Raw genomic sequence first — 72089 nt, forward strand, 5'->3', positions numbered from 1 at the left:
AATTGGGAGGCCCCTCCCAATTGTTTGACACTGTGCCAAGGGTGGGGTTTATGGCAAGAGTGTGCCTCAGCCTTTCCTACGCATTTTGATGAGGGTATTTTCTCATTCACTCCATATGTAGGAGTCACACAGCTAGTTTCTTCATTTCTTTCACAAGGAATTGCTTCACATGTAGCTGTACATTTGGTGTGTTACTGGAAGGATATTCGGAAACTTTCTGTGTCACAATCTTGGATTAGAATTTCCAGAATTCCATTTTGATGTGATTACCTCCTGTAGAATATGAGATGTAATGAACAGAAATTTGTCTGTTTGGTCTTGTTTTTCAGTTAATCAATGTACAATTTAATGTGGCAAAGTGGTGAAAAACTTGTCTCCATTCGAGTAAGTCCACAGATTTTGGACAAAGCAACAGAAGTTGGTGATGATCAACTCTAAAAATGACTGAATTGACAGTTTCTAATGGCAACATATAGAGAATTATGTCTTATTTTTTTTGCTCCTTCTCAGAAAGTATATAACTCTAGCAAAATTGAGGATGCACCATAGTATACCAAGAAATGTCACAAAAATTGCACAGTGAAAAGCAATCTCTCAGAAATGTAAGATTTTTTTATGGTTAGCATCCCTGGATTCCGTGTTTGACAAAATTTAGAATATATTAAATTCAATGGATTATTGCCTGAAAATAAAGATTCTCTATATTTAAAAAGAAAATTATTAGTTCCTTGTGATCTATGGGGTCACCTCAAAAATTCACTGTTATGGACTTTGGAATTAAACTGAGTTCAAATTCTAGTTCTGCCACTTGCAGGCTGAGACCTGAGGGAAGGTACATAACCTCTGTTTCTTATTTTTCTCATCTCATTTTAAGGATTAAAAAGATAATATAAGTGCATTTGTTATATTAGTTATTATTATTAATAGTAAACCATACCTCTACACTGAGTGCAGCAAACATTATCATTTCATAAGCAAATAAAGTTTCTTCAGTTTACATATTTTTAGATTCTTAAGTCAGTATATTGATTTTAAGAAGTAAAGGACTTTTTCCCATTGTATATTTTCCCATTTTCTTTTTTCTTCAACTTCCTTAGCATCCACTGTCCATCTGCTATGAAAAAGAGAGGGGAAGGGCAGAAAAGAGAGGAAGGGAGAAAGAAAGAAAGGGAGGGAGCAAAGGAAGAAGGATTGGAGCAAGTAGAAAAGCAAAGAATGAAACAAAACACATATTTTTCCAGATCTTCATAATTTTTGAATATTTCACTCCTTCAGCTGCTACTATTTAAAATGCATGTATAATTCGATATAAATTCATGAAGGACATTACACTAAAAAATATCCTCTTTGGTAAAATTGGCACCTGCAACTCATACAAGCTTGTCAAGATCTAAGGCTTCCCTGGGAGCCACTAGAAGAACCTGAGCGGATGGAAGCATTAAATGGAGCAGCCTGCAGTTCTCAGTAGTGAATCCCAACAGGACCGCATTAGCATGATTCCAGCAGGAGCTACTGCCCAGCTAGTTGTCAGAAGTGTAGGCAGAGGCTGCCATCCTTTCTGCTACTCTTATTTGGTCCCCTGGTTACAGAGTTACCTGGTGGTGATCAAGTGTTTCAAGCTGTCCACACTACACGTGAGAAAGATCCAAGCTGGCCTCTGAATTCCCTTCTCTCACTTTTTTTTAATTGAATATATCTGATACATGACACTATATTGGTTTCAAGCTTACAACATAATGATTCAACAGTTATATACATTATTAAATCCTCACCCCAACTAGTGTAGTTACCATCTGTCAATGTAGAACGATGTTACAGAACTACTGACTATATTCTCTATGCTGCATTTTTATCCCTGTGACTAATTTGTATTATGATTAAGATTTTGTGCCTCTTTATCCCCTTCTCTTATTCCACCCTCCCCCATGGTAACCACCACTCACTTCTCAGTGTCTATGAGTCTACTACTGTTTTGCTCATTTGGTTTCCCTTTGTTTTGTTTTGTTTTTATATTCCACATATAAGTGAAATCATATGGTATTTGTTTTTCTCCACCCAGCTTATTTCACTTAGCACAATATGCTTTAGGTCCATCCATGTCACAAATAACAGGCTTTTTCTTTTTTTATGGCTGAATAATTTCCACTGTGTATATGTACAACCTCTTCTTTAGCCACTCATCTATTAATGGGCACTTTGGTTGCTTCCACATATTGGATATTGTAAATAATGCAGCAATAAACATAGGGATGCATATGTCTTTTCAAATCAGAGATTTTGTTTTCTTTTGGTAAATTCCTAGAAGCAGAATTACTGGTTTGTATGGTACTTCTGTTTTTAGTTTTTTTGAGGAACCTCCATGCTGCTTTCCACAGTGGCTGTGCCAATTTACATTCCCACCAACAGTGTAGGAGGGTTCTCTTTTCTCCACATCCTTGCCAGTACTTGTTATTTTTTGTCTTTTGAGTAGTGGCTATTCTGACTGGTGTGAGGTGATATCTCATTGTAGTTTTGATTTGCATTTCCCTGATGATTAGCAATGTGGAACATTTTTTTGTGTGTGCTGGCCATCTATTTCTTCTTTGAAAAAAATGTCTTAGGTAGTCTTAGGGCTAAAATGTTGTCAGAGAAAGATCTGGTTGGATACTTTGGATCCTACTATAATTCCATCATTTTTACTTCTAATGACAATTGTTAAGTAGTACAAACTTGAATGGTGGGAGAATAATCAATTAGAACACTCTATAAATAACTAAAATATTAATAAGCATCTCTCTAGTACTATGGGCAGAAAATTATCTTAACCTTCCACTATTAGGGAAATGGCATAAAAAGTTATTTAATCACAAGATACACAATGTTTATCACTAAAATCAATCCAGGGGTAGTACAGTAACCAAATATTCTTTTGTGATTTTAAAGCCATTATCCAAATTGGTTGCTGAAAAAAGAAACTAAACATAATAAGAGCTGTGGAACCATTAATAATATGTTGGTCTCATTAAAAATTAGCTATAAGAATTCTCATCCAGAATTACAAGCATAATTCAAAAATCACAGAGGATGCAAAACAAAACACAAAATGACAGTCATGAAATCTGTCGTGTTCTAATAGCAACATATTTATATGGTAGCTTACACTTTGAAATATGATTTCACAGATGTTTTTCTTAATATAATAATCTGTTGAAGTAGGTGAAGATGCACCATTATTCCTATTTTTCATGTGAATGTACTGAGACTTAGAGAGATTATGTAACTTGGCAATGTCAGACCTTTAATCCAATTTTCCTGTCTTCAGAGGATGTATTTTTTCTTATGTCTTTCTGCAGGTCATAGATGTTAATACTCATTACAAAGTGGCCACTGGAAACCACCTCAAGTTGCCTGAGGAGCTCAAATATCCACCTATACATCATGTGTGTGCGTGTGATCCCAGTGCCAATTCTGTGCCAGTCTGTGGTGTTGGTGGCCCCAAATGATAGTCATGTTTCTGTGTGTTTGCCCACTTTGTATCTTGGCTGGATCTGTGTTTGCTTTAACCAAAAGAATACAGTGTAATTGCTGCTGTGCCCATTCCAGGCTTAAGCCTTAGGAAGGCCTGGCATCTTCTGCTTTGTGTTCCTGGGAGCCTGGAGATCATGGAAGAAGCTTACTGGAGAGGTTACCTGCAAGGAGAGATCATGTGGAAAGACCATGTGGAAAGGAGAGGCTCTGAGGCCACAGAGGAAGAGAGAGAAGCCTAGCCATCCCAGAATCCCAGCTGAGCCCAGCCCCAAGCCAATCTGCCTGTTGAATTCAGCCACACTGGTGCCCACTGGGAAAACTAACAGGACCCTGAGCTGTGCACAGCCCAGGCTGCAGAATTGTGAGCAAATAAAATAAATGTTGTTTTAAACTACTAAGTTTGGCAGTGGTTTGCTACACAGCCATAGATAATGAAATAAATGTCAAAGCAATGGGCTTCAGGCTTCATTACTCTTTCCAAGTACACAGTTATTGAATGAGTGAATATTCCCCAATCCCATATCTCAAAGTCCTGACGACAGTTCTATGAATTCTGCATTGGATATTTTTCATCATCAGGGAAAACGAAAAGCCTGCCATGAAAGACCAAAATTTCATGAAATTGACTTATTTTTTTATCAGAGCCACAATGCTGCTAATTGTTTGAACCAAAGATCCTGGCACAACATGGCTGCTTAGACATGAAATGACACTCCATAAACTTGCAATTTCATTTCCCATCCATGAATTCATTTCCCACCTATGAGGACTGCTGTTTATGTGGGCTCTTTCAATTCAGGGAGTGTCATCTGGGAAAAGATAGCAGTAGCTTGGCCATGAAACCACAGGTTTGCAAATTAGCAAATTTTCAGCTCTCTCTTCATTAGTGAAATCAATGAGACTTTTCAAGGACTGAGAAAAATTGTCAAAATATGAGACAATGAAATGATGAAATGAATGGAACTTTAAGATCTCAGGGGTGAGTGTGGGGGAGACCCAGCATGCTGAGTATCCTGTCATACACCCCCAAACAGATGAAAGTCAGTCACATCTACCATATCAACTTCTCTGCCTCTAGGTCATGTGCAACTTGAGTATGTTATAACATGCTCTTTCTGTGATTTCTTGGTTTAATTTCCTTTCTCTTCAAGATTAAGACAACGTCAGATATTGAAAGAGTCCCCTCCACTGTGTGAGTTTAAAGAAAGTTACATCAAGAGGAATAATTTACTGTTTATTTAAGGCTTCATGCAAAAAATAGTCATGGTTTATGTAACAGAAGTGTATGATTCAATGGGAAGGGAAAGGTCTGAATTGATATATAAGAAGATCAAGCCCTTCTAGCTGTTTCATTTCACTTTCCAGTGATTTGTGCTAATTCTCTTCAAAGCAGCTGAGGTTTGTTAGGAAACTAGCAGGGGGTAAAGACAAAGCCTAACACAGTGCCTTCAAGGAGCTTAGAGTTTAGTTTGAGAAAACATAGTATGGGAGAGGTTTATCATTCTGAGTCAGAGTGCCTCAGAGGAGTTCATGATAAAACCCATCTCTCCTTTGTTTAAAAAATGGGCTCAAATGAAATACACACATCAGTTCCCTCTTACTTTTTGGTGCCAACAGGCAGCAAGATTCCCTAGCCCCCATCTCTTTGAGTCACCAGATTTCCTACATTCTTAAAGTATATCAACTACCCTATAGCAACTTACATTAAATGGTGTCTTACAGCTGAAAATGAAAATGCAGTTTCTTAACAAAATAATCCTAAACGGTAAGTAGAGCATAAGCTATTCTTCCTTATTTTGGGGATGAATAAACTGAGAGAAGTTCACACAGTTTATCTAAAAATTAGGAGCTAATACACTCAGATAACAGGTTATTGATTTCGAGAAAAAATTCCCCAGAAGTAGAAACCTCATTCTGTCCAGTTATCCCAACTAGGAATCAGAGGGGGGCAATTAGGAAGGAGTAGAGGATATATATGAAAAGAAAAACGAGTATCCTGGAGTGTACTAAAAATAACTATTCTCGTGGGAAGAGAGGAGTCCTAAGTTGAGAGGTCATGGGGTTGCTGGGATGGCTTAGGAAGGAGTCTGTCTCCATCTCATTTTTAAGTAGGTGCCAAAAAGTACACAGAAACTGCCAGTTTAAAGTGAGAAGGGAATGACAGGACTAACATGGCAGGAGGCTCCTTTACATTTCCAGTGTTGAAATAACATTTCCTGGTGTATAAAATAGCATTAGACTTACTGTGCCTGGGTTATTTTTACTATGGCATATGTACACACACATATGTATATTCACACGCACGCACACACATATGTTATCACTTTAATCTACTGTACCTAGTGGACATGTAACACAGAAGGAACACTAGGCCCTCTCCACATTCACCTCCACCACACTGACTGGCTGAAAAGCTTTTACCACCATGTTGAGTAGAAGTAAAACAAACCACACAATTTTGTGGAATCTCCACTGACCTCATGCTTGAGTTGTAGAGCAGAGAGCCTTTCCCATCACACCCCACGGCATCCTTCAGAAGTGTTTGAACAGGATATATTTTCTAGAACAAACCTAAGGCATGAACTGGATTAATGGCAAATTTATTTAAAATTTCTGGCCTCTAGTAAATGACCTGAAGTCTTTGTGCCTCAGTTGTCTTTTTAGTAAATTGGGGATGATTAGAATAGAGTCTAATTGCTTCCTTGTGGGAGCTTAACCATGTTAGAAACTTCTTGATATCATCTTGACATGCAAGAAACAGGTTTACTATAAATGTGGGATTGTTATTTTCCCCCCAGTGGTCCCTTGGACTCAAATATGAGATAATACAATGTATACCCTGTGTGTACTGGCATTTTTTCCCTCCTCCTTCCTCATAAGGGTTAAAAGAAAGACATAGTTAATCCAACCATGGCAAATGATAAGCCTCCTCCCTAGCTCAGGCCATTTCTCATGCTTTGTCTAGCTGTCTCTAATTTTCTGTTTGATTTTCCACCACTCTCAAGTAAGATAGAGGGTTGCTCTGGCAGAAATTAAATGTGCAAAAATGTTTTACCATCTGCTGGAATATTCTCGGATGCTATTTCTCCCCAGAAGCACTCATTATTAAAAATATTTATTGGACATCAACATTATATCAAATCCTATCCAAAATATGAGTGCCTCACAGTTACTACTGAAAGAAGAATGGAAAAACAATATTGCATTCAAGAATGGGGATGAGGTAGTCTGCTATTCTTGAAGCCTGCTAGTCCTGACACTATTTTCCTTTTCTAGCAGCTGGAAGTTTTAAAGGCAAGAACTGTGTTCCTCTTATTTAGAATATGCACAGCTCTTAATGCAAGGCCTTGCACATAGTAGAGGCTAAAAATGTTGATTGATCAACAAAACTGTGAAGATCTGTTTTATCATCTAAATTTCAAGTTTCTTAAGGAGCGGTGACAGGATCTGCTATTTCTTAGGTATGTGAACATCGGTTAGTTTTGTTTTTCATGTTCAGCATCTGATGCCCTAGTCTAGATTTGGAAAACTGCCCACTGTAAAAGCTGAAGCAACAGGTACTTGTTGCCCCTGCCCCCCTTGTTGCTCGAGTACTGGCGGGTTACCTTGTTAGCCCAATTGGAAGCAAATAACGGCAAGAATGAGATCCTGTGGAGAACTCACGGGCAGCAGCCATGTTTGCCATTCCAGGAGTGGCAGCCGAATTAGCAGCGCAGGCTGTCAGGGAGGAGACCGGTGAGGAAGAAAGCTCTGACACTGCTCCGCCTGAGAAGATGGATGTGGAGATTGAGCTGCTTGTTCTAGGGAGGGGATTCTGGTAGCCAGCTGGGGTGAGGGGGTGGAGAACCACCTGTGTCAGAAGAGAGACGACACTATCCTCATTTAAATAATCAGAAGCAATTCCTACAGATGTCAGTGTTATGCATCACTGTCAAGCAGTTCATTCTTTTTTGTATTCATTCAACAATCATTTATTGAAGACTTGTGTCATGCGTTGCTCTAGGCTCTGGAGATGGAACAATGAATGAGACAGATAAAATCCTCAACTCAAGGAGTTTGTAATCTAGTAAGAGAGATAATAAGCCATCAAGGAAGCAGAAATATATTCTAGGCATTAGATAGTGGTAAGTGTTATGAAGAAAAATAAGGTAGGATAGGGAGATCGAGGGTGATGAGGGCTGGTTTTTTGGACAAGACTGTTAGAGAAGCTCTTTCTCTGAAGTGGCTGCATTTGAAAAGAGACTTGAAGAAAGTGAGCACGTATAGGAAGGGCTATCCAGGGAGAGGGAAGAGGAGGGGCCGAGCTCCAGAAGCACGATTGTACTTGACTTGCTTGAAAAACAGCAAGATGGTTCGTTTGCCTGGAGTTGACTGAACCAGTGGAAGAATGGTAGGTGATGATGTAGGAGGGTATGTTGGGCACTGAAATGTGCTCACTGGATCCCCCTTTAATGGACCTACTGCCCCAGTTTTGGAAGTGCTGTGGACAGACCTTTCAGGGACTTCCCCTACTGCCGCAGGCCACCTTACCCGAGGTCAGCTGCTGCAAGCCGCCTCAACCAAGGCCATGCTCCCTCCCATGGCTGCCCATATCTAGTGGCTGATCACTGATGGAGTATAAAGGCTCAGTATTTTGACCTAACTTATGAACATTCTAAAGGGCCATTCTAGCTCCAGAGCTTTCCATGAGGTTGACCAACATTGTAGTTTTCTCCCTCACCCAACATTGTATTGTTGAGCCTACATTGTAGTTTCAGCGTCCTCCTCTGCCCACCCTTGCTTTGTTTCCTGCTTTCAACAGATGCTGATCCTAAGGGTACTCACACATAAATACCCTGCCCTCTAAACTCCATTTTAGACGGGGAACCCTGCTTGCAGTAGAGAAATAGATAAGGACTCACGTAGGTGATGAAATGTATTATGGAAAGACTCTGTAGAATTCTGAGCAGAGGAGTGACATGATCAGACTTATATTTTAAAGTGGGTATTTGCTGCTGTACACAGAAGAGAGTACTGAAGGAAAAGAAAATTAGGAAGGTATTGCAGTGATCCAGGCAAGAAGTGATGGTAACTTAGGTTAGAAAAAGAGGTGATGAGAAATAAATGGGTTTATGACATTTTCTGAATGCAGAAAAGGATCAACCAATGCTCTTTAGCCCATCAATGGGGCCATAAGCCTTGCCAGTTAGCATCAGAAACAAAAGAGTTGATTAAACATTGGCTAACTATTGTTATAAACACAAGTATTAGCAACACTAAAAAAATCAAGTCATCTCTTCCATTCATAACCCAAATGGTTTGTTTATGTCACGGGAGCAAATATCACTGGGTTACCAAGTGGAGATGCCCAGTTGGTGCTGGGTGGGCTATGCATCATTACATCAGGGGTCAGCAAACTATAGCCCACAAGACAGATCTGGCCTGCTGCATGTTTTCTTGTGGCCCATAAGCTAAGAATGGTTTTTACATTTTTACGTGGTTGAAAAAAAAATCAAAACGATAATATTTCATGACACATAGAAACTACATGAAAGTTTTATTTCCGCATCTGCATGAACGTTTCACCGGAACATAGGCTTGGCTGTTTGTTTACATAGTCAATGGCTGCTTTTGCTCTGTAAGAGCAGTATTGGGTAACTGTGGCAGGAACTATATAGTGCACAAAGCCTACAGTATTACTAGCTGGCCCTTAAAGAAAAAGTTTGCCAACCTCTCATTTATCCCAAAGAAGTGCAGCCTAGGGTCACCTGGTGGAATGGCCAGGTGCTGGTGGGGTTGGTGGCCTATATACTTACTCCTGCTCTGGTACTGCTAGGTGCCAGGGTGATGAGCAATCATTTAGGGTCAATTTGTTCAAGTTCGTATGAAAGACCTATTGAATTCTGGCTTCGTCTGTGATTCCTTTTCCTTGTTTCAAGGTCTATTGTGATGCCTTGAGTGTTAGCTGTTTCTTCTTATTATAAAACATGGGCTTGGGACCTCCCTCATTGACCTTGTAACTTTCAACTAGTCATACCCACTGTGCAGCGCGCAGTAACAAATGAAAGCAAACAGCAAATATTTTAGTGTCGTTCTCCACAGTTTTCTAGGGCACGTGCTCCAATTTCTCCCTGTTGTTGACCCTTGTCCCCATCTGTCATGTTTTTCCCTCTGCCCCAGGGATCTGGAGTTCACTAAGTATTGATCCTCAGAATCCTATAGGAATTTTGACTCACACTTCCCTTTTCATCCTTCTGTTCAGGGCTGTCCTATAGGAAGCACTATATGGGCTCTGGTTCTGACACTCTACCACCCAGGTGCTGCCCTCATGGATGATTGGATGACTGCCCCCCTGCCACTAGAGGCTGTCTTTCCACTGAGCTCCTGCTGTTGCTCTGTGGCCATCTACTCTTTGCATATCAGAAAAACCCACACCCACCTCCGCTTTGCTCATTCTCTTTTCCATGAGCTCTTCTTGGCATCCCCTCTTAATTTATGCTCTTCCCTTTTGACCACAGGCCCATAACTACCAACAGAGGCCTCCCAGGCCTCTAAAAATGCAGGAACCACATCTTTTGCTCCAGGGTCTATACATTTACTTCCATTAGCTACAACAATAAATATCATTATCACAGCTTGTGTTTACTGAGCACATAACTCTGTGTCTGTTGGTGCATGTATCAGTTGGGCTACCGTAACAAAATATACAGACCGAGGGAGGGGGCTAAAACAACGGACATTTATTTCTCAGAATTCTGGGGGCTGGAAGTCCAAGATAAAGGCATTGGCAGTTTGGTTTCTCCTGAGGCCTCTCCCCTTGGCTTGCAGATGGCCGCTTTCTCACTGTGTCCTCACATAGTCTTTACTCGGCCTGCACATCCCTCATGTCTCTTCCTCTTCTTATAAAGATACCAGTCCTAGAGGATTAGGTCCCACCCTTATAACCTCATTTAACCTTAATAACCTAGTTAAAGGCGCTTTCTTCAAATCTAGTCACCTTAGGGGTTAGGATTCAACATGTGAATTTTGAGGTGATGCAATTCAGTCCAAAGCAGTGCTATACCCCCTTCACATACCAGAGCTCATTTAATCCTCTCAGCAACTCCATGAGATAGGTAGGTAGTCTTATTGCCCCATTTTACAAATGTGGAAACTGAGATTTACTTTGCATAAGTTTATACCTGACTTCATTTTAGGTAGATTTAGGACTGAATCCCAGGTCTAAGTGAATCCATGGCTCACTTTCCTAATCTTTCTTGTACACATCCTCTCAAAGATTATTTACCTCTTGTAGTATTTGCATCTGGTTACTAGAATTCATTGCAGATGGGTCTCTTTCTTCCATTGGCTGTGAGCTCTTTGGTGGCTTCCAGGGCTATGTGGGTAAGGGGTTTTGTAGTCACAATGACCTGTTCAGCTGCAAGGCCTATACTGCCTCATGTTGGTTATGGAAGAGTCCTGGGAGACAATGGAAGGGTATTAATCTTGGGGCTGTAGTTTGTGCAGGACTCTGTGGTCTGGTTTCATAGCATTCTGGGAGAAGAACAGTTTCACAAGCTACCATAATTTTCAATGGGAATAAAAAAGTGTGTGTGTGTATGTATGCTTAGTTCTAGTCTATTATATCATATGTCTGGGTTTGTGTATCCACCACAACATTGTCAAAGCCCAGAAGAGGTCCATCAATACAGAGATACCACATGTTTCCCTTTTAAAACAGTTATAGCCTTTTCCCTATCCTGAATTATCCCTGGCAACTAGTAGACTGACCTCCATTTCTAAAATGTTCTCATTTTAAAAATATTATATTAAGGGAATCATGCAGTATACAACCTTTCAGGATTGGCTTTTCTCACTCAGCCTAGTTCTGGAGATTCCTCCAAATTGTTGTATGTATCACTAATTCGTTTCTTTTTCTGCTGAGTAATAGTCTGCTGAGTATCACACTTTGTTTAGCCATGCACCTGTTAAGGGACATCTAGGATGATTTAAGACTTTGTCTATCATGATTAAAACTGCTATTGACATTTGTGTACAGGTTTTTGTGTGGACATAAGTTTCCGTTTCTCTAGAATAAATGCCTGAGAGTGCAATTGCAGGGTCCTTCTGGGTAAGAGAAGAGAGAGGGATGAAGAGGCTTCCTGGGTGAGGCCACTTGCTGTAGCAGAGTTCCTTCTTGCTGGTTCTACCCACCAGCCTCAGCTTCTCTCCACGGGCAGGGAAGTTCAAGGCACTATGAAGATGGGAAGCACTTCTCCTGGGTGCTTAATTGTTGATGAGACTCCCTGTTGGTCTGTCTTGTGAGGGATGTCTGACTTGATGTCAGATGGATTCTTATTCAATCCAGGGAAGGAATGAGCCTACCTGGGATGTGTTCCATTGCAACGTCAGGGGTCGGGAAAGGCTGGGTCTGGGTTGTCTTCTTCTGTCAGGTTGGGGCACATAAGATGCTGTACTGATGGGTCGTTCCTCCAGTCTTGGGGTCTCAAACAAGTTCATCTTCTTCTGACCATCTTCCAACTTTTGTTGTTTCATTCATAATTTCCAGGGTTTATAGTTGTGCTTACAGCAGAAGAGTGGGGCAAAAGGGGTCTGTGGAATCTTGTCTGGACTGAAAGTCTGGGCTGATTTTCAAGATAAGCAAGAGGTGGACATTTTAGGATAACAAAAATCTAGGCAATAGGAAACAGCTGTTTTTATTATCTTCTATTAGCTGTTCAGAACAATATTACACGACAGTCGGCTCTGACCCTTACTGGCTTCAGCCTTTTGCATGTGAGATTTCTCCTAGTTTTCACATGTCTGAGCAGATCAGCATCCTCCCACCTTTAATTATCAGGTAGGAGTGGGGTGGGTGGGCAGACATAGGAAGTTTCATACTGGGCATCTGTTTCAAAGCCAGGATTCATGCCCCTTTTATAATTTCTTCTAAGACAGAAATGATAGGCTCTGGTGGGATCCAACTAAAGCTCCATGACCTGACTGATGTGAATCAGTGGGAAGGTCCTTCCCTGTTTTTTAGAATCAACACTAAACATCAAGCTGGCACAAGTTTTAGACAGACACCTGTCAGAGACTTTGCAAGCATTACATATTCCATGTGTTGCAACAGCAAGACATTTACCTTTCTGAGAAAGGAGCACACAGAATTTTGTTGGACTAATTTAAGAAGAGTCAATGGTCATAATTTTTAATTTCCATCTTTTTCTTGAGAGAATAAGACTAATAAATCCATGACAGGGGTCGGGACATTAAACTTCTAAAGTAGAATTTGCCCAAGAATCTCCTGAACAGTGCTTATAAGAACATTGTAAATAGGTATTTTCTCCATTTTATTGATGACGGAGCTCCATCTCAACAAAGGTAAGTGATTTAACCTCATCTAATGAGGAACAAGAGAATCTACCCAGCTTTGAATTCCAGTGATGACTCAAAAGTCTCTGCTGCTCCCTTAATTTAGTTAAACTTTTATTAAGTGTCATGCTTTGTGTTAAGCTCTGAGAAGACAATATAGAGTTAAATATGTCCACTACTCTCCAGGAATTCACAGTCTTCTGCGTACAAGGAACTCTTTGCTGTATCTTTATTCAACACTCTCCCAACTCAGCCTCTTCGGCTTTGTCCATCCAATAAAATTAAAGCTATACCTCCATACACATCAAATACTGGTCAAAGCCAAGGAATGTTCCCTTATAAATTTTAAAATTCTGTGAAACTGCTCTCCCCGATTTTCCTTTAGATGAAAGCCATATGGACAGAAGAACAAGCCACAGATTTGATGGACAACCAGGGGCATGATCCATTTCCCAGACTATACCTGTACAGAATCTCTCACTGACATTTACATCTGATGTCTTAAGGATAATATTAATTGTATTTCCATCAGTAGTAGATTTCCTAAATAAAGAATATGAATATAGTGACTATTTAAATGGTAGCTTAATGGGGAGCTTCTATAATGGATTAACTGTTTCAATGTTCCAAACGTCTAAATTTTACTCATATTAAGAAAAACACATTTCTTTAATTCTACATCACAGTTTTCTTACCCTACTGTGGTAAATATTTTATTTCTTTTAACTTCATTTTGACGTGGCTACAGATAGGGTAGGAAGATTGCATCTGCAAAGCTTTTGCAGTTAGGGACATCTGGTTGGATTTCCAGCTCTGCCTCTACTTACTCTGTGGCCTTAGGCAAATGACTTGTGCTTTTATTGAGAAAATGATAGCACCTCCCTCACATGGGTGCTGAGAGGGTTAAGTGTGGCAAAATACCTGGTTCATAGTAGGATCCCAAAATGCTAGACTAGCTCTTTCCTCTTTTCCTCTGTCTACTTTCAAAATGACATTTGATTGAAAGGGTTTATATTAAGTTCTTACAGAGGAACAAGTTCAGTTTCCCATTATGAGTCTGAATTTTTGTCAATGACATGTGTGTCAGAATAATGTGTTGAAATATTAGCTTATGTTTTCCTCTTGCTGTGAGAAGTGTGTGAGATATCTCATGCTTACTCTACACCCAAAAAGTCAGTCCAAGTTTTGGTTTCTGATTCAGAGTTCTTTGTTAAAAAGTAGCAAAATATTATTGAATAGCAAAATAGAATTATTTTGGCTTGTGTACTGCATAGTTAAAACACAGTTTTTGAGACATCAAAAAAGCCTACCCACCCAGGTTTTTTGTTTTTTTTTAGAAACTCTAGGCCTCTGATAGGTAGAAATGGGCGAATGAGGAGATGGGCAAGAAAATTTTCCCCAAGACCAGAAAAGATTTAGTTTAGATAAGAAATTTCCCATAAGGTGTCCTGTGTAGTATGGTGTATGTCTATGACCCTTTCTCCACAAATTTCCAAGTTTCCAAGAGGTGGCCAGAGGACTAACGGCTAAGAGGCATGAATTTGAGAGTACAGATCTGAATCTTTGAGCCACTTTTAAACTTGGACAATAAGCATCAGCCAAGACTACAGGGCCCTGACAGAATGTCCTGGACTGTGTAAGAGCATGTATGAGGATAGGTAAGACTCAACTGTGGAAACAACCCTAGAATCTCAGTGACTTCAAATAAAAGAGGTTTGTTTATTGCTCATAGCCTTCATGGTTGACTGGGGATCCTACACCACACTGTTGATATTCATACTCTGGAACTCAAGACTGAGAGAATAAACACTCACTGAAAACATTGCAAAGCATGCAGCGGTTCTTAGAACTTCTGCTTTGAGTGACACACATCACTTCAGGTCACACTTCACTGGCCAAAGTAAGTCATATGGCTGCACCTAATTTCATGTAAGTAGAAATACAATCTACCATGTGCCTGGCAAGAAAGAGAACATAATTCTGTGAACAATCCTAATGTCTTTAATAGTCTACCTTTCTGATCACTGAAGGTTCAGTTTACTCTCTTCTTTTATGCAGAAAACACTCATATTTATCTCAAAAGACAAAATCTATAAGTCCCATTCAGTCTTGGCATCAAATTCAAAGTTCAGCATCTCTGGATGATACATGGTAGTCTGTACATATAGGAGTAATGTGTAATGATGACTACATCAGGTCTGGAGGGAACTGCTCTTGAGTCAGAGACTTATGGATGAAAATATAAAAGTATCCCACATATACAACATACATGGTAGAATTGAGGCAGGCTAATGCCAATAACACTCTTATTTTAAAATTGGAAAGATGGAAGACATTGGTCTGTAGATTCTTCTGGGTAGACATTGGGAAGGCTCTCTTTCAAGGGTGTGGAGAATACTTATTATCCAGCCCAAATTCTGCTTCTTAGCCCTTAGTCATCCTCCTTAGCCTCATATACAAAGGTGAGATATACCCTCCTTCGGGGCTAAGCAGCTTTCTCAATCTGCTTTTGTTCATTCATGTTAAACTGTCACAGTCTTTCTTTGTCTAGGCCTGTGGTTTCTTTGGCTGTAGAGCTACCCCCCAAAAATTAGCTTTTTATCTATTTTATTCCAATTACCTACATGTGTCAGTAGCCGAACACTCACTTCTTTTCTAGACATGTCTCTTTTGACTTAAATGAGGTTACATGGAAGCTTTTTTACTCTTTGGTGAGAGAGCTGTGTTCTCACATGTTTACAATAATCAGGAGAGATTAGTTTATGATGCATTAACAAATGTAAAATTATAGCAGTTTAACCAGTAACAGTCTCATGTCTCACTAGTGCCATAAGTCCACTGGGGGTCAGCTGAGAGCTCTGCTCTACCACTCCTCCCTCTGGTATTCATGCTGAAGGAAAAAAAAAGCACAGTGAATCACAGGGTGTTCTTAGAACTCTTTTCTTCAGGGTACACATTGTATTCACTCAAGTTTCACTGGCCAGTGTAAGCCAAATGGGCACAACCAATTTTCAGTGGGAAGAAAGTAAGTCCTGCCAAGAGCACTGGAAGGAAAAAGACCTGGAATATTTGTAGAAAGCATTAATAATTGTCACAACCTGCTGGGCCTTTTGAATGATATATTGCAGGGCTTCTAAAATATGAATAAGATGGCATTTTGTACCAGCTAGACCCATGAAGCCTTGTGAAAGGTGATCTGATATAGAGACATAATTGTAGTGGGATAATATTTTCCTATTAACTGATATGTTTTTCATTCTTTGTAAGTATCTTTGTCCCATGACTCCTGTCTCCTCTCATCTCCTTGGGCACTGAATCAGTAAAGGAAAGGTACATCAAACCAACCAGAATCATTTCTCAGCTGGGGTGGGGACTGGTGGGAGACTTCAAAATAGATGATCAAAACTCTTAGCAGAAACAGTAGGTTGAAAGAATGGGTTTTGAGTCTCAAAGCCTGATGTTTTGAGCACCAAAAATCAATATTTATGCTATAACCAGTAGATTGGTGATAACCCATGCTGGTGATAACCCAAAAGGTCAGTTCTGCTTCCCTGGACTTAATAAAGTTTCTACTGCCAGGGTAGTAGACAAAAGAGTGCATGTTGATGGAAGCTGAAGTGGTCTAAGTCTGTATGTTATGGTCCCTCCCCAGCTTCTCTTGTTCTCTTATACTTCTTTGTAACTCAATCAGTTTACAAAGTTAAATCAGGCAGGTTCCTTTTCTCACAGAGCTCAAAACCTTGGGGGAGGGAATAAATATGTAAAGAAATAATTATAGAACTTTTGGCTAAAATTCAAATACAAGTGCAATTGTTATGGGAGAAGGAGAGGAAACAAATGCCTCTGTACGGGTCAGAGACAAGAAGAAAGCTTAAACTTTCCCACCCCTTCCAGTAGGAAGGAAAGGGCAGAAGTCATGTAGAATTTTTTAAAGAATTTTTAAAAATGCTATTAACATTTAAAAAATGCTATTATCACTCTTATTCTATTTCTTCTACATATCCTCCACTCCCAACCCCCACCATAAAATGTTTTCCACCTTGCTCCTGCTCTGAAGATGCTGCTTTTTTCCAAATTGGCTCTTCCCTACCACAAAGGCAGAGACCTTTCTTTTAGACTTTCCTCAATATAACCACTGTGGCTGCCTTGAGGCAGAGGAAGATTTACTTTGAGCAAATGAGTCTGAAGCTTCAAGATACCTCTCTCACTTGGGCCCCTTCTAAGACCCTTAGAGGTGCCTAAAAGACATGCTCACATTATTGTACGATTCTTTTACAATTTAAAAAAGTAAATATTTCAACAGAAATTGGTTGGGATAATTCTCTCCTTCCCCTCAGTAGTTCTGGAAGGAGGGGTTCCCCACACAGAACAAGTTCTGTATGAATTTGATGAGACTGAATAAAGGCAAGGGCAAGAAGTTTGGGGTAAAGGGGATACCGTGTTTATTCCCATGGTAGTCACAGACAGCTCAGTAAACATGGCTAGCTCAAATGCACTTCCCAGGCTGGCTATAGGTTCTGCTTCCCAGCACAAGCTTAATCCTCTAGGAGTATCACTCTCTCCCCATTCTCCAGCAGTTCTCCCAGTGGCTCTCTCAGCTCTCTCCCTATTCTTCCTGGTCACGTTACCCTTCCCCACCCCTAGCACCAGGAGGAACTCTGTGGGCAGGTCTCCGGTGACTGGTAGAAGCCTGACCAATTACATGCCAGGAACAGAGGACAGGATAAAATGGGTATTTACTCTTCACACCTCCAATGGGTCAGCAATCCTGTGATTGACCTGTTGCTGTCCCTGGTAACATCCCACAGATGTGCAAACAGGCTTTATATGTATATACAATGGGCACTATTAAGGCCACGCAGGAATCCTGGTCAGAAAGTTCCATTTTCCTCACATACTCCAACTTCTTCTCTTTCACATTTCCACTAATACAAAGCAATAGTGGAAAAGCTGTGGCCTTATGATGCATCTGGTAACAAGGAAGTTGAACTAAGGTTCTTATTAGGTTCCTAGGGCTACTGTAAAAAATTATCACAAACTCAGTGGCTTAGAACACCAGAAACTTATTTCCTTATAGTATTGGAGTCCAGAAGTCCAAAATCAAGTTGTCACCCGGGCTCCCTTGGGAGGCTTTGGGAGAGAATCCATTCCTTGCCTCTTCTAGCTTCTTCTGGTAGCTGCCAGCATTCCTTGGTATTTTTTGGTTTGTGGCCACATCTTTCCAATCTCTGCCTCTGTCTTTATACCACCTTCTCCTCTGTGTGTGTAATCTCCCACTGCCTGACTTGTGATGGTATGTATGGTCCACCTGGATAATCCAGGATAATTACTTTATCTTTAAGATCCTCAAGATCCTTAATCATACCCCCAAGAACCTTTCTGCTTATAAGGTAGCATATGCATGTTCCAGAATTAAGATCTGTTATCTACTACAGGATCCTTTCAGTTGTGTTTAACAGGATATATCTATGCAGCTTTGCAGTCATCTCCTTGAAGAGTTAAGCAGTTTCTAGCCATCCTGATAGAACAATCCTACTTCCCAAGGTGCTAACTCACCTCATATTGTAACATGAAGGTACAGAGCCACACTGTGATATGAACCTGCCCTGTGGGGCCTAGAACCAAAAGTATATAGAAAGGTAGTAGAAGAAAAACAAATATAGGAAGGCTGACACTGATCTGTGAAAAATTATTCTAAAATATCACAGCATGTCTACCAAAGAAATCTGATAGAAATTATCCCAAAATTGACAACAATCCTAAAATGTACATGTCATTGTTGGTAATAGGTTGAGAAGTAGAAAGAAACTTTTCCTAAACTATCAATAAGAAAAAACAAATTTCTATCACCATGTTACAAGAAAGACTGAATTATCTTTCTATTGTCTATATAGAAAATGTTTCTTATATAAGATCAAGGGCTATGTGGCCAAAAATGTAGGAAAATTATATTTTGGAGGTATGTCAGACAGTTAACCCACTAAAAAATGTTAAATTTTTAGATTTTTGTGATACCTGCCAGGTTTTTGTAAATGTTTAATCTCTTGTATTTTTTCATTCTAAATAAAACTTACCTTTGAGGTTGATTTTGTCTTCATCAACTAAAGTGACTCTCAGAATTGTATAAGTATTAGGTCCAATAAACCTAGACAATCCCATAACTGGGAGACTCTCCTCATACTGCTCTGTGGTTCAGGCTTCTTCTGGAGTGAATGAAGAAGCAGCTTCTTATATGTATAAAGGGAAGCTGCCCCAAGAGTTGCACCAATTAATATTCACAAGAAGTCATCCTTATTTCCAGCATGGCAAAGCTGACAACACAGAGCAGGTGCTTTCCAGCTTCCTGTCTGGAGTGTCAGCCCAAACACAGTGCTTCGCTCAAGCTTGGATGAAAAAACAAATACTTATTGATTGATTGAATAAGTGATGTGCAGTGCATCCATCCATTCTTTGCACATGCTAATATCCTTCCCTGGAGCCAGCCAGACCATCAGTGATGTGTATGGATTCCCCTGCTGAATTGCTCTTCCTGGATAATATTTATATGGTGGCACCAAGGGAAGTATAAGAAACTGTCCTACCAAGCCTGTTTCTGTGTTTACTGGAGGGGTGCTGTTGAGGAAGCTGTCCATTATGTTCCTGTTTATGGGGACCCAGGGAACATATTTCGCTCTGGCTCTCCTGAGCATCGGGTTTGATTTTGATCTTATGGATATTGTAAATCACATGTCTGGTTTTGTCTCTCACATGTCATGTCTCTAGTGCAACTAAGAGGACTTAGAACATACATTCCCAGTACCAATATTACCCCTGACTCCATCTTATATTAACTACTTTAATTTTTTCCTTTACCCTGATTTTTTTTATTTGCTTCTTATTAATTGCTTTTTATCCTATATTTTTAAATGTATTTATGTAAGCCACCCTAAAATTAGTCTGCAAAAATGTGGGCATAAATAAATAATTTAAAGACCACGTTAAGTGATGAAAAAATAATCAAACACCTAAAGCACATTTCCCATCAAGGTATTATTAATTATATGATATTTCTGCACAGGCCTTTTGCCAGCAAGTCAGAACCTCATTTAGTGAGAAAAGATCCAAGTTTCATTAATGAAACCTTAGCCGTTCTCAGTTGAGAAAAGAAAAAAGCAGCCTCATTTTCTTTCCATTTTTTTCTTTTTCCCTTTTGCACTATGATTATTGTTCATTTAAGAGTACAATGGTTCTCAGAGGCCTCCAGTTCTTTGTTATTCAAGTAGGTTTAGTCCAATTATGCATGACAAAGGTGACAAAGGCCTTCCTCATCTGCAGTGCTTTCTGCTCCTGGGAGAACTGGCCTTGCTTCTCCTTCCCCTTGCCTGAGTCAGCCTTTGATTCAACTAAAGCTGTGGGGCCCCAGCTCAGACTATTAGAAATAACAAGCACAAGAGATACAACAACAGTCCACATTTTAAATTTGGAAAGGTGCCCTGCTCTTTAAATGGCAGGCCAGTTGTGTTCCCACAGTTCTGAAAAGAGGGACTAGGAGGATTGAGGAAATGAAAACACAGTGTCTCTATAACCCCACTTAACTTAATTGTGATGTTAAACTCTTTTGTGGGATAATACCTTTCAGGCTAGAGATACCCAAGATAGGGAGCTCAGGTTATTTTGCCTACCCAGAGCTCAATCCCCTTATCTTCTTATTCCCCAAAGAAAAGTTCTTCTGGTCGTTTGCTGATTAAATGATATAAGCTGGATAAGTCTATATTAATTCTGATAGTCTCCTTTTGTTTATGTTTTTTTCCAGCCCTGGTTAACACAGTCTTTAGTTAACTCTTGACATGATTTTTACATTATTTCTAGCTAAAATGTAATCTGGTGATTTTTTTCTTCATTAACAACATGGCTAAAATATCTTGTCCCCACAACATAGCCAATTTTTAACATCGCCAAATATCTAAATTTAGATTCCTCTTTTCTGACCTGGTGCCCACCTGATTCCAAGTTCAGGTAGTTATGTGTTATCTCAGAATTTATGAATCAATTTTCTATTCTACATGTCCCTGACTGTCAAGGTTCTTATGACCTTGACCTGGCATTCCTTTATTTACTTTCCCTAGGCTCACATTCCGTCTCATATCCCATCTTCCACCTTATGATTTACTGCCTGTTTCTAGGTCCTATCCATTTGTCATTCACAGGAACACTTCAGCTCAATGTTTACCTTGTGGCCCTATGCAAATTATAGTCCCAATTTTGTGACAATCTCTGCTTACTCTGTGCCCATTCGTGATGGCTCCTTGTCTGCCTTTTCTGAGCTGCCTTAGAGCTCCTCTGAGGTCACTTCCTATTTTGAATGATAGGGACATGAAATTGAGGCCCCAAAACAAGTCATCTAAAGTAAATAAGCAACTCTAAACAAAAACGTCTATCAGAGAGGAATGACATTTGTAGAGAATAAAAATGATTAAGATAGATTTTGAATGGCTCTACACAAGGTGAGGGAGGTGTTGGGGGAGTGAGTAGGAGAATACTGGCTGCTTGAAGAGAAATAGAGGTAGGACCTCACAGCATGGAAGCTAACCTGAACCCCCAATGGGAAAAGATGTGAGTGATGTTACCAGGAACCTGATTATACCAGCTCCCTGGCAGTTGACACAGGATTCCTCTGTTATAACATACATAAATTTGGGGCCCTGGATTCTGGCTTTCTCTGACAAGGAGAGAATGCCTAAGAGCCTTTTTACTTGGCTTTCCTTACTTGTTAGTAGGTAACAAGGAAGCCTCCACATCTTGCCACCATGCCATGTTCCAGAGAGGGCCCACCTGCCATCACCCTGCTGTCTTATATCAACCTTCTGAGCACAAGCGAATCAAGTGCTCCATGAACACTTAATTTCAATGAACTGGCAAGATCATTTGTTTTACTCAGAGTGCCATTTCTGCTCCACGGTTGACTCATTAAATGTGTTTATGCAACAATCTCTAAATCAGAACCCTTTCCATTTAGTGGCTCTGTTGTAAGGCTTTAGAAGTTACGTGCACTGTGTGTCAATCATGCTGCATCTTCATTCTCTTTCTTTGCCCCAATTCCCATCATCTTAATGTGGCACATTAACAAAAGTACTCAGAAAAGGAGGCCGAGAAGAATACTACATATTATTTGATCAGCAAAGGCCATATCATACAGTCAAATGGACATTAAGTGAAACAGTAGCAATGCTTAACGTGTTGAGAACTAGAAGGTGGCAGGCATATACAAAGGTACAAAGGGGTTTGCATGTAGCTTATCTAATCCTAATAGCAACCCTGAAAGTAAGCATTCTAGAAATACAGAAAAGCACAGTTCTTGTTCTCTGCTCCAGAGGTTAAAAGGCCAGCCAGCTGGCTTTTAGAGGAATTTGTTACCTTTGTGAATTTCAGCCTGAGACTGAGGCCAATGAGTCTAAAAACTTGATTATACTGGTTCAGTGAATGTGGAGCTATCTCTCAAGGGCCAAAGAGAAATCCCCATTACACAAACTAGACACTCAAACAAACATGCCCAGCATCTGTACCCATCAGGGGCTCAACAGGAGACAGATGGCATGCTGAAATTAGGATAATTGGAGGAGGCTTTAATAAAGGGGTCATTTACAGAAGTATAGGAAACCATACAGGATAGTGAAGAAGTGGAGGCTTGTAAAAATTGCTCTGTTTCTACCTCTAGGCCTGAAAGGATGATCGGAGGGTGTGCTTTCAATGAGGGAGTTTTGGAGAAGGGATCACCTTGACAGGAGGTCAATCTTCAGTCAAGGGACTCAGCCTTGACTCAGTCAAGGGACTTAATCTACAGGGAAGGAACTGTGAGAATTAATGCTTTGAAATCACTCTCCTCTTATCTTCAGGTAGGGCTTCCCATTGGTGAAGCCCAAAAAGAAGCCACAAGACAAGATTGGTCCTTGAGGCAATCTATGCAGGTCAACTTCCTAGAGTAAAAAGCAGGATAGAGAAGAGTGGAGAGTAAATGTTCAGAGGCATAGACTATCTTTTCCTTAAGACAAACCTTGGTCAGAAACCACGTCATTAATTTATCATGAATAATTATCATACCAGGGGCTAGGAATCCTTGGAGTTTATGTGGTCAGCCCATTGCCTATAGGCAGATTATGTAAGAGGCCAAATCATGACAGAAATGTGTTAGTGAGCATGGACTCAGAGTAAGGGAAATCAGGAGAATGGAATAGTTGATGATGTCAATGAAAGATTGCCCTATAATACCCATATTATGGAAGGGATGACCTCACCCTAGCAAACCACACAAAATCTTGGTGACTTAAAACAATAAACAATTATTTTTCATAATTCTGTGGTTTAGCTGAATGGCTCTTCTGTGCTCTGAAACTTGTTTGGTTCTAGATGGTCTAAGGATGACTTCACTCACACATATGGGGCCTCGGTTGAGATGGCTGAGATGATTGGACAGGTGAGGCTTCTCTACAGGTAGGCTCTCACCTTTCAGGAGGTTAGCCCAGACTTGTTCACATAATGGGGAAAGAATTCCCAGCAGAAAGAGAACACAAGCCCCTTATGTAAGCACTGTTCAAACCTTTGCCTGTGTCATATTTACCAATGTCCCATTGGCCAAAGCAAGTCACATGAACAAACTCAGATTCAAGGGTGGAGGAATGGACTCTTTATGGGAGGAGATTTCAATCTACTACACCTGTATTTCCAGGATAGGAATGGTCTAACCTGTTAGACAGGAAACACTCAGAGTTGGTTGGTCTACACCCTGTCTTCCTTTCCCATATTCTGACAATTGTGTTTGTGATGTTCTGCTATGATTCTGTGGCTACCTGCAACTGTTCCTTTTTCTTGTGATATAGTTAATGTACAATTACTTGAACAACATTATGGTTACTTAGACTCCCCCCATTATCAAGTCCTCCCCACATAACCCATTACAGTCACTGTCCATCAGCGTAGTAAGATGCTGTAGAATCATTACCTGTCTTTGTAAATACTGCCTTCCACATGTCCCCACCCCCAAACATTATGTGTACTAATCATAATGCCCTGTTTTCCCTCTTATCCCTCTCTTCTCAACCATCCTCACCAGTTTCTTTCCCTTTGGTAACTGTTAGTCCATTCTTGGGTTCTGTGAGTCTACTGCTGTTTTATTTATTCAGTTTTTTCTTTGTTGTTATACTCCACATAGGAGTGAAATCATTTGGAGCATCTTTTCATGTGTCTGTTGTCCATCTGAATTTCTTCTTTGGGGAAGTGTTTGTTCAGCTCCTCTACCCATTTTTTAATTGGATTATTTGCTTTTTCTTTGTTGAGGTGAGTGAGCTCTTTATATATTTTGGATGTTAACCCTTTATCGGATCTGTCATTTATGAATATATTCTCCCATACTGTAGGATATCTTTTTGTTCGATTGATGGCATCCTTTGCAGTACAGAAGCTTTTTAGTTTGATATAGTTGCAATTGTTCATTTTTACTTTTGTTTCCCTTGTCTGGGGAGATATGTTCATGAAGAAGTCGCTAATGTTTATGTCCAAGAGATTTTTGCCTATGTTTTTTTCTAAGAGTTTTATGGTTTCATGACTTACATTCAGGTCTTTGATTCATTTTGAGTTTACTTTTGTGAATGGTGTTAGACAATAATCCTGTTTCATTCTCTTACATGTAGCTGTCCAGTTTTGCCAACACCAGCTGTTGAAAAGGCTGTCAGCCTGTTCTCTTTTCTCTATACTCAGTTACTTCTCCAAATTTATATGAAAATACTTCGTAAACTACAAAATACTATTGAAATATTAAGAAGCATCATTATCATCTTTATGATTATTAGAACTGTCCATATTTTTCAGAGTAAGCTCCTAATTCTCAGTGAGGGAACAGCACTCCAAAAGACAATTTTCATTCTTCCCTTTTCTCTGGAGCCAGCAATTAGCACTTCATAAGACTTCCATAAGAATCAGTTTTTATTAGGATGTTCTGAGTTTAATCATTTTCCAAATAGTCATTTCTTCTTTTAAATTAGCTGTCATTTCAACAGGGAAGCCAATTGGTTGAGCAATTGAGCCACAGTGTGTACAAATTAAAATATCTGAGGAGCAAGCATGTCTCATGCTCCCAATATACTCCACACTGGGGGTAAGGACAAGCCCACATGTGGATGAACACTCAGTCTCTGCCTTCAGGAAAATCACTGTTCAATTTAGGGCCATCAGCTACTTAACTAACTCAGTGTTCTCCTTTACTCAAATAGACTGTAAATCTCTTAGTGGCAAGAATTTGGATTTATACTTCTTTTGTATAGCACCTAGCGCAACACACATTATAAGTGTCTGAGAATATTTTAATTAATGAATTGACTGAAGATTCAAAGAAGTAAATGAACAGGGATTGAGAGAGAATAATGGCTCCTTCTATAAAATACTACTGAGTAAACATTAATAGTTTGGACCAGTAAAGAATTCAATTTAGCTGTAATAATAGACACTCAAATAAGAATAGTTTATCAGAGATAGGGGCTTATTATTTTTTCAGATAACATTAAATTTACAGCTAGCAAAAAGGAGGTGTGGTGGCTTTGTATCATCATTGACACTCTCTCCTTGCATTTTTTCAGTGCTTCATTTCAAGCACAACCATTTATAACATGCAATATGAGTTGAACAGCATCTCACAAAACATTATTTTAGGACATGCTAATCTAAATAAAACCCTTCATTTCAGAGATCCAACAAATTTTATTCAATAAATAATTATTGAGCAAACACTGTGTGCCAAAACTGGCATTGAAGCTCTGGAAAAGGACAGAGAAGGAAATAAAGATCCAAAAGGGTGAAGCAACTTCAAAGTTAACAAGATAACATAAATGGACTGAGCCAAGGCTAGAATACAAGCTCTCCAATTGCCATGTTCCCTTCCTTTAATAAGCATGACTAAGCCTCATGAAATATTACATATCCCAGGAATTATTATACTAATTCTCCTTTTTAAAGATTAGTAAATGTGGCCCAGAAATAGAGTAATTAGTCCAAAGTCACCCACTAACAAAATTTTGAATAGTATCTCTGTCTTGGCCTGTCGTTGACCCTAGATTCTTTACTCTTTTACTACAGAATGTTTATTGTTTTCCTATTATGTCTTTGATAAAGCAAAAGATAGAACTGACTTTGGGTACAGAAGCTGGCATGTTCTAAAGAGTTCAGGGCTGGGGTTTAGGGTTAGTTCCTTGTCCTAGAGGGACCTGCTATAGTAACATGGCAACAGAGGCTTTGAAATTCATGATGCCAGTGAGCTGGCCATCTTTGATTGGGGTTAGTCTGCACATAAGGCTGTACCCTGCCCATCTGAGGTCACTACAGACACCAGATATGCTAGTGCCCGACTATTTCAACACTCTTATTGCTGACAGATAGTCTTTAGTATGTGATCCAGACATCACTGTCTCAAGTACTGGGCAGGGCTGAACTTGCCAGATGTGTAGAGTAGTGGCTTCCATGAGTTTTCTGACACTCCTTTCATAATCCTGTCTTTCTTTGGAATATAGTCCCTTTGCTGTACATTCCTTTTATATCCCATCTGTCACCAAATACTTTCTAAATATTTTCTTAGATAAGTATTTTGAAGTGTTTCCTTTATCTCTTCCAGTGTCAGTCTTCAGTGCTGCATTTCTGGATTACTGTCATGGAGACCAAATGGGTGGCTGTCCCAACATCTCCCATTCCATAGCCTCTTTCTCTATATTTCCAGAAAAAAATCTTCTTTAAACTTTATGCCATATCAAATGTTCAGAATGCACGCACAATATTTAGCCTGTCATTAATGTCCTTTGTCAAATGTGGCAGACATTCCTAATGGCTTATTCATGTCCCTTTTCCCCTTATGTCTTAATGATCAACCTTTAGTTTTATTCAGGTCAGCAAGATGCCAAGTGAAAAAGCCTTTCTTGAGAATATGGGTGCCTATCCACTGCAGTAAGAGGAAAACACTGGATAAACTCCTAGAAAAATCTCTTAAAAGAGGTTAGATAAGAGGAGCTGGAATGTGGACACGATGTCTAATGCTCCATCTTATAATTGTGGGGAAGGTGGAATTCATGCACTACAGAACAGAAAGACAGAAGGCACTTGTGTCTGAAAACATCATACAACTTTCATGACAGCTCTGGATAGGCTATCTCTAGAATAATTTTCATGTGAGAGAAATAAGTCTAAGCCAAATATAGGCACTTCCCAACTAAAATCAATAATCCATCATAGAAAATATGACATAATACATAAAAATGCTTAACTGTGAGCCTATTTCCCATTATTTTAAATGAGAAAAAAGTGGGTTAATGTCAGCCAAAACCAGCACACCAGTTTTATACAACAACTAAAATGCAGTCAGATGCTAACATATAAGTAACAATAAATTATCTTGAGATGTTAAATGCTCAAAGTATCACATCTTGACATACAAACAATCAATATGGTTGTTAAGAAGCAGTTAGATATCCACTTTCTGCCAAAATGGAGTAATAGGCACCAGATTTATCTACCCAACAGAAACAATAAAAAATTGAACAAAACATACATAACAATAGTTTTTAAGACACTGGACGTGTGTGACAAAAGGTGGTGATTCCTAAGAAATGAGAAACAAATGAATTGTTTCATTGATTGGCCCAGTTACTGATTTGAAAGAATTTCCAGGCTGAAGTGCAGAGAAGGGGACCTGAGGCAGAACCAGAATAATTTCCTGAGTTGAGTTGATATGCATGAGAGTCTGGAAATAAGAATATGGCAAGAGTTTGCAAGACAGAGTATCAGAGAGGAGATAACTGCACAGAGAGCACTTTGGTGATTTGCAGGGGATTTCTTTTGAGTATTTAGCAGAGTATTGATCAATGCATGCAAGTCTGAGGCTGGGGAAAAACTACCTAAAAGGATTATAAATAATAGTGCATGGTAATCACACTGTGTTGGGAATAATCTCACTAGCTACACTGGAAAACTTCATGATTCATGAAGTATCAGTCAAAGTACCCAAAAGTCTTATCTTAGTAGTGAGGAAAATCAGTACTAGAAAACATTGTTCTAGTTACATCTAATGAATTTTAAAAGCAAAACTCAGAATATCTGGTATTTCATCAAACATTACCAGGCATGCAAAAAGGCAGAAACACATGACTTATAATGACAAAAATAATCATCCAATTAAAACTGACCCAGAACTAGTAGGATGGTTAGAATAAGTGAACAATGACAGTAAAACAGTTATTATAATGGTATCCCATATGTTCAAAAAGCTAAGTAGAATTATAGCAACTGTAACAGAAGATTTAAATCAAAATTCTAGAAATGAAACCTGTAATGTCAGAGATACAAAATACACTGGATAAAATTAATAACAGATTAGTCATTGCAGAAGAAACAATTAGCAAATTTAAGACATAGCCAAAGAACCTATATGAAATAAAACACAGAAACAATCATTTTAAAAAATGAACACATCACCCATGAATTATGAACAACAGCAAGTACACTAACATATATGTGATTGGAGTTCCTGAAAGAGAGGTTGGGGAGAAAAGAAAATTTAAAGAAATAAGGTCCCCAGATTTCCAAATTTTATGAAAAAAATAGACCCAAAGATTCAAGAAACTCAACACAGCTCAAGAAAGATGAATGCAAGTACTCCAAGGAACATAATAAATCTGTACAAAATCAGTGACAAAGAAAACAATCTTAAAAACAATGAGAGAAAAAGGTATGTTGCATACAGAGGTGCAAAGATGACAGCAGATTTCCTGTGGGAAACAAAAGTGAGAAGACAATGAAATATATTTAAAATATTAGAGAAAAAAGTCAATCCAGAATTCTATACTCTGTGAAAATACCTCTCAAAAGTGAAGGCAAAATAAAGATCTTCTGAAGATACAAAGGCTAAGAGACCTTATCACCAGTATGTATGCACTGTAAGAAATGTTAAAGGATGTCATTCTGGCAGAAATCAAACTCTACCAGATGGCAATAGCAATCTATATAAAGGAATGAAGTAACTTGAAATGGTAACTATGTGAGTAAATTTGTAAGAATTTTTATTATCATTTAATGTTTTTTAAATCAAAATTGACTATTTAAAATAATAATGTAGTTTGGTGTTTGTAAAATATGTAAAAAGTAAAATGGATGACAATAATAACAGAATTTGGGAGGTAAGAAATGGAGGTATACTATTAAGTTCTTATTGTATATGTGAATTGACATAATATCATTTGAAGGTAAACTGTGATATGTTAAAGATGTATACTATAAACTCTAAAGCAACAATTAAAATAACAAATCAAAGGGCTATGCCAACTGAGGAGAGAAAATGGAATCATGAAAAAATTCAACTAATCCAAAAGAAGGCAGAAAAAGAGGCAAAAGAGAATACAGACCACAGAGAACAAATAGAAATCAAATAGAAAGAAGTTAAATTTAAACCTAACCGTATCAATAATCATACTAAGTGTAAATGTTCTCAATATCCAAATTAAAAGACAGAGATGTCAGCGTTGATAAAAAAGTAAGATTCAATTATATGCAGCCTACTAGAAAGCACTCCAAATATAAATACACAAATAGTTTCAAAGTAAAAACATGTGGAAAAAAGATATATCATGCTAACACTAATAAGAAGAAAGCTTTAGAGGCAATATTAATATCAAAGTGGATATGGGAACAAAGAATATTATCATGAATAATGAACACCATTTCACAATGACAAAGAGCAAATAAAAATCTAAAATATTTATACACCTAATAATAGTTTCAAAATACATAAATCAAAATTGATAGAATGTCGAGAACTAGATAAATTCACAAATATAGTCAATGTTTTCAATATCCCTGTCTCAATAATTGATAACACATGTAGACAGAAAATCACTAAGGATAGAAGAAGACCTAACAACAATGTCTACCACCCTGAACAAATTGATGTTTATATAGAACATGCCACCCAAACACAATTTTTGTCAAGGGCACATGGAACATTTACTAAGCCAACTATATGTTGGCTATAAGGCAGTAGTCTCAATAAATTTAGTGTTCAGACCTACAAAGTATGCTGACTACAATGAAATTAGATTATAAATTAATAATAGGAAGATCTCAGGAAAATCTCTGAATATCTGAAAAATAAATGATCCATTTGTAAAAAACTCATAGGTCAAAGAGAATTAAAATGTTATTTGAAGCAAATAAAAATTAAAGAACAACTTTTTTGTGGTGTTCCACTAAAGAATATTTAGAAGAAATTTATAGCACTAAACACCTATGTCAGACAAGGAACAAGATCTCAAATCAATGACCTCAGCTTTAAACTTAAGGAACTATCAAAAGAAGAAAATTAGTGAAAGTAAGAATAAAAAAGAAATACAATTTAGAGTAGAAATGAATGGACTAGAAAACATAAAAACACTAGGAAAAAATGATGAAACCATAAGCTTGTTCCTGGAGAAAAATCAATAAAATTGTTAAAACTCTTGTGAGAGTGATCAAGAAAGAGGTGGGGGTGCAGAAAAGGGGCAGGGAAGTATGGAGGGAGGTAGAAAGCAAACACAAATTAGAGAGCGAACAAAAATTACCAATATCAGGAATGAGAATGGTGTCATCACTATAGGTTCTATACTTACAAAAAGGATAAAGATGGTTTATTATGGACTACTTTATGCCAATACATTTCATAACAGATAAAATGGACAAATTCATTGAAAGACACAAACTACCAAAGCTCTCTCAAGAATCGATGATCTGAATAGTTATATACTGTTTTAAAAATTAAATATATAGTTAAAATCCTCACAAAGAAATTCTCAACCCTAGATAGCTTCATTGGAGAATTCTACCAAGCATGTAAGGAAGAAATAACACCAATTCTTCACAAACTCTTCTATAAAATAGGTGACCATAAATAAGCACATGAAAAGATGTTCAACCTCACTAGTCATTAGGGAAATACAAATGAAAGCCACAATGAGATACCCCTATATATGTATTACAATGGTTCAAATTGAAAAAATAGATCATACCAAGTATAACAAGGATTTGGGGGACTGGTATATTTATACACTTCTGGTGGGAATGTAAATGGTACGACCATGTTAGAAAACATTTTGGCAGTTACATAAAATATTAAACATACACCTGTCATATGACTCAGCCATTCTACCTTAGGTACTCACCCAAGAGGAAGAGAAAGTATATATCCATACAAATACTTATGCAGGTAGTCCACAGCAGCTTTTTTTAAGAGCCGCAAACTGTAAATCACTCAGATATCCAGCAGCTGGTGAATGTACAAATAAACAAGTCATGATGTATTTATTCAAAGGGATACTACTCCACAGTAAAATGGAATGAGCTATTGATACACACTATGATGTAAATGAATCTCAAAATAATTATGCTGAGGAATAGAAGCTGGACAAAAATGAGTATACATTGTATAATTCTATTTATATAAAATTTCAGAAAATTCAATTCCATCTACAGTGGCAGATAATAAGTAGGTGATAGGCTTCCCAGGGAAGGGAGGTTGGAGCTGGAAAGGGACTGTATTCCAAAGGAACACAAGGTATTCCAAGGAACACAAGGGTCCTTTTGAGAGTAATGGATGTGTTTATTATTTTGATTGTGGTTATGGTCTCATGCATGTATACATATGCTAAAACTTAGAAATAGCATTCTTGAAATACATGCAGTTTATTGTGTATGCCAGTTATACCTGAATAAAGCTGTTAAAAAAAAAAGCATTTTACTTTCTTAGTACTACTAGCATGCTAGCTGTACTTCCCCTTAACTGGCTCTTTTCAAAACGTCTTCTTCACATATTATGACATTCTACCAATTGTATTTAGAATGCTACTCAAGATTTCTCCCACATGGTGTTTTGTTTTAAAATGTTACAAAAGTTTAAATGTGAAAAAAATGTTTTATATTTAATTTTTACTATAGAAATATGAGCCAAAAAATGATATGCTGCAAGGTACCTATCTTTGTAACTTGGGTTCAGCAGAAAGCAGAGCCTGAGGCTCCTGAAGCGTATGTGCTTGCATTTTATCGGGGATACTATTCCAAAGAGCAGAAGAACAAAGAGAGAGAAGCAGCTAGAGAAGAACAAACAAAATTGTTCTGTTAAGCTTGCTGTTTTTAAAAGTAACAGAATGCTAGATCTGTGGCACTCAGCCCCAAGGAACTATCTCTACAAAATGCACTCAAGGGCTTCATTGGGGACAATGTATAGATAAAGAGGAAAAGATTTTCCCATTGGTTCTTATTTCCCATTGGCCAGAGGTTTACTCCACAGGATAGTAACTTGCCTACACTTCTGTTGCATGCAGGCCAGGATGAAGGTACAGGGCAGAGTATCAAGGAGAGAGGCTTTAGGTGCAAGCAGGCGGCAAGACACTCTCTGGTTGGGACTGTAGGAAGAAAGAGCCCTCACACTGCTGCATGTCACAAAGCTGAAAATCAAACAAAACAAAACAGATGAAGCCAAGAGTGTCTGAAATGGGCACCAGAAATGTCCGACATATCTATGGTGATTGAGAACTGAGGTAAGTCTAAAGTGTTTTTTTGTTCTGTCCTGGGAGATATGGGTAACCTACAACTAATCCTGCCTAATACATGTAACCTACTATTTTGTTTTATATGAGTATGGTCTTTTAATCAGTCTTGTGGCACTCATCCCTGATATACATTAAGTTTTTCTTGAGCACATTGTTGAAATCTGGAGTTGGACAGTGCTGCTGGTGAGGGATCAGAAGAAGTGAGGAATATGTTACTGGAAACTGAAGGAAGGAAAATCCTTTTTGTGGAAGGGCAGAGGGTTCAGAAAAGTTATCTCCTGCTGTTATGTGGAAAGCAGAACTCATAAGTGATATACTTGGCTATCCAGCTAAGGAGATTTATAAGTGAAGTGTTGAAGGTGTTGCCTGGTGTCTTTGTGCTGTGTATAATAAAATGTGAGAGGAGAGAAATAAATTGAGGGAAGAACGAAAAGGAATGAGGACTTGATGACTTTGAAAGTCCACTGTCTTTATAGATAGCAAAAGATGCTAAAATTAAGACAGACTGGTCTACAGAAAAACTTAAAAAGTGTAATCCTACAACTTTTGCTAAAACACCAGAAAGGTCAAAAAGTCAGAGTAGTCAGTCACAGAAAGGGCTCTTTAAGACATTAAGAGTGTGTCTCACAGATTCTCTCAATCAAACCACATGCCTTCTAGAAAGCTTCTCAGTCCAAAGCGCTCTCAAGAAGAAATGGATCTCAACAAGAGATCCAGATAGAGAAAGGATTATTTTGAAAAAAATCTGTGGGTGTGGCTTTTGTCTAATCAAGCAAACCCCATTAAAATCTATGGGATACTCATAAAAGTTTCTGAGAAAATTATTTCACAATATTGCCAGCTTGAACTGAAGGGGACAGAGAGGGTACAAAATGAAGGAAGACTGTTGGACCCTCAATATTATACTGGCAGGAAACAGGCTGATAGAATCAACAGTTACAAACACATGTTACCATTCATGAAAACCCAAGGATGATTAACATAGAACCAAGAGTCTAGAAGTTGGAGCCGAGAGCCATGAAGAAATCTAATCATGTAACTCCCATTATTTGCCCAGCTGGATTTCAGAACTGCTATGGACCATTGACTTCTTTTTACTTCCCATTTTACCCTTTTTTGAGCTGGAATGACTGTAGTTGTCATGCAGTGCTTGTCTCACCATTGTATGTTGAATGTATTGGGAGCAGATAATTAGTCTCTTTAGTTTCACAGATCCACATATGGAAAGCAATTTTCGACCAGTAGCTGTACTTAAGGGATTACACCCAGGAGCCTTCTCCACATCTGGACCTGATTTAGATTATGAGATTTTTGACTTGGAGCTGATGCTATAATGGAATGAGACTTGGGAACCTTTGGAGATGGGTAAATGTATTTTCCATGTGAGAGAGACATGAATAATCATTGGGGGCCAGAGGGCTGACTATGAAAGATTTTTAAGGTGACCCCTGTGATCCCCATCTCATGTTCACACCCTCATACAATCCTGTGCCCTCCCCTTCAGTGTGTGTGATATAGAACCTCTGACTTACTTCTAACCAGTAGAATAGGACAAGGTGATGGATTGTCACTGCCCTGATTGTGTTATGTTATATAAAGCTCCATTTAGCTAGCAGTCTCTCTTTCTCCATTACTGCCTTTGAAGAAGCATGCTTTCATGAATCCTATAACCACAAGGAAATTAATTCTGCCAACAACTTGAGGGAACTTGGAAGTGGATCCTTCCTTCTTCAGTCAAGCCTTTTATGGAAATGCAGTTCTGGCTGACACCTTGATTGCAACTTTGTGAGACACTAAGCAAAGGACTCAGTTAAGTCATGCCCAGACTTGTGACCCACAGAAACTATGAGATAATGAATGTGTGTTTTCTTAAGCTACTAAATGTGTGGTCGTTTGTTATGTAGAAACAGAAAATACAGTCAGCCTTTCCATTGCAGTATTTTAGTCACCATGCATATTCAGGTAAACCACAGGGAAATTATGAGATCATATTTGCCTTCCATTTTTAAACTTTCATTTTAGTTTCTTTATTTTCACTCTGCACATTTGGACATTGGGAGTTGACACCGAATTTCCTGACCTTAGAGCAGTGGTTCTCAAACTTTAGTGTGCATCAGAATCACCTGAAGGACTTATTAAAACAGAGCGCTGGACCCCAACCCTAGAGTTTCCTACTCAGGAGGGATCAAAAATCTACACATCTATTAAGTTCCCAGTGATATTGATGCTGCTGGTCCAGGGCCGGTATTTTAAGAACAACTTCTATAGGCAGTCTTTACTATAGCTCTTCTTTCTATGGCCTCCATGATATATATTATTTTTGCAGCTTGCTCTGGCCCCTTTTCTCATGATGACTGATACTGTAAGCTGCTGGAATTTCCAGGTTCTGGTGGGCAGTTGCTATAGTAACACACACAGGGTTGCCCATGTTTGAGGTCCTGAGTAAGGATAGCTCCAGAAGAATTACTGCTGTAAGTTACTTACAAGTGGCATGGACATTTCTCCTGAGTTATCCATTTCCTTTTGTGACCTTATTCCTGGTTATTTCCTTAATTGATAATGTGTTTTTGAAGTCTCTCTCAAGATTCTTCTCTATAATATGGTGATAAACAAAACCTTAGATTTATGTTGTTCTTCACATTTATAACACAGTATCTCTTCTAGCACACAAGTAAACTGTATTGACCCACAGAAACTATGAGATAATGAATGTGTGTTTTCTTAAGCTACTAAATGTGTGGTCATTTGTTATGTAGAAACAGAAAATGCACAGTCAGCCTTTCCATTGCTGTATTTTAGTCACCATTCACATTCAGGTAAACCACAGGGAAATTATGAGATCATATTTGCCTTTCATTTTTAAACTTTCATTTTAGTTTCTTTATTTTCACTCTGGCTTGACTGAAGAAGGAAGGATCCACTTCCAAGTTCCCTCAAGTTGTTGGCAGAAAATACACAAGTAAACAGTAAACTGTTATGAGGTGTGCTGCATAGGCCTTCTTCCTCCCATTGACAGATAATGAATGTAAGGCTCAAAGGTACTCAGAGGTAAACAAGATCCAAAATCACACACCATAGTCACAGAAGCAAGTCTGGAACCTGGAACTCCTGATTTCTACATTAGCACTGGTATTGCCCAGGGCCCTGGCAGGAAACAGATGGCACAGTCAAAGGGATAACAGAAGAGAACTAACAAGCAATAGTGAAGTACTCCACAAAACTAGCCTGGAAGGTCAAGAGGAGAGAGTGGTTAACATTACCTGGGAAGAGAGAGACATAGCTGCAGCTATAGCTGTTAGAGGACACTGAACAGGAGCTGTGGTCTTTAGTGGAGGAATGTCACTGCCAAACCATGACCAGCAAGAAGTGGGTGGGAGCAATAAACAACCCAACTTCTCTCCCCAGAATATGAAGGAGGCTTAAGATGAGGCAGAGACATTTTGCCTCATTGCTGACTCATTGGGAGGCCATCACAGATTTCTGAACAGGGAGTGATACATGAAAATGAGGGAATCAGGAGAATTGGCCTGGCAGCATGATACAGGGCAGATTGAAGGGAGAAGCTGGAGGCGCAGAGATCAGTTAAAAGGATGCTAGGGGCCTTAGAACACCTTCCATGTCTGTGCACACTGTGGTAGTCCTGAACAGAGTGGGCCAGGATAGATGCGTGAGAATTGCGGAGGAGTGTCACTCCTCCATCCTTAAGACATATTTGTTTAAAAAAATTGTCCTGCTATACCTAGATATTCAGGACTGAGCCTGAAGTCCTGTTCATGTTTTAAGTGGGGCATGGCTAGCCTTTTGGTCTTGGTTTGGGTTCCTGAAAAGGAGACTCAGAAAGATAAGGATTATCTTCCTGTATTTTTGTTTTTTCAGTGGAGTCAGCATATACTTCCAGGAAAGGAGGTGTATCAATCCAGCTACCACAGTGAGTGACCAGTGTTTAATTCCATGGGTAAATTCTGGGAACTAGTATAATATGCACATCTCAGAAGCTTCCCACTTGAGAGGTAAAGGACTTGGCATATTTTTATACCAGCTCCTCATCATTGTTTGAGGGTTGCTCTTGGGGGGTATTAATTCTTAACACTTCCAGTCTGCCATATGCACAGGCAGAGTGACCATGGTTCTAAAAGGGGCCTCTTGACCCAGAGACATAGATGTTGGCCATCAGTGGTCATTTTAAACACAATGAACTGGATATGGGTGGGGCATCAACAACACCTGCCACATTGGCATTTGCAGGACGGTGTTTATCAGCTCTGTGATCTCTACCCACTTAACACTATGATCTAAACTGCCGTGTCCACGTGCCTTCTTGATGATGCACAAAATCAAGCCAGAGAATGGCTGTTTTGAAGGTTTTTTTTCATTGTTGGACAAATACCATACTGGGCAGTGGACTTTTCCGGAGGTTAACGTCGATAAATTTTAAGGCTCCAGCAGGGAGCTGGGGGGACATATTACCAAATGGGGGAGGAATTAATGTTGCTAATATATCAGTTGGCAAATAATCAATGATTTGTACCAAAGACTGAGCTGTCAATCTAAAAGCAAAGGAAATGGGAAATGGGAAAACAGCCAGAAAGAACTCTTTCTGCTTTGCATAGTGTGTCTGTTTATTGTTCTGATACATTTATTGCAAAAGATACGTAATAGCTCTGACTCCACTGAAAAAACAAAAGCTTCGAAGTGGTGTCATTTTCCATCCAATTTCAAAACAGGCAATGGTCTCATGACTTTCGCCTCGCTGAGTTTGTATCTCCTGATTCAGTCAGGACATCTGCCCTGCCCTACATCAGAGCACTCAGCATGATCTTGACTCCACACAGACTCAAGTTTAAAAAAAAATAAGGCAGAGGGAAGCATTTTCTGTGCCACACTGAGCTGAATTATTTACTCACAGCCTGGGATTCAGAGCGCTACCTCTTTCTCAGCCTTGAATTTTACTGCAATACAAAGAAAGAAAATGAGTAAATAAGGAGAGAACAGAAATAAATCCCTTGGAGATCTACTGGCATACGAAGAATCTTTTGAATGAAGCCTGATGCTGAAATAATTGTATCATTTAGAGTTCAATACTAATAGGCTCACAACTATGGCTAAATGCTGAAGCAAAGCACAATTTTGCAACAATAAATTTATGACCATTTGTTTCAGCAGAAAAAAAGAGCCTAAAATTTGCATGGATTTATTTAATTAAACGCCCCAATTTTTAAAAATTGACTCCAAAATAATGCCTTCAAGCATTGTGTGCAAAATAATAATAAGTACAGGTAATGGAAATGAGGGTGTTTCCATTTCCTCTGAGATCAGGGTGAGGAAAAGGGATACAATTTAGGTTGGGAGGTATTTATATGTCCATAAAAGAAAGCAATCTGTTTCCTCTCAGGATATGTGTCATGGAGGGAGATCATGAACACTCCCAATGTATTCTAAAGAGGCTATAGTTATGTAATCACATAAATATAAGATAACTTCATTTTTTTGCCTCCCGCTGCTCCTTTACATTTATCAGAAGGATAATTCCTTCCCAGCTCCTGGCCAATATCCTAGGTAGCCCCATTTCTTTCCTGGAGTGCTTACATAATAACAATTCTATGGTCACTTCAAGTCCAAAACACATTCTCTTTTTATTAATTACCAGTGACTACAATTTCCAGGTCTATGTGATAATCAAGACTTTAAATGTGACTTATGCTGATAGGAAGCCTGCAGCAGGGGAGGATGGGGTGAGACATGGTCAGCTTTTTGAAATAATGCTGTTTTGTTTTCTTCCCTCAGCTGCTCACCAGATGCCTTAACCCTCCTGTGCTGGGAGGGAGAAGTGTACCAGGAAAGGCAGTCCTTTTGTAACTGGAATGCTTATGAGCCCTTTCTATTACAGGCCTGGGCAGCATGAACTGCTGACTCTTTTTTTCCTCTTGGTCGCTGTTGCAGGCTTTTTCAAGACATGCCCCCCACCCCTGCCCACCAAATACTGGGGATCTCTTACCTGCAGTTCTCTTGCTTCAGGAGATGGAGTTTCTCCTGTCTCATGTCTTTGCTGTTTTCTCAATTGCTGGCTGTCCCCTTGCATTTATTGTTAGCTTTATTCTCTAGAAATCCTTTCACTTTTCTAAGCGAGCCTTCTTGGGTAGTTACTGAATTGATCCTATGCTGTTTATTCATTCTCTTTCTTGCAGTCTCATACACACACACACACACACGCGCGCACACACACACACACACACACACACACACACACACACACACACACACAACTGGTCTAAGTCAGTTGCACAGGAAACACTTATGCATCCTTTTCTCTAATAAATTCCAGGACTGTTGATTGTCAGTTAATCCCAGTGCAGGCAGTCTACCCATTCCAGGTATGAAGTAGACACCAATCCACCATGTCTCTCCTCAAATGTTGGGCAATACATATTACCCTGCCAAATTGTTTCCTTCAAGCCCCTCTCTCTTGACTTGAGGTAAAAAGGGAAGCATTTCCTGGCCTTTTCAACAAGGCTTTCTTAAATATATCATGTCTGGAAACTCTTCTCTAAACTGTAACCCTCAACCCTTTTCCCCATGCCACAAAACTCATAAATTGGGTTGAGGCTATTTATTTCCACAGGTCCTATAGCAAAATCTATCCCACAAGTCACTTTGGTATCTGGTATCTACTGGTGTCTCAGCAGAAATTTCTATTTTAACATCCAATTACAAAATAAAAAGTGTGAGAAGGCTATTTTTTTCCTCAACCAAAACTTGAAAGTGCCCACAGACTCAGCAATAAGGAACCCTTGGCTGGTATTTTTGGACTGGCAGAGGATATCAGAATCACTTTTTACTGAAAGCTGGTATGTCGACAGCATTTACTGGGAAACTACCATGTGCCCTCAAGATAGCTATGATGTGCAAGATGCCATTTCTCTTTTTGTTTCCCAGGTAAAAAAAGAACCAGAGATAGAGGAAAATAAAATGGCTTTCCTAAAGATATAATTAAGTTGTTAGAACTTGAGAAAGAATTCTATTATATGATCAGCCAACTGACTAAGCCCACTAATAAACATGTGACAGAATTCAATCTAACAATTTCTTTCGGTCCTGTAGGCCCATAAACTGAGATTGATCTGAAAGATAGGGTTATATGCGATACAGGATCAGAAGAGTTAAGGAGCATCTGGGAATTCCATCCTTGGAACAAAAAATCAAAGCTTTCAGGAGCCAGAAGTAGTACCAAAGCTGGAGGGCAAGAGATCATTGGATTAAATCATATGAGCAGTCAGGATTTCAGAAAAATGAATGCACTGGGGACAAGAAGCACTTGAATTAAGGTAAAGTTCCCTCATCTTAAAGGATTCTTTCATACTCCTGTTCAAACATGAACCACCATCATGAAGAGGAGATACACCTTAGAGATAACCACAGCTCACCTCTCTCAGCAGACCTCAGAAGTCTACTGGGGAGCACATCTACCTAGCTTTCTGTTTCTGCACTTATATCTGTCTTGCTGTAGATGAACCCTTCCATGCCCAAAGCTACACACATACATACACACACTCTGTGGCAGAGAATGGCAGCTACTCAGTTGCTTGTCCAACCTTTTCCCTTGTCTTGCTGAGTACACAGCTAGACCACGTTTTCAAGACACTCTTGAGACTAGGTGTGGCCGTGTGACTGAGTCTTAGACAATAGAATGTAGTGGTAAACTATTGTATGTCACTTTCATATTTGGCCCATAAAAATCTCCCCAATGATACCCTCTGTGTTGCTTTGCTTTCCATTGATTTGATGCAAATGAGCCCTGAAAGCTTGAAAGTTATATTCAGTAGTGTATCTAACTTCATGGAAGAAGCCTGGATCCCTGAATCACTACTTGGAGGATCGCTGCCTACCAATTGTGCTACCATTTTGGACTTAACATGAGCAAGAAGTAAAGTTCTATTGTGTTTGAAACATTAGCTATGTTTGGATTGGTCTGTTGCAACATTTAGAGTTACCTTAATCATACAGACACCCTGAGAAAAGTTGTAGGACTAATATACATCTCAGCTTGGGTTGCAGTTGAGAAGTTCAGGATAAATATTATAAATGTGACTTTGAGCTCCTTTAGGGCGGGCAGTATTCTATATCTTCATAATAATAGTTCTTGAAAGAGTATCAAATATAGTAGGAATTCTACAGTTACTTGTATAAAGTGCTCAAATATTCAAGTCTTAAGCAGAGGTATTGGCTGTGAAAAGACTGAAGAGCTCTTATGAGGGCTAAATGAAGGCATATTGAATCAATGAATGAGTGAATAAATAGTACAGTTTGGTGGAAATAAGTCATACCTGAGAATTACAAAGAAATATGCTCACTTGTGAAATGAAGATTAGAATATCTTGCTGTTATTATCAAATCAGAAAATTAACTTTCAGACATCTAATTTTTAAATCATTAACTGCCACATGCATGTAAGCTCTCTAATATAGTTTGGATAGGTTACTTTATGTTTAGTATTATGTTGCCAGTATGTTGATAATAAGATTGAAGTTCAATAAAGGAGCATCAGCTGTGAAGCATTTTTGAACATCGTGGGAAAAATAAAAATTGTAAGAGTGTCTTCAAGACTTTATACCTCTCAAGTTTTGAATCACTACCAACTTTCAGACAAAATAATGTCCACCATTTGCCACTGGTCTCAGGGGAACATCTTTGCATCAACTGTGCCCTGTAATCATGAGCAGACATGTGCCTTCTGTATCTCCCTAGGGAGCACCTGCTACTTCTTAGATTCCAGCTTGGTGATCAGAGCCAGAAAAGAATTAAGCAGCACTGTTGTGCCAAATACTGTGGAAGTTCATTCAACCATATTACATGATTGAAATGCCAGAGTATTTAAGCACTTCCAGCAACATGAAAATACATTTGGACATGTCTGGAACAATGCTCGCAGAGAACACCCTAAAGGAATATTTCTATAAGTGGGTAAGATCCAATGATGGTGGGGCTGGTTATGTATTGACTTTTGGTTAGAAGCCTGAGTGCAGACAGGGCAAAAGTGGCTGCCCAGAGCACCAGTGGTAATGACAAGCCCTCAGCACCTGGAGCTGGGAGGTATAGTAGGAGGAGGCTGCAATGGTTGCCCTGATCACTCAAAGAATATTCTTGTGTTGGCTAGGCAAGCAACCATCATCAGGGGTCAAGAAATTTCCTGTGAGCTCAATGCAAATTCACCTCTCCTTTAGTTCCTAACCCCCTATCAGAAGGAGGAAGCCCAAATAGTAGGAGCAAGGTTTCCTTTATGCAGGCTCCATCCTCCACCAGTAGGAGTCACGTGGTAGCTCCCAAATTGTATGTATTGCCATCAACCCTCTCAAACTGCCTGACACAGGGTTGAGACCACATCAATTGTTGTAATGGGTCAGACCATTCTTGAATGATCTTTAAAGGGCCAGTCTAATTGTGAACTAGCCCCCGTGATTTGGAGAGCTGCTGGGGGACAAAATAATGCCCAGAGCTCTAGAGCCTTAGGCTTCCTTTGTATCCCCAGAACCTCTTAGGAACAGATTATTACAGCTTTAATATCATTAACCTTTAATGAGTTCTTACAATGTGCCAGGCGTGGTTCTGTGCACTTTACATGATTAACTCATTGAATTATCTCAATAACTGAATGAGGTTGAACTATTATTGACTTCATTTCAGATGTGAGAAAACTGAAACACAGGTTAAGTGACTCCTGAGCTCACAGAATTTGGAAGTGGCAGAGACTGGATTCAAACTCAAACAGTAATCACTGCCTGTGTACCACGGGACGTTGTAGTCTGGACACTGTCAAGCTGTGCCCAAGGAGTTCTAATCCTGTGACTTCCTTCTCCAGTGAATGAGCAAGAAGGAGCAGGGACTAAGTCTCCTGACTGACTTGCGGGCATTTGCTTTTCCTGTTCTGTATTTCCGTCTTCTTGCCCTCCTCTACATTGAATTGGTGGGTGGGGGAACGGTCCCAGATTCTGGTGTCAGACAATGGTGTGATACACTTTTCTACCTTTTGCATGAGCTCATACTTTAATGGTTGGAAGTTTCAAATCACATTCTAAGCTTCTTGGAACTCAAAACTGACGCAGTAAAATGTAACTTTCTCACTTAAAAGGATTTGCCCAAGGGGCCTCTGAGATTTCATATATACTTAAAAGCGACAACTGGGTTGAATCACAGAAGCATAAGGGATTGCATTTCCACTGGAGAACACACAGGATGTATTAAACCGAGGAAATGTTTGAAGTCCAACAGTCTGAGTTTCATCCCACCCACCACATTGGAGAACTATCTGAGTCATTTGATGAAGGCCAACTACAGCTGGGCTCCCTCATTTTTAGTGTTATTATGGCCTCCGACCTCGACATTGAAACACTAACTGCACAGGAACATAGTCACCTACAGCTGCTAACCCCTTTTTACTGGAGTCAGAGAAGGTCCATTTTCCAAAGCCTTATCTGGGGGAGGGTGGGCTCGGAGTGGCTGGGAGCAACTGTCCCACTGACAGAAGGTTAATGTTCTCACTGCAGCAAATGCAGCTCTGGAGAAAACAGGGAAGGGCAATAGACTTATCCATGGCACTGAGCTGCTGGCAAAGAGGTTCCAAAAATATATCATTAATAATAATATAATCTGACTTTGGGAAAATTACTTAACCTCTGTAATTAGATGTTATTTTCCTTACTATTAAAAGGGGATAAGGCTAGTTACCTAATAGGGTTGTTGTGAGGATTCACTGAGAAAATATTTGGAAGGTGGTTGAAACAGTGCTGGTCACGTAACAAGTATTCAATGAATGTAAGTTATTATTAGTATTATTTCTGTTATTACTGCAGGTCCCTCAAATGGCCATTGCTGTTCACTCTTTATTAAAACCTACTTTCAAATGTTTTCTTCACCTAGGGGATAAATGAAAATTAGTCAGTCATACCTTCCTTCCTAAACTCTTGATCCCAGATCAGCACCTAACATGAAGCTTGAAGTGCAAGGAAAAATAAAATACAGAGGTCCTTCCAAGGGGCAAAATGTGTTCCTGTGCAGGTCTATACAGTGAGGCAGTCTAGTGGAAAGAGCATGGACTGTGGGTCCAGATTTGCAGGTCAAATCTAAGGAAATCCATATAGATTTGGAATCCTGGGCAAGTCATTTCACTATTTTGGGTGCCTTTGCAACAGATGAAAAGACTTAGGGGATCATAGATAAGTGTTTTCAGACTTACTTTCTAGCACGGAACTATTTATTCAAATAAACTTTCACAGGGAAGTATCAGGTGCAGATCAAATTAAGTGGTTTGGGAGGTAATTCTCAGTTGTCCTTCTCTCCAGGCATTGGGAAGTTTCCGTGAACCCCTGGGCAACACAGAGTCACACAGATTACCACTGAACTACATGAGCTCCAAAATCCAAAATCCGTTCTGGGTCTAATGCCATAGGCATGCTCTTTCTTTCCTTAAACACTTGGCTAGATTCCCATCATCCTCTGAACCTGATCTGCTTATATCTGCATTTCATCTTGAGATTCCTTATACTTGAAAGATATTCTGCTTTCTTCTCCCCATAGGATCTATACCCTTAGACCATTCTAAATATTTGGCAGACTTCTTTCATTTAATCAGCACAGTGTTAACTATATATGTAGTTAACAAATTTTTTATATATAGGCAATCATTCATTCTCCAGTTCCTAGTAGGCCCCACTAACTCCCTCTACTCACTCCTACCTAAGTCAACCATGTATATTACTTGTATGGCCCCCAAAGGCATTTGAATTTATTGATGTTAGATCTTCCCTGTCATTCAAGTGCCTGCTCAAGTCAGCTTTGAGATTCCTTTGGTCACTCATCTCAACCATCTTATGTACTTAACAATACAGCTGTAAAGATAAAAAAACAAAAGTAGAAAAAAGTAGAGAATAACTTAGAGTTCAATTTTGGAAAACTAAATACAAAAAGAGAGCAGCAGAGCAACCTCTTCTGGATCTCTCACAACAATTCATAACAAATATGTAATCTGTTCTTGATTGAGTGGTCAAATATGTGTTCATGGAATAGAGTTAATTTGAAATGATTCTGCTTAATAATGATGACCAGGAGTATATTATGGTGACACTAATTTCAATTTAGAAAAACCCTCAAAATTTCAAAGGCTTAACACAACAGAATTTAACTTCTTATATATAAAAGTCCAGCATGGGTGTACTTAATATATGGATAACTTTTTAAAACTCTTTTATTTTAAAGTAGTTTTAGCTTTATAGAAGAATTGCAAAGATAGTACAGAGTCCTCAGATACCCTTTCCCCAGCTTTTCCTAATGTTAACATCCTATATTATCAGGATGTATTTATTGAAACTATGGAATTAAAATTGGTACAACCCTGTTCATTAACTAAACTAAAAACTTCAATCAGATTTCACTATTTTTTCCACTAATATCCCTTTTCTATTCCAGTGTCCAACCCAGGATACTACATGTCCTCTTTGGTCTCTTCCAAACTGTGACAGTTTCTCAGTCTTTACTTGCTTTCCATGACCTTGGCACTTTTGAAGATGGGTGGTTTACGGGATGTCCAGCAATCTGTGTTCTCTGATGTGCCTTTATGATTGGATTAGGGTTATGGATTTGGGGAATGCTTCTCATTACATAGTATTAGAGGGTACATGGTACCCACATGACTTATTGCTGATTACGTTAGCTTTAACCTTTTGGTTAGGGCAGTGTCTGCCAGCTTTCTCCACTATGAAGTTACCATTTTTATCCATTCCATACTCTGTTCTTTGGAAGCAAGTCAAGTCCAGCTCATATTCAAGGGGAGGAGAATTAAATTCCATTTTCAGGAGGAAGGAGTGGCAAGGAATATGTGGATATATCTTAAAACCACCACAATAATTAATAAATATTTAGGGAGAGATACTTTGATGCTATGCAAATATTTTATTTTTCCCTGAAATTTTTTCCGTTAATTTTTGCATTCATCAGGCATCTGCCTGTGGAAATTATTACTGTGGTGTTTTAATGCTGATTTTTTATTTCTTTCATTCCTTCTACATGTTTTATTTAGACTTATATTATAACAAGTTTTTCCTTTCTCATTTATTTATTTATTTAGCTTTTGATATCAGTATGAAGTCATGGACATTTATTTGTTCTTTGGGCTTATAATTCAAAATTAACAATTTTTTATTTTGTTATTCAAACTGTTCCATCTTTGGTCATTAGGAATTCTTTTGGATTGGTTTCTGTATCCTTTTGACATGCTTCTACCTTTTAAAATCTGTTTTTTATTTACTTTTATTTATTTACTAATTTATTTTTTAGAACCTCCTTACTTTCTGTTGCTATAAAATATTCCAGTGTCATTTCCTGTCTGAGCCCTTGAATCAGCCAAATTTTGTTATGTTGTATTTTATTTTCATTTAGGTCAAAATATTTTTAACTTCCATTGAGACTTCTTTTTTGACCCATAACTTATTTAAAAGTGGGTTGCTTAATTTTCAAATATTTGATGATTTTATAAATAGTTTTCCAGTATTGATTTTTAGTTTAATTCCCTGTTTTTTAAATTTTGCAAGGACTATATTATGGTCTATCTTGGTAAATGTTCCGTGTGCATTCAGACTGAATGTGTATTCTGCTGTTGTTGTTTGAAGCTTTCTATAAATACCAACTAGGTCAAGTGGTTAATAGTGTTGTTCAGATCATCTATATCCTTACAAATATTTTGTATACAAAATATCAATCATTATATTCCAACTAGAATTCTGGATTTATCTATTTGTCCTTTCAAAGCTATGTTTTTTTTTCCCCTCATGTATTTTGAAGCTCTATTGTTAGGCACACACACATTTAGGACTATTTGGAGAATCGACTTCATTATCATGGTAATATTTCTCATTCTAAAGTTCACTTTTGCTGTAATTAATATAGCTACTCCAACTTCTATTTTTTAAAGTGTTTGCATGGTATATATTTCCCCATCCTTTTATTTTTAACCTGTCTTTACATTTAAAGTGGGTTTCTTTTAGACAGCGAATAGTTGAGTGTTGAATTTTTTTAATGCAATATGAAAATCTCCTGTCTTTCAGCTGGTGCATTTAGACCCATTCACATTGAATGGGGTTATATATGGTTGAATTAAAACCTACCCTATTGCTTGCTGTCTTCTATCTGTTCCATTTGTTCTTTTTAATTTCCTGATTTTTTCCTTCTCTAGGTATAATTTAACATTCTTATGAGTTCATTTTATGTCTTCTATCGAATTATTATTTATACCTCTTTAAAGAACACATGTCTTGGTTTTTAGTCTGAGTCTACCTTCAAATACTATTACATTGCTTCATGTCTAATGTCAGAATCATAATAGTATATTTCCAATTCAGCCTCCCATCCCTTGTGCTTTTGACACACATACAGAAAAGAAGGTGATGGGAAGACAGAGCAGTGGTATTTGAAGATGCTAGCCTTAAAGACTGGAGTGATTGAGCCTCAAGTCGAGAAATGGCAGCAGCCACCAGGAGCTGAAAGAGGCAAGGACTGGATTTTTTCCTGTAGCCCTGCTTTGATTTGGGCCCATGATAGTGATTTCAGACTTCTGAATTCCAGAACTGTGAGAGACTAAAGCTCTGTTGTGTCAAGCCACCAAGTTGTGGTGATTTCTTACAGTAGCTACTGGAATGAATATACCGAGGTTTGTTTTGTTTTGCTTTGTTTTCTTGTTTGGTTCTGTGGTTTGGCTTGTTTGTCTCTAATTTTGGAAAAATTCACAGCCATTATTTTATTGTTTCTTCAAATATCTCTTCTCCACTTGGCTTTGAGTCTCCTCCTTGTCGTGTTCCCTAGAGAATCTTTCCTTTGCAGCACTTCCTGTGTTTTCCACTGTTATCTCACTCAACACTTGTTAGCATGGCGGTGGCAGTATGAGGTACGGTGGGGGGCATTCTCTGATGTTCTGATTCTGATTAAGCTTCAGTCTTAGGCAAGTGCTGTGAACTGAGGTTGGAGGCTATGGCCTTTACAAGTATTCCTGCCCTCCCTCCAGACAAAATGCTAGGCTGAGCATGTATTCCTATCTCATCCAGGGACAGACTTTTTTTTTCTTTTTCTTCTTCCCTTCTCTCAGTTGAACTCTGGTCTCCACCAGTGCCATTAGGGTACAGTTTTTGTTGCCCTTGTCCCTGAAGATTGTTTCTGTTCTTGAAGGAAAGAGGGGTGGAGTCTGAGTGGAGTTTATGCAGGGGCTGCTCTTCCCTTCCAGCACTCAGCACTCCAGGAGAGGGGGAAGTTTGCTAGCATTCTCTCCATCCCCTCTGCGGACACCTATGGGGTTCCAACAGGAAAATCCTGAAAGAAGGTGTGAACTTTTCTATGCCTGCAGTCACGAGGGTTTTACACTCTCATGCTAACCCACACTTAGCCTTTAGCAATTTGGTTATATTCCTTCTTTTGAAAAGCTTCTAGCTAAATCCTCTTCCTGGCTTATATGGCTTCCAGCAGCCTCTGTGCCAGGTAAGTAAATGCTAACATCTTGTTTTTCTGGGCAGTTACCCATCTCTCCCTAGATTTCAGGATACTTGTTCATCTTGTGACCTCAGTTATCTCATGTGTTCAATAAAAAGACATTACTTTGAAGTTTATTTACCTTTTTGTTGTTGTTGAAAGGATGGGAGCAACACTTTTTCCAGTTCTCTACATCTCCAAGCTGAAAGTAAAATTTTTCATGGATTGATTCAGAGACCTGTGCTCCTTTATCTGTGGCTTGTCTTTCACTAGGGCTCATACATAATCATTTACGTTCATAGTTGGCTTTACTTCATTTATTAGATTACTGGGTGTTACAATATGTGTTCTCCAGGAAAATGACTCTAAGATGGAGATGAACCTGCAGAAGTTTGTTAGGAAGTACTAACCCCTGCAAGGGAAGGGAAAAATGCAGGATTAGGCAGAGGGAGTTCAGCTGTGATAGAACCTCAACAAAGGTTCAGTTAACCCCATGGGAAGTACTGGAGCAGAGGGAGCCCTACAGAGTTGTCTTATATGCAGTGAGGAAGCTAGGCCTTTATATTTCTGCATTGCCCAGCCATTGCATGTGGGTTGGTCCAAAGTCATAAGTTGGAAAGACAGGTGTCTCCAGCTGAGGACAACATCTAGAAAAAGCTGAGAGCTGAGCATCATTAGCTGACAGTAGCTGGAGGAATAAGCCCTGAAGGGGATCTGGGCAATGCTCTGTTGAGTCAAAGGATATGCATATTTTAAGGCTCTTGATAAATACTGTCAAAAATGTCACAATTCCATAAAATTTGTTCTGGAAAAGGTATACTTACCTCTTAGTTTTCTTATCTATAAAGTGTAAATAATAAAAACATCTACCTCATAGAGTTTTCATTGTGAGAATTAAATTAGTATTTATAATATGCTTAGAATACTGCCTTGTATATACTAAACACTAAATTCTTATTAGCTATTATTATTATTGTTATCATTGTTCAGTAATACCAGCAGTATATAAAAGTGCCCATTTCCTGGCACAATAGTCCCCTGTGGAGATTTTCATTAAAAACAGAAATTTCCAACATGAAACCACTTATATTTCTTTTTTTGTCAATTACCTGCTCATGCCATTTGCATATTTTCCATTAGGACATTATTTTTTTCTTATTGATTTGGGAGAATTTTTTTTATGTATTTAGAGTACCATTCATTTATCTGTCATGTAAGTGATAAGTTAGAAACATATTTCTAGTTTCTTGTTTGTTTTTTAGTTTGTTTAGGTTAGATTATATTTTTATATACTTGCTATAGGGAGCCTGATTAGTAGGTCACTGTCAAAATAACATTAATACTGATGATTATGATGATAAAAATATTGTTTAATGTTGGCTAATGTCTACTGAATATCTACTATCCTGACATGGTAAGAGCATTCACTCACTCATGTGATATCTTATTTAATGCTCACAACAAATCCATAAGGTAAGATCTTCTTTAATGCCCATTTAATAGAAAAGTAAACTGAGGATTAGAGAAATTAAATAACTTGCCCCAAACTGATAAGTGGTAGAGCTAGGGCTGAAACTCAAGTCTGTTAGAGTCCATAGCCAGCATTTCCCATGGTGCACTCTGTGAAACACTGTCCCATGAAATACTACATCTACACATATACAAATAGGTGCACACACACAAATGGTGTGGTTCCATAGACAAATACGTGTGTTCCACAGTCACATCAATCAGGCAGGGTCTTAAATATCTGATTCCAGAGATAGTCTACAGATGTTAGCATATTAAAAGCTCTAAAGGACACTTAACGAAAGAAACTTGATTAACTTGTGTAACCCCAAATTCTTTCATCATGGATCTTTTGTTTCCACCAACTGACCGCAGAAATAGTGTTCCATTCACACACTTGCCACCCTGTACTCCTCAGTCTCTCAACAGAGGAGGTTAGGAGGTTAATGCCCAGCTGTCTGGGATGCTGTTAACTCATCAACACAAGATGAAAACGAAAAGAATGACCTAATCACAGTAGCAAGTGACTCAAAGTGGGGAAGAAAAGCAGCTACACTGGATAACAAAATAAGGGTTGCATAATCTGGGACAATGCACAGAAGGAAAGGAGATAAAATCTGATGGGGATGAATGTAAGACGTTCCAGTTAGGTTAAAACAGCAATCAACAGCACGAGCACAATTTAGGAGGAAGCTTGATTTCACAGTAGTTTGTGTGAGGAAGCCTAAGAGATTTAATTGATCATAAACCCAATTTAAAAAACAATTGAAATGTAGTCAGTAAACAAGGAACTACAATTTTAAACTTGCATGAATACAAGGGTAGTGTTCAGAGTAGCAGAGATTGGCATCCAATACCCAGGCCGTTGTGCCAGTCAGAGAGTGTCTGGAGCATTGTGATATTCCTGGCAGCATCCTTCAGAACAGGCAATGAATGGCAATCTAGAACCTATCCAGATAGCATTGACTTAGATAATAAGGAGTCCAGCAGACACCACCTTTTGAGCAATCGTAGAAATAACTCGAGCTGTTTCATCTGGCATGAGTAGCTCCAGGGTTTCTGTTGGAAGAGGATGATTGTACTGGATATTTTTTATTTGTCTCTCTCAATCTATTCATTCTCCACATTTCTCCATTGTACTTTGCACCCTAGGAGACTCCCTGCCCTTTATCTGCTAGTGGAAGGCAACCAGCGAGGTTGCAGAGTAGGAGAAGAGGGAAGGAAGTATTTATTCCCTTGGCTGCCTCCCTACTGAGTTGCTAGGTGGGCCTCTCCCCTAGGTTCAGCTACCGTCTGTGGCCACAGGTAAACTTTCCTTGCCCTTGACCCTTCAGGCTTAAAATCCTGCCATTGCTAATTCTGGCAGTGCTCCTAAGACTTGCTTAACCCTGCTTGCATATTTGTAAATACCTTTTTATCATGCGCTCCTCAATTACCCTACCTGAGTGTGTGATTTGTTCCCTGCTGGGACCAGACTCATACTGACACTGGAATGATTAGGATGACTGTCTCTGAATATTTCAAGGGCTCTCACATGGAAGAGGGTGGAATTAAAACAAAAGAGTGGAAGTTACAGGAAGACTGGATTCATGATCCCTTTTATTCATTCAACTAATCTTATTAAGCCTCTACCATGTACCACGCCTTGTGCTAAATGTGAAGTGGTGCTCTGAAGGCACACAGCAAAGGGAGCTGATCTAGGATAGAAGTTGGAGAGGCCCTCCCAGAAACACACCTGAAAGATGAGTAGGAAACGCAAGATAAAGAAGGGGAAGCTGGGCAGGAATGTTCCAGGAAGAGGAATTTATAGTGAGCAGGCTGCAGGTGAGAGGGAAAGAGGTTTATTCTAGGATGTGAAAGAAGGCCCTTGTGTCTAATTTCTGTCTTCTAGTTGGCTAAGAGGAAAGCATCAAGGGATGAGGCTGACAGGTGGATAGAAGGCCAAACATGCAGAGCTGTTGTGAACATGGACTTGATCCCAAGGGCCATGGAAGTCCCTTGAAAATTTTAAAGCAGGGGAGATACCCAGTACGATTTTCTATTTCCATTGTAGAGTGAAAGGAACAATAAGGTCCAAGAATCAGAGCTGTTCTGATACGCATCAAGCTGCCTTGCCAAGGAATGAGAAGTCAGTTCCTGGAAGGAGCCAAGGAGAGACTGGATGACAGCGCCAGGCTGTTTCCAAGGGGGAACTTCACCGAGTTAAGAGTTGGACTAGTGGACATCTAGGGCCCTTTCTAATTCTGAAAATCCTGAGATTCCTCTGGTCTGGTCCCCATGCTTCATGTGGGATAAAAGATATAGAGGTTTGAGAATCCATTCACTGTCACCTGAAACTCATAGAGAAAAGTCATTCTCTTCTTTCCTAACCGTCCCCTTGGGCCTAGAAAGCAGGATACATGTCCAGACCTGAGCCTCTAGGAAAACGGAGGGCTTTAGTGTTTGTGTGTTGCTCTCATTCTAGCTGACATAGGAAGGGTACCAGAGAATTTTCCAGAAAATGGCTCTGCCAGCATTGGACCTTCGGGTTTGCTAATAGTTGGCTCTACAGTTTAGGGTATTAGACAAGCTCACTATTATTCATCACACACACTTTGGTCACAGCTGGTACTGGGCAAGGTCTCAGGGGTCTGAAGGCAGAGGCATCGTCTTGCACAGTGGCCCCCTTGTTTTAGAACTCACTCTTGGGGACAGGGCAGATCTGTGTGTGATAATGCAGCTGTGCGCAAATGCCAAAGCTGTGTTGATAATTATAGGAACCTCATTATGCTTGAATGGGGGCCAAGGCATGGCCCTGCCAGGGAGGAGGGTGTAAGGCTGCAAAACCAGTGCTGTTAGAGCAAGTTGGCTTTTGCTGCCTGCACGGGCATCTGAGGTGTGCCAGAGAGCTCAGGGCCCCACTTCTATTGTTGGGCACCCCTGTGCCTGCTGTTAGTCTTCTCCCTTGGTCAATGTCTTTGTTTTAACAAGACTCCAGCAAACACAGAAGCTTTGTCAGTAGGGCTCAATTTTTCTAATGCCTAGTCCACTCAACTGCTGTTCCTGTGACTCATCTTCCTGTCCCGTGGCATAGTCCTCTCTTTTCCTGGCCCCAGGAGTGGGTTCATGTTCCTTAACTTTCCAGGTACAGAAGATGTTTGATCAGAGCTGGGCAGTCTCTGCTCTCTGGCTACAGTGAGAGGAGAAGCAGTCTAGCTTTCCAGGCACTTCTTACGGCCTTAAAGGAGAATGGATTTATTTTGGCTGAAATATTCATTGGCAAAAGATAATTAGGAGATTATCAATCACACTTTGAGTTGTAACAACTTTAACAAGAGTATAGGATAGGTCCTCCTAGTCCTGCTAGGACCACCTCACAAGGGTGACAGGAGGGACTGCTGGGTGTAAGGCGGGAAGGGAAGAAGGAGCTGACTGGATGTGACAGCCAGGAAGGAAGGAGGGAACACAGTGTAGTGGAGTGTTTGAGGGGTTTATTTTCTTCATGGAAAATATGCTATTATCAAAAAGCACCATCCTATACTGGCGTTTTTGCTTTTTCCAATAAAACAAAAGAAGTACAGTTTTATGTAACACATATAACAGGGAAAGTAAAATGGTGACCCTGGGAAAATTACAGCATTAAAAGTAATAAGCCTGTCATTGCTGATAAACCACATAGACACCATGCCATGCTATCCTGAGTATAAAGGTGACACTTTTACAGTTTTTCCTATAGTAACTTCTCCAACTACAACTGCTTTTTGGATGTCATGCTCTCACGCAGAGACTTTTTCTAGAGTTTGAGGATTTCTGAGGCTTCGTCCTTCAAGGCCCAGGTCAGCCATTCCTTCCTAGGAATGCCTCACGGCCTGGGTTATCTGCTCCCATAATAGCTCCCCCTTATGGAAATGATTTCCGTATTTAGTATATTTAGTAATTGTTGAATTATCTTTTCGAGCCAGTATATTATGAGCTTCTTCAAGACAAGAACCACATGTTATTTCTGAATCCCTGGTAGTAGTCTCTCAGTGTCTGGCCTTACAGATGTTTGTAGAATTGGATCATTAACAAGCCATATTTCTTGTCTCAACCTTTCAACCTAAGAGGCTACATTGGTGGGCCAACTAAGTTAAATTAAATACACTGACTAATCCCTTCTAACCCCAAATGCTGTAGTTTTAGAACTTGATGTTTTCTGTCTAAATCAGGAAGTGAATGAGGTTCTAAAGGAAGAAAACTGTTTGGCGGGATGAGAATGGAAAAGGAGAGGAAAGAATTTCTCCTAAACAGAATCCTTAATTTAGGAGAGTGACAAAAAGTGTGGCAGGCGTAGAATGAAATTTAGGCCAGGTATATATACAAAGATGTAAGCACAAAATTATAGAAAAACAGAAACATCATTTCTCATTTTTAATCAAGAAATGTCAAGAATTGAAGTCCAGAAACAGTGATAACCAAAATTCTGACTGCAAGGAACCCCCACACATACTTTTTTTTCCTGAAAATGAAAACTATGGCTTCATAAAAATAAGAATGAAAGTGAGGCTTGCTTCTTTTTAGGATGAGTGGTCAAAGGAGATAAAAACCATTGATAATCAGCACAAAAAAAGCAATTTCATTGGGTTTTAAGTTTTTAAAAAAGAGAGAAATGTAAAACATTAGACTATTCTATGTCACATAAAAGGAGTAGAGAACACAAAAAATAAAATAAATAGAACAAGTGAAATAAATATGCACTTTCTTCCTCTACTGTCCACAGTTACAAGAATTAGAAAAAAGACTAGAGATGAATTGGGGGAGACTTCAGATACAATGACAGACACACATGTAACTCACATGGACATACAAACATAACTAGAAAAACACACACTGAAATAAAGACCTGGATATAGCTTTCCATGGCTTTGAATCTCTATTTTGGGTTGTTTTGAAAATGCTAGCAAACACTTTTTAAATCATCCTTCATTTTTTGACCTTGGGGAGTTTATGAGACTCTGATGTGTGTGTGTGTGTGTGTGTGTGTGTGTATGACAGAGACAGACACAGAAGTAGAAAATGAAAGACTTTTCTGAAGAAACTGACATTAAGTATAATGAGAACCTTTGTTCAGAGTAAGGACTATTTCAGGAAGGGGGTATTTTGAGATATTTGCATGTATCCTTTTGCAAACTTAATTTGCTTGCTGAAAGAGACAATGAGGCATGGGGGAAGGTCAGAAAATGGGTTTCATTGCCTGTCATTCCTCTCCTTGGCGATCTGGGTCATTTATTTGTCTTCATCTCATACTAGGCAGAATTTCCGGAGAGGAAAGGGGCTTGGGGTGCTTGCACTGCTCTTATCACATTGCTTCCTATATGACCTAGTGCAAGGGCGTAAATGAACTCAGCATATAAGATTTTCCATCTTATAAAAGCAGACAACCATTCTTTGACACAATATAATTAACTAGGGTCCACCAATGTGTCTACTAATAAATTTGTTATGAAGAAAATTTCTGGACTTATTCCTTGCTACAACTTTTAATTTTTTATTCTTGCAGAGGTATATACTGAAGACATCCTACAGGTAAGCAGCTTTGCACAGCTTTGTCATTCTTATTATTGTACCTTTTTAATATATTCCACTTTCACTTATTTAATTACATAGCTATTGAGTCAGAAAAAGATAATATGTAACATTGTGGACTTAGTATTTCCATGAACTTAATGTGCTCATGAATCATTGAATGTCTTCTGCCACTGACTGCTTCTTGTGCCCATATTATTATGTATTATTGATCTAAATGACTTTGTGATTAAATCAGTTTTCTTTTGATTCTTTCTATGGATGTTCTATTTGATATCATTGAAAACCCTGTTAACTCAATTGTATCATTTTGTTTTGTAAACAAACATTTGTTCTGTGTTTATACAAGGGACAAGATACCATGAGAGGCACTGGAATTGAATGCCCATGGCTCTGCTTCCATGCTGCAAAATGGCTTCTAGCCTAACTTGTTGAGTTATAAACCTATCTCATTTCTCCTTAGTTCACCAACATGTTTCAATTAAATGGAGCAAGATTATAAGAAGTTCTTTAACAAAGGAAAAGAGACCTATTTAGGTGTGTGTTTTAAACAAACCAGCATCAGATATCCATCCTCTAACTCTTCAATAAAAATGTTTATAGACTGTGACCTTTTCCTCTCAGAAGTGGTTTATAGTAAAGGAGATAGTCAAGTCTTTATGTGAGGTCAAGGCTTAGCTGTGCTGGCCCTGAATATAGCAGGGTCAGAGGCTTGAGTTTAGGTCCCTTAATAAGATGGATGGAATCCAAGCTATAGCATTCACAACACTGATGAGATTCTCCATTAATCATTCCTCTCCACCTGAACTGGCCCAGGACTTTCTTGCCTCTGGCTCTCTGTGCTAGTACTCTAGAAGTAGAGGTCTGTTCCACTTTTCTTAGGGAGATAGATTGATAGCAGAAATAATAATAGCAGAATAATTAATAGCAGAAATAATATTTGGCTGTGGCATGATGACCAGTACAAAGTTAATCCTGACTCCATGGTGTATTTTAAGCCAAAAGATACTTGTTCTCTGGACTCTCAATATGGCTAACATGACTTTGCTTCTTTTTTCCTAAAGATAACAATATTAAGTTAAAGATCATAACAATATTATGTAAGAAAATACCTAAAACTCTACCTGAAACTTCCCTTACTTAGTCTTCAAGATTAGATAATACTGGCAGAATTTTAGATTTTTGACTTCAAGTGAAACAGAAACAAGCATTACAAAATAGGTATTAAAATAGAGAAGAGAAATTTATTATACTGGAGATTGGAGACCTTTTGTCTTGCCAATGGGTTTCAGCCCCAGCCTCCAGTTCACTATGGATTCAGTGTGACCAAAGAAATTGACAGCAAAACGTTCTTTGAGGTGAAAAGGGTTTATTACCCGGCTTGTTCTTCAGTGGCAGGTCGAGCACTAGCATCTCTGCCTCCCCCCAGAGCACTGGACCAAGCTCTCTATATAGCGCAATAATAGCTTATTGCCTAAAAGTGTGGAAGCAGCAGCCCAGCAACAGGCCAGTTACCTCATCAGGTGGTTTAAGTTCAGTGAGGATCCTGGCCATAGGAACCCCAACTTCCCCACACTCCACCCCTCCAGGATTCTTGCCTTACAATCTACATGCTTTCAATCTTCCACAATGGTCCCTGTGTGAGAAAGCTGGAGCACTGTAACCAGATTCCACAATAGCAACAGATGATAACAACAACTTAGAGATAATAAAAATTAAGATACAACAAGATTTTGATACAAAGACTATAATACTCCTCAAGCCAGAGGAAGTTCCCAATCCACAAAGACTTTAGGGGTGATAAGACACATGTTTTAATGCCACCAACATAGGCAAATCTTGTCCATCAGGTAGGATGCATGCAGGAGAGTGGTCCTGTGATACGACTGGAGCAGGAAGGGGGTCCCTTCCAGGTCTAGTATACCATACTTTTATTCTTTTCCCCATGGGGGGGTTACTGAAGGGTCTATATATAGTGCTACTGGAGGTGCATGCACTGGCCATAATGATAAAACAAAATTCCCTGGTAAGATGCTCTTACCTTCCGGCCGTTCAAGATATACTACTGTGACCTTTGGCAGCTACTCTGCTGTTATTCCAGGAATACACAGGAGGCCAGCTTCCAGGCCTTGTCTCCAAGGTGCCAGGAGAGCCAGCTATCATTGGCTCATGTGTCAAAAGGTCCAGGGCCACGTCCACTCAATGGAGTCTCTGGGGTTCAGTGCAGTTGGTGCTGGCAGCAAGATGTTATTCTGGTGGCCAAACCTCGGCTTCAGTGATTCTTCCTTGGTTTGTACTTGCAGTTGCATAGTGGAGGCCGCCATATGTGTTAACATGTTTATGAGGCTCAGAGATCCCTTTTGGGGTCTCTCATTCAAACATCATAGCACGGCCCATAAGCAGACTGACCATCCCCACAGACTGTTGGTATCTGACTTTAGTCTGGATTTTAACAAGCCATTGTGCCTCTCTATCATGCCTGCTGCAGTAGGATTGTATGGCACATGAAACTTCCACTTGATTCCCAGCTGTTGTACCCATTCTTGCATGTATGTCCAGTAAAATGAGTGCCCTGATCACTCTCACTCTACTGAGAGCCACCCCTACTGCCTCTGTTGTCACTTCTACTTGCCTCCAGTCCTGGGGTGGGGCCCAGTCCTCTAGGAGGCAAGCCACCTCAGACCACATACTCATTAGGGGATGATCCACTGTCTCCCCATTCACAGGGGCAGCCTGCTGAGGCACCCCTCCCATAAGGGCAGCCTGTCTTTTTCCTTGGTCAACAGTGAACCCTGCCAACTTCTCCAATTGTCTTGCCAATAGATTTCAGCCCCTGGAAAGTTCACTATGGATTCAGTGTGACCAAAGAAATTGACAGCAAAAAGTTCTTTGGGGTGAAAAGGGTTTATTACCTGGCTTGTTCTTCAGTGGCAGCTCGAGCACTAGCATCTCTGCCTCCCCCCAGAGCACTGGGCCAAGCTCTCTATATAGTGCAATAATAGCTTATTGCTGTGGATGCGGCAGCCCAGCAACAGGCCAGTTACCTCATCAGGTGGTTTAAGTTCAGTGAGGATCCTGGCCCCAGGAACCCCAACTTCCCCACACCTGTGATAAAGAGTGTTTCATAGAGGAGAACTTTAAGAATGTCAGCTGGTTCTTAGACTATACAAAATATTTTGATCAAGAGAGAAGGAGGGAAATGTAATCAGGTTTAAGTGAAAGCCTTGCCAGTGTTACTGTTTTAGAGGTGTTTGAAGAACATGGAATATTTTAATGTGGTCATGGCATATGATTGGAAGTGGCTGGACACTGGTCAGTGAATTATTTTTAAGCTAATTCCTAAACATTGCTAGTGGGAATCAAAAAGAATATCAGGAGGAGAGGACCCAAGATGGTGGCATGAGTAGGGCAGTGGAAATCTCCTCCCAAAATCATATATATTTTTGAAAATACAACAAATACAACTATTCCTAAAAGAGAGGCCAGAAGATACAGTACAACAGTCAGGCTACATCTACACCTGCGAGAACTCAGCACCTCACAAAGGGGGTAAGATACAAGATGTGGCCCGGCAGGAACCGAGTGCTCCCCCCACCCCAGCTCACTGGCAGGAGGAAAGGAGTCAGAGCGGGGAGGGAGTGGGAGCACAGGACTGCTGAATAACCAGCCCTAGTGATCCGCACGAGGAGCGCAGACACACATTGCATGGTGTGCTGGATATTAGGGAAACAGTAAAGTAAAATCTGTGAGGGGTTCCCCGCAGCTGGCTCCGCTGGGACAAAAGAAAAGTGAGTGCTTTTCAAAAATCTTAAAGAGACAGGGGCAACAAAGCTGGATGGAATCATCCCAGCACACTCAGCCCAGCAGGCTGGGAATCCCGGGGATCTTCAGGTGCCCTAACCCCCTGGGTAGCAACACAGCTCTGAAGCCCCTCATGGCAATAAACAGCTTCCAATCCATTCCCCCTCCCATGCAGTCCCGCCACAGCAGGGGAGCAGTCTGAGAGCAGCCGCGACCACAGCAGCTGCCCAGAGCCTCCTCTGCAGCCACCTGGGCCAGACTCAGAGGCCCTGCTGTTGCGCAGCAGCCCAGCACAGACAGAGGAAGCTGGGACAGGGCGTGAAGGTTGGCTGTTCTCGCAGGAGAGCACACCCGGTGTGCCTGCCTCTCCCCATAAGGCTCTGGGATGCCCCGAAGGCTGCCCCGCCCACAGCGGCTCAGGAAACAAAACCGAAAGTTTCTCCCCGTGTGTGGGTAACCAGCATAGGCAGCGGAAAAGGGCAAGGCACAGGAAGGGACATTGTTCTCACAGCTGACACATGCGCCAACTGCCTATGACTACCTCTATCGCTATGAAAAGGCAGAAGAATTTGATCCAGTCCAGAATTACCCAGATGACCCCCAAGAGGGAGCCTGGGGAGATAGACTTAACCAATCTTCCTGAAAAAGAATTCAAAATAAAGGTCATAACCATGCTGATGGACCTGCAGAGCTAAAGGATCAAGTTAGAAGGGAGAATACAGAAATAAAACAATCTCTGGAAGGACTTAAGAGCATACTGGGTGAGGTGCAAGAGGCCATTAATGGAATAGAGATCAGAGATCAGAAACACAGAGAAGCTGAGGCAGAGAGAGATAAAAGGATTTCCAGGAATGAAAGAATATTAAGAGAACTGTGGGATCAATCCAAATGAAACAATGTTCACATTACAGGGGTACCAGAAGAAGAAGAGAGAGAAAAAGGGGTAGAAAGTGTCTTTGAAGAAATAATTGCTGCAAACTTCCCCAAACTGGGGGAGGAAATAGTCTCTCAGACCATGGAAGCACACAGATCTCCCAATACAAGGGACCCAAGGAGGACAACACTAAGACACAGAATAATAAAAATGACAAAGATCAAGGACAAGGACAGAGTATTAAAGGCAGCCAGAGAGAGAAAAAAGGTCACCTACAAAGGAAAACCCATCAGGCTATCATCAGACTTCTCAACAGAAACCTTACAGGCCAGAAGAGAATGGCATGACATATTTAATGCAATGAAACATATGGACCTTGAACCAAGGATACTGTATCCAGCATGATTAGCATTTAAATATGAAGGAGGGATTAAACAATTTCCAGACAAGCAAAAGTTGAGGAAATTTTCCTCCGACAAACCACCTCTACAGGATATTTTAAAGGGACTGCTCTAGACGGAAGCACTCCTAAGGCTAAATAGATGTCAGCAGAGAAAATAAAATCACAGCAAAGAAAGCAGACCAACCAAATACTAACTAAGGGCAAAAAATAAAATCAACTACCCACAAAAGCAGTCAAGAGAAACACAAAAGAGTATAGAATAAAACACCTAACATATAAAGAATGGAGGAGGAGGAATAAGAAGTGAGAGAAATAAAGAATCAGCAGACTGTGTTTATAATAGCTTAATAAGTGAGTTAAGTTACACAGTTAGACAGTAAAGAAGCTACCCTTGAACCTTTGGTAACCATGAATCTAAAGCCGGCAATGGCAATTAGTACATATTTTTCAATAATCACCCTAAATGTAAATGGAGTGAATGCATCAATCAAAAGATGCAGAGTAATAGAATGGATAAAAAAGCAAGACCCATCTATGTGCTGCTTACAGGAGACTCACCTCAAACCCAAAGACATTCACAGACTAAAAGTCAAGGGATGGAAAAAGATATTTCATGCAAACAGTAGGGAAATAAAAGCAGGTGTTGCAGTATTAGTATCAGACAAAATAGACTTCAAAACAATGAAAGTAACAAGAGATAAAGAAAGACATTACATAATGATAAAGGGGTCAGTCCAACAACAGGATATAACCATTATAAATATATATGCACGCAATACAGAGCACCAACATATGTCAAACAAATACAAACATAATTAAGGAGGAAATAGAATGCAATGCATTCATTTTAGGAGACTTCAAAACACCATTCACTCCAAAGGACAGATCCACCAGACAGAAAATAAGTAAGGACACAGAGGCACTGAATGACACACTAGAACAGATGGACCTAATAGACATCAACAGAACTCTACACCCCAAAACAGCAGCATACACATTATTCTCAAGTCCATATGGAACATTTTCCAGAATAGACCACATACTAGGCCACAAAAAGAGCCTTAGTAAATTAAAAAAGATTGAAATTTTACCAACCAAATTCTCAGACTACAAAGGTATAAAACTAGAAGTAAATTGTACAAAGAAAACAAAAAGGCTCACAAACACATGGAGGCTTAACAACATGCTCCTAAATACTCAATGGATCAACCCCCAAATCGAAATAGAGATCAGGTAATATATGGAAAAAAATGACAACAACAACACAAAGCCCCAACTTCTGTGGGACACAGCAAAAGCAGTTTTAAGAGCAAAGTATATAGCAATCCAGGCCTATTTAAAGAAGGAATAACAATCCCAAATGAATAATCTAAAGTCACAATTATTGAAACTGGAAAAAGAAGAACAAATGAGGCCCAAAGTCAGTAGAAGGAGGGATATAATAAAGATCAGAGAAGAAATTAATAAAATTGAGAAGAATAAAACAATAGAAAAAAATCAATGAAACCAAGAGCCGGTTCTTTGAAAAAATAAACAAAATAGATAAGCCCCTAGCCAGACTTATTAAGAGAAAAAGAGAACCTAAACACATAAACAGAATCAGAAATGAGAAAGAAAAAATCACGATGGACCCCACAGAAATACAAAGAATTATTAGAGAATACTATGAAAATCAATATGCTAACAAGCTGTAAAACAAGAAGAAATGGACAACTTCCTAGAAAAATACAACCTTCCAAGACTGACCAAGGAAGAAACAGAAAATGTAAAGAGACCAATTACCAGCAATGAAATTGAATCGATAATCAAAAAACTATCCAAGAGAAAAAACTCCGGGACCAGATGGATTTACAGCTGAATTTTATGAGACATACAGAGAAGACATAATACCCATTCTCCTTAAACTTTTCCAAAAAATAGAGGAGGAGGAAATACTTCCAAACTCATTCTATGAAGCCAGCATCACTCTAATACCAAAACCAGGCAAAGACACCACAAAAAAAGAAAATTACAGAACAATATTCCTGATGAACGTAGATGCAAAAATACTCCACAAAATATTAACAAACTGAATTCAAAAATACATCAAGAGGATCATATGCCATGACCAGGTGGGACTCATCTCAGGAATGCAAGGATGGTACAACATTAAAAAATCCATCAACATCATCTACCACATCAATAAAAAGAAGGACAAAAACCACATGATCATCTCCATAGATGCTGAAAAAGCATTCGACAAAATTCAACATCCATTTATGATAAAAACACTCAGTAAAATGGGTATAGAGGGCAAGTACCTCAACATAATAAAGGCCATATATGACAAAACCAGAGCCAACATCACACTTAACAGCGAGAAGCTTAAAGCTTTTCCTCTAACATTGGGAACAAGACAGGGATGCCCACTCTCCCCACTGTTATTCAACATATTACTGGAGGTCCTACCCACGACAATTAGACCAAACAAAGAAATACAAGGAATCCATATTGGTAAAGAAGAAGTCAAACTGTCACTATTTGCAGATGACATGATATTGTACATAAAAAACCCTAAAGACTCAACTGCAAAACTACTAGAACTAATATTGGAATTCAGCAAAGTTGCAGGATACAAAATTAACACAGAGAAATCTGTAGCTTTCCTATACACTAACAATGAACTAATAGAAAGAGAAATCAGGAAAACAATTCCACTTATAATTGCATCAAAAAGAATAAAACACCTAGGAATAAACCTAACCAAGAACGTGAAAGACCTATATCCTGAAAACTACAAGACATTCTTAAGAGAAATTAAAGAGGACACTTACAAATGGAAACGCATCCCATGCTCTTGGCTAGGAAGAATGAATACTGTCAAAATGACCATCCTGCCTAAAGCAATCTACAGATTCAATGCAATACCTATCAAAATACCAACAGCATTCTTCAACAAACTGGAACAAATAGTTCTAAAATTCATATGGAACCACCAAAGACCCCGAATAGCCAAAGCAATCCTGAGAAGGAAGAATAAAGTGGGAGGGGATCTTGCTTCCCAACTTTAAGCTCTACTACAAAGCCACGGTAATCAAGAAAAGTTGATACTGGCACAAGAACAGACCCACACACCAGTGGTACAGGATAGAGAGTCCAGATATTAACCCAAACACATATGGTCATTTAATACACGGTAAAGGTGCCATGGACATACAATGGGGAAATGACAGGCTCTTCAACAGATGGTATTGGCAAAACTGGACAGCTACATGTGAGAGAATGAAACTGGATCATTGTCTAACCTTATACACAAAAGTAAATTAGAAATGGATCAAAGACCTGAATGTAAGTCATGAAACCATAAAACTCATAGAAAAAAACATAGGCAAAAATCTCTTGGACATAAACATGAGTTACCTCTTCATGAACATATCTCCCCGGGCAAGGGAAACAAAAGCAAAAGTGAACAAGTGGGACTATATCAAGCTGAAAAGCTTCTGTATAGCAAAGGATACCACAAAGAGAGCAAAGAGGCATCCTCAGTATGGGAGAATATATTCATAAATGACAGATCCAATAAAGGGTTGACATGCAAAATATACAAAGAGCTCACACACCTCAACAAACAAAAAGCAAATAATCCAATTACAAAATGGGCAGAGGAGCTGAACACACACTTCCCCAAAGAAGAAATTCAGATGGCCAACAGACACATGAAAAGATGGTGCATATTGCTAGTCGTCAGAGAAATGCAAATTAAAACCACAATGAGATATCACCTCAAACCAGTAAGGATTGCCACCATCCAAAAGACTGACAACAACAAATGTTGGTGAGGATTTGGAGAAAGGGGAACCCTCCTACACTGCTGGTGGGAATGTAAACTAGTTCAACCATTGTGGAAAGCAGTATGGAGGTTCCTCAAAAAGCTCAAAATACAAATACCATTTGACCCAGGAATTCCACTTCTAGGAATTTACCCTAAGAATGCAGCAGCCCAGTTAGAAAAAGACATATGCATCCCTATGTTTATCGCAGCAGTATTTACAATAGCCAAGAAATGGAAGCAACCTAAGTGTCCATCAGTAGATGAATAAATAAAGAAGAGGTGGTACATATACACAATGGAATATTATTCAGCCATAAGAAGAAAACAAATCCTACCATTTGCAACAACATGGATGGAGCTAGAGGGTATTATGCTCAGTGAAATAAGCCAGGCATAGAAAGACAAGTATCAAATGATTTCACTCCTCTGTGGAGTATAACAACAAAGAAAAAAACTGAAGAAACAAAACAGCAGCAGACTCACAGAACCCAAGAATGGACTAACAGGTACTGAAGGGAAAGGGACTGGGGAGGATGGGTGGGAAGGGAGGGATAAGAAGATTAAGGGGCATTATAATTAGCACACATAATATGGGGGTTGGGGGCAACGGGAAGGAAGTATAGCACAGAGAAGACAAGTAGTGACTCTGTAGCATCTTACTATGCTGAAGGACAGTGACTGTAATGGGGTATGTGGTAGGGGCTTGACAACAGTGGGAATGTAGTAACCACAATGTTGCTCATGTAATTGTAGACTAATGATAGCAAAATAAATAAAAAAAGAGCATCAGGAGGTAAATCATCAGTGTACATAAATACAGCCGACCACTTTATTGTTCCATACCCACAAAACCTGTCAAATCAGAAACCAAGTGTTTTCTCTCACAGCCTTATTTCATCCTGAATCTCAGGCAGAAGAATAGTGCCTAAAAATTGTTGCTTCAATTGCTTTAGGCACAAAGTATCAGGTCTATTGCCATACATAATGTTGCCTAACAATTTGTCTACACCACTCCTCCTCCCCCAAATAAAACCGTAACTTATGGATGTGTGGATCAGCTGAGTGGTTCTTTTCATCTGGTCCAGGTGAAGATGATCTAGTCTGGAAGAATTCTTGTGTCAGTCAGCAGTTAGCTAGCTGATTGGCTAGGCACTGGCTGGTCTGTGACTGCCTTCCTAGAGGTAGCTGTTCTTCATATGATCTCTCAGCCTCCTGAAGACTGGTCAAGGAGATAGATAGCTGGTCCACATAAATCTCCAGGGTCCAAGAGAGCAAGTCGTAGTATCCAAGGCCTTATGAGGCCTGGGCTTGCAACTGCAACACCATCAATTCTACCATCTTCTACTGACAAACCAAATCACAGGGCTGCTCCAGGTTCATGTGATGGGGACATGAACTCTACCTTTAATGGGAGAAATTTCAAAATCAGATTGCAAATGGCATGAATTCAGAGGGACGTAGACAATTGTGCCATTTTTTGCAATTGCTCTACCTTAGAATAAGAGGCCTAAAAGTTAAAAAGCAGTGTGGTTAAAGTGATGGTTGTCTCCTGGCCCTGGTCAGCTGACTCACTACACAGGTGTAGGCAATGCATTGTTATTGACACTATGTAAAGACCTCCACCCAGTGCTCTGGGTGACACGGTAGTATGGCTGCAAGGCTGCACAACTGCAGCAGAGCAAAGACTAGAGTGGTTGCAGTGCCGAGGACAGAGACTGAGACAGCTGCAGGGGCAAAGGGGCCCAGAGGCAGAGACTGGCTTGCTGCATGCAGACTCACTCTGAGTGGAGGGGATTCTAGTGATTGACCTGGCACCATGGGAATAAAGTTGGGTATAAACCCTTTCACCCCAAGAACGTTCCATTGTTATTTTTTGGTCTCATTGAATCCATAGTAAAATTGTCCAGGTCTGAAACCCATTGGCAAGACAAGTAGATAGCAGGTTGTCTTGCCAATGGGTTTCAGCCACGGGGAAGTTTGCTATGGATTCAATGTGACCAAAGAAATTGACAACAGAACGTTCTTGGGTGAAAAGGTTATACCCAACTTTATTTCCAGGTGGCAGGTCAATCACTAGAATCCCATTCACTCAGAGAGAGTCTGCATGCAGCAACCGGTCTCTGCCTCTGGGCCCCTCTGTCTGCACAGCAGTCCTCTGGGCCTCTCTGCACAGCCATCTCACACAGCCGTCCTCTGGGCTTCTCTGCACAGTTGTCCTGCACAGCCATCCTCTGGGCCTCTCTGCACAGTCATTCCACACAGCTGTCCTCTGGGCCTCTGTCCTTGGCACTGCCACCACTTCAGCCTCTGCTCTGTTCTCCTGCAGCCTTGAAGCCCTGCCACTGTGTTGCGCTCTTTCGAGTCAAATTGCCCACAGGTGTACAGTGAGCTAGTCAACCAGGGCCAGGTGAGAATCCTGGCCACAGCAACTCTCATTTTATCCACACAGGTTAAGGAAATATCTCCCAGGTTAGAAAGAATTAAGGTACTGTTTGGCAGTGAGGAATTACATCAGGCTGTGTCTTTTTTTTTCTTTCATGGTAGCATCCTGGAAAATAAAAGCTCATACAACTAGCTAGATCAAGAGCAACAAATTATACTGGAGTTAGAATTGCATTGTTTTGGAAAGGAAATCAACTTCTTCAAGTCTAGCTCAAAGAATACAGTGAGATAATCCTTATAAATATTTTTGAAAAGTTTTCAGAGCTAGGATTTCATGAGGAAATATACAAAACATTTTTTCAATCTCTATTTGAACCAAACTATCAGTCTTACTTTCATAAATGTCAATTTGGGTATAAATAAAGTTTTGTACCTTGTGATTATGCAGCAAGTGACAAGGTAGAAGAGAGACCACCTTCTTAGGCAAACCACACTTTCGTTCTTGGAGAAAGAACAAAGTGACTTTCTCCTGCCTCCTGACAGCAAATTAATTAAATTACAGAGACCAGCCTAAAGACATGGCTTATCTTCTTACCATCATAGACTTTGCAGCCTGCTTAACTCTTGTTTTCAATAAGGGTTTTACTAATAAACCCTAATTTTCTCAGAGAATCTCCCACACTCAATTGGTTCAAACACCACTTGGGTTGATATGATAGTATTGTTCTGAGAGTACAAGGAATGGAGAAAGGAAGTTTATAGTTTTGGTATTAATGCTTTCTGCCCTTGATTCTTCTGCACCCTAAGTTCTTCAACTATGAAACATGGATGCCTTAAACTTTTCCTGCATGAAGGTTATAAGTACAAATAAAATCACATTTTAAAAGTGCTTCATATGTTGCTGGGAGATTAAATTGGAATGAGGGTAGTTTTGGTGTGAAAAGCATTAGAATTTTGCATACTTCTTGACCCAAGAATTCCACTCTTAGGGATTTAATTTAAGGAAACAATCAGGGATGTGCATAAAACTTACGCACAGAATGCTTTAGCTGCAAGGACACCTACTCCTCTAATTTCATGAGAGCAAGAATCCTTAAAACAACTGAGACAGCCCAAATTAGAGACTTGGATGAGTAAATTACAGTAAATGCATACACTGAAATGCTAGGCAACTGTGAGAAATGATGATCTGGGGAATTTTTATGCCAAATAGTTTCCATGTCACTAAATGAAAAAGCATGTAAGAGAATACTATGTTCAGTATAATTACATTCTGTAGCTAAACATGTGTATAAAAAGACTGAGAGAATATGTGCTAAAGTGTTATCATTGGTTTTAGAGACAGGGATGGGTATTATTTTCTTATTTTTTGCTTCAAACCATTTTTGACATGTATTACTTTTATATAATAACTTGTATTGTTTTTTCTTCTTACAAAGGTTTGTGGAATAAAATTTATAAGTATGAAGCATTTTTTATGCTTACCTCTTGAATCAGGGTGCTATAATAATGAGAATTCAAATTTGAAACTGAATCTTTAAGAGCTTTGCCAACTGACATTTGTCCTTGTCACAGACAAAACAATATTCTATGTTTACAGCACTGAAAAATGCACAGTATTCTACAGCACAAGAAGGGAGATTTATAATAAAGCCCTTCATCTCAGAGCATGAGTACACCTGTAAATCATTCAACAGATTCGCATTACATATAAGCCTCAAAGCAGCAGACGTATCAAACAAACAATAAAATTTGAGTGTGTCTGCACTATCTGCATCTTTGTTTCTCTGTGTAAGCATGAATGTCTTGCTAAACTGTCTATTCCAGAGCCATCTCATTGTTCATTCAACATACATTTACTCTGGGACTATATCTTATCAGTTGAACCTGGTACCATGATTCTAGAAAATCTAGTTGCCAATGGTTTCCTGAAGCTAAGCCAAGAGTCCTTGCAGACACTCAACAAGGCCTCCAATGGAATGTTGGTGCTGTCTGTAACATCAAACAAGCAAAACACATTAACTCTGCCCTTAGAAAACTTATTTTCTCATGAAAAAGAAAAAAATACACACACTGAATGATAAGGGGGAAAAAATAAACACCATTCATCCATTCTTTCAACAAGGTTTACTCAGAACTTACTGATAATGGGCAGCTTGCCAGACAGAGTGGAAAGGATGTATGGTACAATTATGGAATCAGGGTCAATTAATGCCAAATGGGTAAATTTGGGGAGATGAAAGAATTATCTTAGCCCCCACAAAACTTCCTTCTGAGCTGTAAGGGACCGCGAGAGCATTTTGTCTTAAATCTAGCCTGATTTTATAGAGGTGGAAACTAAGTAGATTGGGAAAGCTTTCAAGTAGAAACAGAGCTGTCAATGGGATTTAAATGATGAGTGGAATTTTATGGAGAAGAATGACAGAAAAGTACCAGCAGAAAAAATGAACAAAGGACCTGAGCTGGGCAAGGATATGACCTATAATTGGGCCTAAGAGGTAAGAGCAAAAGATGAGCATTTACCCAACATCCAAAAACAGAGAAAAAGTTTCTCTACTGATTCACAACAAACACAAGGCATTAGAGAATACAGCTCTTAAGGACATTTTTCTCCCTGAAAAGAGAGATGGGGAGTAGATAAACAGCCTCAGATAGTTGTTTGCCTTTATTCCTAAAACAAAACAAGACAAAAGTAAGGGCCAAACAACATGAACAATCATCAAAAACCAAAAGTTAGGGGAGTAAAAGCCATGTAGTTTTCCCAGCTATACAGATAATTCTCACATGCATTTTTTTTAGGAAGGACTGAAAAGAATTGGACCTGAATTCCAGTTCTACCACTTATTATAGCATTAAACCCTCTTGAAGTTCTCAGTCTTGAAATTATTTCTTCATTTAAAATGGAATGATCATATTTTCATTTCTATCCAAGGTAGAGAAAAATGGGCCAGGTTTATATTCCTACCTGAAACAACCATAGAACCAGACAAAATATATGAAACAGCAGTGTTCAAGTCACTGGAAATCAGAACAGTGAAGGACAATGATCCCTGAGAGAGAGAAAGAAATGAGGTGAAGCCTATGATTACCCCCAAGATATTGTTTGAGAGTGTTTCCAGGCTGTGGTGGAGAAAAGGGAACCCAGGCAGAGCCTGATGGTCTCCCAGAGTTGAGGAGATGGAGCTAAGTTTCTAGGGGCCCAAGGCAACTAGAGATAGCTGAGCAGAGTACCAGAGAGGAGAGGTGTGGCCAGTGAGAAGGCTGTGAAGATCAGTAGAGGGGCCCACTTGAGTGCTTAGTAGTGATCAAAGTATGCATGTGAATAAACCTTCTGAGGCTGGGGAGAAAACCATCAGCCAGAATCAGAGATAACAATGCCCAATGCATATACTGAGCCAGGACAGTGTATAGTCACTAGCCAGGCTGGGAAAGGTCATAATTCAATGGGTGCTGTGTAGAGTACTCAGGAAATAATATTAGTTCTAGACTCAACACTACCCCAGACCTGCCTAACAAATCATAAAAGCACTACCTGAAAAGACTGCACTGTTTCCAAACCCTGTAACTGCATCCCTGAGCAAAGCTCAAGAATACCCACAGGAATCCAAAATATCCAGAACCCAAAAAGGTTAAAATTCACAGTGGCTGCCATCAAACTAAAGATTGCAGGGCATGCAAAGAAACAGGAAGACAAGGCCCATAATGAGAATAACCAATCAATCAACCAAATCCAACCCAGTGTTGGCACAGGTGTTTGAATGAGCAGACAAGGACCCTAAAATAGTTATTATCAGAGTATTCTATATGCCCAAATGTTAAGTAGAAACATGGAAGATATAAGGAATCAAACTTCCAGCCTGAGAAAACCTGGAAACTACCATGAAAACTACCATGTCTGAGATGAGAAAGAAAAAATCCACTAGATGACATCAATAGCAGAGTAGAAATGGCAGAAGTAAATACACGTGAACTTTAGGACATAGTGATAGAAACTATACAAAATGAAAAACACAGAGAAAAATTACTCCAGAAAAGGAAAGGAAGAAAAAAATGAGAGGAAAAAAGGAAAAAGAAAGAAAGGAAGAAAGAAAAGAGTCTTAACTAGAAAACAAATAGCAACTTGGCAGATGTAAACTAAAGAATGTCAAGATAACTTTTTAGACATGACACTGAAAAAATTAATCACCAGCATACCATCAGTACAAGACATATTTAAGGAAGTACTCAGGCAGAAGGAAAATTATACTAGAAGGAAGTTGGACCTATACAAAGGAATGAAAAGTACTAGAAATGGTAACTATCTGGGTAAATTTATAAGAATTTTTCTTACAGTTTAAATCTCTTGAAAAGATAACTGATTGCTTAAAGAGTAACAAAAACAAATTTTAAAAACCCAGTGTATAATGGAGTATTTAACATATGTATAAATAAAATGTATGACACTATAACATCAAAGCTGACAGGAGAGCAATGGAACTATGCTATAACAGGATTCTTACACTATACGTGAAGTGACACAGTATCGCTTGAAGGTAAACGGTGAGAAGTGAAAGATGCATAGCATAAACGTTAAGGGAACCACTGATACAATGATACAAAGTTAAAGCTAATAAGTCAGCAGAGGATGTAAAACACATATTTAAAACACTCAGTTAATACAAAGAAGGCAGAAAAAAGATGAAAATGGGGCCAAAGGACAGATGGAACAAGTTAGAAAACAAATAGCAATATAGTAGATGTAAACCAGAGACCATCAATAGTCACACTAAATGTAAATGGTCTAAGGGTCCGATTAAAAGGCAGGTTGTCACATTGAAAAGGAAAACAAGACCCACTTATATGCTGCCAACAGAAATATAAATTTAAATATTATAAATAGGTTAAAAGTAAAAGGATGGTAAACACCAAAGGAAAGCTTTAGAGGCTATATTAATATAAAAAGTAGATTTAGGGCAAGAAATATTACCAGGGATAGAGAATGCCATTTCATAATGAAAATAGGATTAATTCATCAGGAGGCCATATAATCCTAATCATTTATTAGCATAATAAAATAGCTTTAAAATACACAAATCAAAAATTGATAGAGTTGTAAGGAGAAATAGACAAACCCACAATTATAGTTAGAGATTTTAATACTTCTCTCTCAACATGATAGAGCAAGTATATGGAAAATCAGCAAGAATATAGAAAACTTGTGTAATGCCATTAAACACGTTTATCTGACTGACATTTATAGAACAAGCCACTCAATAAGAGCATCAAAACATTTCCCTTTCAAGCACACAAGGAACATTTACCAAGATAGACCATATTTTGGGCCATAACAGGAGTATCAATTAATTTAAAAAGTATATGTCATACAAATTAGACTCTCTAACCACAATGAAGTTAAACTAAAAATCAATAACAGAAATAATTGTAAATTCCCCAAATGTTGTGAAACTAAATAACACAACACACTTTTAAATATCACATGAATCAAAGAAGAAATCAAAAGAGAAATTATGAAGCATTTTGTACTAAATTAAAATGAAAACCCAACATATCAGAATTTGTATGTTATCTGCACCAAAGACGTACCTCAGAAGAAATTTATAGCACTACATGCTTGTATTAGAAAAGACAATCCCAATGACCTAAGTTTTCACCTTAAGAAACTAGAAAAAGAAAAGCAAAGTAAGCAGAAGAAAGGGGTTAATAAAGATCACAACTAAATCTATGAAATATACAACAGAAGAAACAGAAAAGTAAATCAATATATCCAATAATTCTTTATTTGAAAAAAAGAGGCAACAAAATTGATAAACCTCTTGCCAGATTGCTTAGAAAACAGAAGAC

General features: G+C 39.2%; 1 long non-coding RNA gene across 1 annotated transcript; it reads left to right on the forward strand.

The window, feature by feature from the left end:
* The first annotated feature begins 23943 nt into the window (after positions 1 to 23943).
* LOC140847334 (uncharacterized) lies at positions 23944 to 36351 on the forward strand. The gene is made up of 4 exons (XR_012127323.1): positions 23944 to 24150; positions 32196 to 32411; positions 33636 to 33788; positions 36300 to 36351. It is a non-coding gene; the product is annotated as an uncharacterized lncRNA (long non-coding RNA).
* The last annotated feature ends 35738 nt before the right edge of the window (positions 36352 to 72089 follow it).

Source organism: Manis javanica, chromosome X, assembly GCF_040802235.1.
Source record: "Manis javanica isolate MJ-LG chromosome X, MJ_LKY, whole genome shotgun sequence".
NCBI lineage: Eukaryota > Metazoa > Chordata > Mammalia > Pholidota > Manidae > Manis > Manis javanica.